The sequence below is a fragment of the Natator depressus genome, chromosome 13, assembly GCF_965152275.1.
Source record: "Natator depressus isolate rNatDep1 chromosome 13, rNatDep2.hap1, whole genome shotgun sequence".
NCBI lineage: Eukaryota > Metazoa > Chordata > Testudines > Cheloniidae > Natator > Natator depressus.
The window spans coordinates 40,951,875-41,023,157 of record NC_134246.1 but is presented as its reverse complement, the minus strand read 5'-3'; the positions used below and the strand labels follow the sequence as shown (position 1 = coordinate 41,023,157).

Sequence of the window (71,283 nt, the reverse complement as noted above, 5' to 3'; positions counted from 1 at the left end):
GTTTCCGGCTGGCCCTGGGTCTGGCTGCGGTTCGGGCTGTTCTCCTCCAGAAGGCACCGCAGCACAATCAGCGTGGCTCTCCATAGACAGGGCGCACCAGTTTATTCCAGCCTCTGCTGTCCCGTGGTCGAGTTCTCCTGCCAGCCCCCTCATACGTGGTGAGGCACGCGGGGGGCTCAGCCAGGGGCGCTGGAACAATGTGTACAGTGGGGTGCTGAGAACCATTGACCCAAACTGTAAACCCTGGATCTGATGGAAACCACTTCAAGCCAGGGGGTGCAGCAGCCCCCGCTCTCCCCCCAGCACCCTTAGTTCCAGCACCTGTGGGCTCAGCGGCAGGGCAGGTATTGAGAGGAGGGGAGGCTCATGCTTGGCCCCACCTCCAGCTGTGACATCACTGCCTGATGTCGAACCTTCACCATTCAGACACCGGCTCTCTCGCCTCCCTCGGCCCAGGGCTGCAGGTGGAGGAGAAGAGCTGCCGCCTGGGTGACTCTCTCCCAGGCTGGCTGGAGAGAAAAGCGGCAGCGCCCTGCAGAAGAGCCGAGACGCTGGGAGGATGGTCACGATCCCGGGCTCAGCCATTGTGCTGATTTGGCTTTTCAGTGAGTAAAATTCCAAATCCCATTTCTGAAAGATTCTCCACCTGCCTCCCCCTTCATTACTGGCGCTGAGAGATTAAACAGACCTTCCTCCTCCTCTTCCTCCTCTTCCTTCCCCCTCCTCTTCCGCAATAAGGGATGCTCTCAGGCAGGCATTTAGGTGCCCAAATACCACTGGAATTGAATTTCAATGGATTCTGGGAGTCTAAATAAAGGGGAGGGTGATCTGTTGTTCTCCATGTCCAGAGTGTGGGACAAGAAATAACTGGCTTAGTTTGCAGGAAGGGAGATTTAGATTAGATGTTAGGAAAACCTTTCTAACTATAAGGAGAGTTGAGCTCCGGACACGTTAAGTAGGGAGGCTGTGGAATCCCCATCGCTGGAGGGTTTGAAGATCAGGTTAGACAAACACCTGTCAGGGATGATCTCATGGCCGGGGTGGGGGGGAGCACTGCACGACCTCTTGAGGTCAGCCTGACATTTCTGTGATTCCATTAAATCCCTGCAGATCCTTAAAAACTCCTTGAACAAAGAACTCCCCTCAGTGACAGCATCCTCCGACTAACCTCTCTTTCCCCCTCTCCTTGTGCCAGGCTCCAGCATGGAAGATGCTGTAACTCAGACTCAGCCTCCAGTGTCGGGGTGGAGCGCGAGTCCGTTTCCCTGGACTGCACTTATGAAACAGCTGCTAGCAGTTATTATTTGTATTGGTACAAACAGCCCCCTGGGGAAAGCCTTCTTTTCCTTTCTTGGCAACATTCTGGAGGAACAAAGAGCAATGAGGCCGGGGAGAGATTCTCTGTGAATTTGGAGAAGTCCAGACGCTCTCTCAGTATGAGGATCACAGCTCTGGAGTTGGGGGACGCGACCATGCACTTCTGCGCTTTCAGTAGAGACACTCTGTTGAAATACATAGGGAGCCCTGAACAAAAACCTGACACCTCTCTGCTACTGTAAGAAACTGACTCCTGCAGGTGAAGTTAGGAGGCGAGCACTGGCAGGAAAGGGGTGTGGGGGTGGGGGAAGGGCTATGAAGTGGGGTGAGACCTGCCACAGTTGGGTTTCTGGAGAAGAAAACCTCTTCCTGATTTCTGGGAAAAGGGGGCACCACAATGGTACTCAGAAATTCGCCGCAAAGAGGAGATGGAACAAGACAAAAGCAGAATAAGATCCCATGGCTGGAAGCTGGAGTGAGACAAATTTAGACTAGAAAGAAAGTGCACATTTTTAACAGTGAGGGTAATTAAACACTGAAACAACTGACCCAGGGACACGGTGGATTCTCCATCATTTGAAGTCTTTAAATCAAGACTGGGTGTCTTTCCTCTAGGTCAGCCACAAGATATGGGCTGGGTGCGGGTATCCCTGAGTATCCTTCTCTGGCCTGTGTTAAAGCAGAAGGTTAGACTAGATGATCACAAAGGTCTCTTCTCACTTTAGGATCTATCCATCAATCAGTCTATTAATATCTCACTGTGGGCTGGGGAAGTATGGGATGTGTTCCTTGTGGATCTATTCAGAACTAATGGTTGCTGGGCATTTAATTCCCCTAGGCTCCTTTGAAAAGCCTAGTTGAAATTCCATCCTGGGTTGACATTTAACCCAAGGGACACTTAACCCTCACTTCTGGACTTAACTGGCACTTAGGGCTCTGCACAGGGGCAAACATCATGGTATGGTCAGAGGAGCTCAGTTATTCCTGGAAAGAGAACTCCCAGATTTATACTGAGGCTGGCATTCTCAAAAAGGCCTAGAGGATTTAGATAATCAACTTCCAGTGAAATTCAAAAGTATTTGGGCATCTAGTTCCCTTAGGCTGCTTTGGAAATGTGGATACTCAAGCTGCATGAATTTTAATGGGAATCGGGCATCTTTTTCTCTTAGGCTAGTTTCAAACTCTCAGCCTGCATGTTCAAATCACAGGAACTACAAACTGCATTGAAAGTGGACGGTTCCCCATCACCTAAAACCGAGAGCGAAGTAACAGAAATCCCTCAGGCCCTGCTGGGTTGATCTGAAAAGAAAATGTAATAAAAATGTGGCAAACCCTGTTCTGAAAGCAAACAAACAGGCTTGTGGTCACGTGCTGCCACCTGGTGGCCATTGCGTTGCATTTTGACAGCTGCAGGAATTAATGAAAATTTGTGCAGGAGTTTTCACCACTGTTTTACTACCAAATATAAAGGCACATCCTTATTTCAGCCTGGACATTGAAATGTCATTTAGACACATAACTACTTATGTGTTTCACGGACACAGACACAAACACAAAATCTCTGTCACACACACTCACAAAGTTACTCTCTTTCTTCTCTGTCTCTCATACACACACACACAATTTCTACATAAGTGAACTCACAATTCACATGCACAAACAAGTCACGCACTCCCAGAATAACACATATACCAAATTTGCTCTTACATACAACAAACAGCCACACAATCACTCATACACAACCTTCAAATTCTCTCACTCACACACCATAAAGTGACACACACACTCACACACATCCCAAACTCACTCATGCATGCAGATCAAACATAAATGTACTCTCTCAAAGTCTTGCACACAACTCTCTCTCTCTCTCTCTCTCTCTCTCTCTCTCTCTCTCTCTCTCTCTCACACACACACACACACACACACACACATTCGTTTATCTGCTGCAACCTGGTCATTTCTGGCCTTCTTGATATCAGAAATATTTGAAAATCTGTCCCCTTATTTCCTCTGACTGAGAATAACTATTGCTAGACTCCTTAACTTCATAAAAACTCAAGAAATGTGCCATTGTGAGGCTAGGTGGCCAAATGTCACTGAAATTCAACAGGACATGGGTTCCTAAATCCCTTTGGTTCCTTTGAAAATCCCAGGCTAAATCCAGTCATGTCTGTCTGCTGCTGAGATACTGCAGGGGTTGGGTCGGGGGGTGGGATGGGACAAAAACGCTTTTAAAATATTTTCAAAGGAGCCCAAGGGAATTAGGCGCTCAGCTCCCTGTGGAATTCAAGGGAAATTGGGCTACAAACTCCCTCAGAAATCTTTGACCATTCCAGCCTAAAACTGCCTGCATTGGGTATTTCTCTGGCCATATTATCACAGTGTCTACCCACCTCACAATCATCACTTTATTGGCCCACACAATACCCGTGTGAGGTGGGAAAGTTACACTCATTTTATGGCTGGGGATCTGAGGAACAAAAGGGCAGATTTTTAAAGGGCTTTAAGTACCTGGTGGGATTTTTCACAAGTGCCTCGGTGCCAAACACCCTTTGAAATCAATGGGTGTTAGGGGTCCTGGGTGTGTTTGAAAACCCCACTGGGCCACCCTTTAAAAACGTGGTCCTGAGTGATTTGCTGAAAGCCACCCAGAATGTCTGTGGTGGAGGAAGGACTCGAACCCAGGCCTTGGCTAACGTTCTAGCCACTGGACCCTCCTGCCTCATCGCAGCGGGTGCTGTTGAGATATTCCCAAGGAAGCCCCTCTTGCTGGGTGCCTTTGTCTACGCTGGGGGTGTACAGCCGTGAGAGGGCAGCTGAGCTTGTGCAGGAGCAAGCGGCGGCAGTTACAGGATCCTAGGCTGGGGGTGTCACATGATGTGTCTGAGCCTAACAAAACATCAGGCCGAGATGAGCCAGGCACCATTGCACCTCAGTGCCCGGCTGCTACCGGTCTCAGAAATTCACCTCACCCCTCTGGGAATCATGAGGCTGCAAATCCCCTGGGTCTTTCTTCCTTTGTACTGTAAGTTTCTGCTCAGAACACTCTGGGCTCCTCCAAGCCAGCTGCTTCGCTTGTCGGACATTGAGGCAGAAATGACTGGAGACGTATTTGATTCAGTTCCCTGCTCTGTTTGATTCAGAGTTACACCACCTATATATGGGAAAGAGGGGGCTGCCAATGGGACACACTCCGTGTCTGATCTATTTACAGAGTCATCTTGTCCCGGGGTTCTTTGTTAGCATTTCTTGCCTCTTTTCAGACTGGGGAAGATTCTAGGTGGAGAGAGATAGGGTGCATGGGTCAATGGATGGACGGAAAGGTGCTTCAGAGGGAAGGATAGGGAGATAGCACTTAGCGAAGAATGGTCAGATAGGTAGACAGACAAAGTAAAACACTCTCACCTATATTTTAACTGGTATTTTGTTTCCCTTCAGTCTCCTGCTGTGAAGCCCAAGTGGATCAGAGCCCCCAGTCGCTGGTTACTTGGGAAGGGGAGGTTGTCACCCTGTCCTGCGCGTTCACCACCAAGTACCAAACCTTCCACTGGTACCAGCAGCTCCCTGGGCGAGGCCTGACCTACCTGCTGGCCGTGAGCCCTCAGGGGAACGCTACCGAGCAGCGGTTCGTGGGGCAGCCCCTGGAAGATGGGAAACGCAGCTCTCTACACATCAGCGACTCCCAGCTGGGGGACTCAGGCAGCTACCTCTGTGCAGTGAGAGCACAGTGACACAGGCGGAGCTGGGCTCATGGCAAAAACTCTCATCTTCTGAGAGTCAGCTTAGGGCAGGAAATGCAGGGACAGATCCTCAGACGGTGTAAAGCAACATTACTCCATGGAAGTCAATCACAGAATCATAGAAATTAGAACTGGAAGGGACACTGATAGGTTATATAGGTCAGGCTTCTGCACTGAAGCAGGAGTAAGTATTATCTAGACCGTCCCTGACAGGTGTTTGTCTAACCTGGTCTTAAAAATCCCCAGTGATGGAGATTCCACAACTTGCATAGGCAATTTATTCCAGTGCTTAACCACCCTGACAGGGGGCTTTTCCTAACGTCTAAACTAAATCTCCCTTGCTGCAATTTAAGCTCATTACTTCTTGTCCTGTCCTCAGCGGTTAAGGAGAACAATTTATCACCTTCTTCTTTAAAACAACCTTTTACCTACTTGAAGGCTGTTATCATGTCTCCCTTCCTTCTCTTCTCCAGATGAAACATGTAGTTTTTTCCTCTTTTCCCTCATAGATCATGTGTTCTAGACCTTTAATAATTTTTTGTTTCTGCCCCCTGGGCTTTATTCACATTTTTCCTGAAGTCTGGTGCCCTAATCTGGTCGCAATACTTGAGTCACAGAATGATGTTCACTTTTTTTGCAACAATATTACAATGCTGACTAATATTTAGTTTGCGATCCACTACAACCCCTAGATCCTTTTCTGCAGTACTCCTTCGAGGGCTGGATTAACTCTTCTGGGGTCCTGGGGCTATTAGATTTTGTGGGGCCCCTCGGCTCCAGGGTAGGGCCAAAAATGCGGGGTTCAGTATGTGGGAGAAGACTGAGACAGGAGGGTGGGTGTGGGAGGGGTGAGGGATCCAACTGGGGGTGCAGGCTTTACGGTGGGGCTGGGGATGAGGCCTTAGGGATGCAGGAGGTGGCTCCAGGCTGCGGCCAAGGGGTTTGGAGTGTGGGAGGGGGCTCAGGGTAGGAGGTTGGGGTGGGAGTGCGGGGTCTGGGAGGGAGTTAGGGTGCGAGAGGGGGCTCAGGGTTGGGGTCTGGGTTCTAGGCAAAAGTTAGGGTTTGGGAGGGGGCTCGGGGTTTTGCTGTGGGGGTCTACCATCTAGAAGGGATTTAGGGTGCTGGAGCAGGCTCAGGGCTTGGGCTCAGGGTAGGGGCTCAGGGTTGGGGTGTGGGGTCTGAGAGGGAATTAGGGTGTGGGAGAGGGCTCAGGGTTGGGTTAGGGGGTTGGGTTGAGGGTCACTTACCTGGGGCAGCTCCCCTTTGTTGTGTGTGTGGAGGGGAACAAGTGGCTCTGCGTGGCCCATGCTGCTGCCCTGGCATGCAGCCTCCACCCCCGCAGCTCTCATTGGCCACGATTCCTGGCCATACTTCCGAACTTTCCTATACATTGGGATAGTTTGCTCTTGTGGCCATAATAATATCCCTCTAGAAAAACTGCCAACTCTCCTGCTCTCTTTTTCCTATAGACTTGCTTACCAGGGGATCTTACTTACCAATTCTCTGAGTTTTTAAGGGACAGATCCTCAGCTCTTGTAAATTGGCAGTGGTCCATTGGAGCCAATGTAGCCATATCCCCAGCAGGTGTAAATCAGTGTAGAAAATGGGGAATGAAACGGTGTTTGCTTTTCAGCAGCAGAGAAGTCACAGACACATCGGTTGTCATGTCGAGGGCCATGCAGCAGCCTGAGAGCTAACACGACTTCTGGTGCAGAAGAAGACAGAAAGTGTGATACTGAGGCAGGAGGAAAATCTTTTCATTATGAAGGAACAAAACCTACTCTGGGCTGTGACCACTTTGGTATTACTTGGTAAATAGAGACTCTACAATTGGAATCTTCTTAACTCAGAGCCAGAATAGACTCGACTAGAAGTGAGGGTTGGGGAGACTGGGTGAACTGGGCAGGGATTTTCAAAGGGAGGTTTTGGGTACCTAGTTCTCTTCTGCTCCTTTGAAAAATTTCAGCCTGAAAGTTTGGTAAACCTTGGATGCAGAGGATGGATCACTGGGTGATAACCTGTTCTGTTCTTTCCCTCTGGGGCCCCTGGCGTTGGTCACTGTCGGAAGGCAGGATACTGGGCTAGATGGACCTTTGGTCTGACCCGGTATGGCCGTTCTCATGTAATGGGAAAATATCACATTGCTGCCCAGTCCTTGGGCCATTCTTCCCATGGGTAAAAAGTTCCAATGGAAATCACTGGGAATCTGAGTAAAACTGATTATGGGGTTGGACTAGTAATAAAATAATAATAATAATATATAATAATATTTAATAATTAATAAATATTTGCCAATAATTAATCAGAAGCAACAGCCAATGATTTCCACCTCGGGGTAGGTGCTGTGCAAAGAAAATAAGTGTCAGTGCCTGATCCAAGATGACGATGAAGAAGAAGATTATTATCATCATCAGGATAATCAATGAGGGATGCGCTCCATAAATCAAGTCAGGGGCAACATTCTACGACTAACCTCTCCCTCACCCGCTCTGTGTAACAGGCTCCAGCATGGAAGATGCGGTAACGCAGACCCAGACGGCGGCGGCGGGCGTGGAGAGTGGGTCTGTGACCTTGGACTGCGCTTACGAAACAGACACTAGCTATTATTCTTTGTATTGGTACAAACAACATGGAGCAGAAAAGCTTGCTTTCCCACTTTGGGAATATTCCGATGGATTAAAGAAGAACGAGGCTGGGGAGAGAGTCTCTGTGGACTTCAAGAAATCCGAAAGCTCCATCAGTTTGAGGATCACGGGTTTGGAGCTGAGGGACTCAGCCATGTACTTCTGTGCTTTCAATAGAGACACACAGTGATGTGATTAACAGGGAGCCCTGCACAAAACCCCTACAGCTTTCTCCTTCCCTGAGAAACTGACTCCTGCACGCAAAGTTAGAAGGAGACCACAGACAGGAAAGGGGGGGTGTGTGTGTGTGTAGGGGGAAAGGGAACTGCTGCAGCTGGCTTCCTGGAGATGAAAACCTCTAACTGATTTCTGGGAATCTGCACCACAACTGTGCTCAGAAATTCACCACAAAGGGGAGAGTTGGAAGGAGACAAAGCAGAATGTGACCCAAGGACCAGAAGGACCATTACTGGGAGAAGATTACTGGAAGCAGAGGAGTCTTTAATCAAGCATGAGAAAGTCAGAATGAGATCCAGTGTCTGGAAACTGAAGCAGGACAAATGCAGGCTAGAAATAAGGTGAAAATTTTCAAGGGTGAATGTTTCAGTTACCCATTGGACCAGCCTATCTAATGAGGTGCTGGGTTCTTCATCACTTGGATGATTTAAACCCAGATTGGATTTCTCTTTCTAAAAGACATAGTATAGCTCAGCCATAGGGAGCCGTGGCTGAAATTCTCTGGCCTGTGTGATACAGGGGACCAGATCACATGATCATAATTGTCCTTTCCTTACAAATCCATGAACCTGCTGAATAAACCCCTGGTTGTGAAGGCTGGAACTGTCACAGGCTCCTCATGGTGTTCGGCACCCACATTCTATTGAAACTCAAGGGGGATTTAAGTGCCTAACTCCCAATGGATCCTTTGAAAATCACAGCTGAAATTGTTCAGTTGAACAGCAAAAAGGCCTATGCACCACTTAAGTCTTACTTCAGCCCCCAGTGCATGGACTTAATCTGTGCTGGCCCCTCTGAACTGGGGCAAACACCACTGTATCGTAAGAAGAGTTTAGGCATAACTGAAAAAAATAGCTCCCAGAGTTATATTGATACTGGAATTTTCAAAGGATGATCAAATCCCATTGAAATTAAAAGAGATTTGGGCATCTAACTCTCTTAGTCTGCTTTGGAATCCTATCCTGAATGCCCAATCCCTATTAATTTTAGGGATTATTTACCTTGCCTACCCTTAGGCAGTCTTCACAGTTACAGCCTGCATTTTCAAATCCCAGGGAAATATAAAATGGATTGAAAGTAGAAGGGTCCCCATAACCCAAAAACAAAAGTGAAATAATAGAACTCTTTGAAGACCCAGTGTGTTTATTTGTACATAACATTTAATAAAAGTGTGACCTGTCCTTATCTGGAAGGAAATAGCAAGTTCATAATGACGTGCTGCCACCTAAAGGCCTTTTCATCCAGTGTTCACATCTACCGAAAATTTGTGTAAAATTGTTCTGCAGATTTCCACCACTGTTCTACTAGATAGATGTCAAATATCAGCACACATCCTCATGTCATCCTGGACATTTGACCTGTAAATTTTACATATAATCCAGTATATTCTGGACACAACTACACACCACTTACCCACACAAAATTCACTCATACAGTCAAACTTACACACATCACATTCACTCCCACACTCGTGGATGTGGCCGCTGGAATAGTCCCTATGGCTGGGGTTGCAGAGCTGCAAGAAGGCAGTTCAGCTTGGTGCCTAGCAAGCAGAGGCAAATATGGAACCTCAACCTGGTTTATGTGTCAGGTGATGAGCCTGAGGTGCAAAAACCCAGGCAGAGATGAGACAGGAAGCCAGTGTATCTCAAAAAGAAAAAAGAAAAGGAGTACTTGTGGCACCTTAGAGACTAACCAGTTTATTTGCTCAAATAAACTGGTTAGTCTCTAAGGTGCCACAAGTACTCCTTTTCTTTTTTCTTTTTACGAATACAGACTAACACGGCTGTTACTCTGAAGTGTATCTCAGTGCTTTGAATGTCTCAGGTACCAGTAAAGTAACACCACTCATCTCAGAGCCATGAGGCTGAAAATGCCTTTGGGTCTTTCTTCACTTCTGCTGCAAGTTTCTGCTTAGAAAACTCTGGCCTCTTCCAACCCAGCTACTTCGATTGTGGGATTTTGAACCGGAAATGGCTGAGGCAGCATTTGACTCGGGGTTTAGGATGATTAGGAGTTACTGCACACATAAAGAGAGAGGGGGCTGCCAAGCTGGACTTGTCACTGTCCTATTTCATTATTTGTAGTGATTTGGAACATTTGTTGGCATTTTTTACCTCCTTTTCTCAAGACTTCAGAAGAGCATCAAGAGAAAGCGAGAGAGAGAGACGGAAAGATATGGAAACTGCATTTTACAACAGATTGATGTATGGATAGATGGTGCAGAAGGAAGGACAGATGGACATGGGTAGATAGGAGAATTAAGAAATTAGAGAGAGGCAACAGAAGAAAGAAAGATACACAGATAGACTGGGAGAGAGACATAAGAATAGCCGTACTAGGTCAGACCAAAGGTCCATCTAGCCCAGTATCCTGTCTTCTGACAGCAGCCAATGCCCGGTGCCCCAGAGGGACTGAACCGAACCGATAATCAGCAAGTGATTCTGATCCCCTGTTGCCCATTCCCAGCTTCTGGCAGACAGACAGACATTACGTTAAACAGACACTGTAACAACTCTGACATACATCGTTCTAATGCTATCATTGTATTTCCCTGCAGTGTCCTGCTGTGAGGCCTTGTCGGTTTAGGGACCCGAGTCATGGGTTGCTTGGGAAGGAGACATCTCCATCGTGACCTGGACTTACACCAGCGCTTACCAAACCTTCCGATGGTACCAGCAGCTCCCCTGGAGAGGGCTGGCTGCCTGGTGACTGTCAATGCTAGGGAGACAGTCACTGATGAATGGTTCATGGGTGAGCACATGGAGGATTTGAAAAGCAGCTCTTGGCAGAGCTCAGACTCCCAGCTGTGGGACTCAGGCCCCTACTTGTGTGGGGTGGAGGCAGAACGACCCAAGATGGGCTTAGTGTAAAAACCCTCATTCTCCGCAAAGCAGCTTGGTGGAGGAGATGTTGGTGCAGAGATCCCCAGCTGGTGTGAATGAATCATAGCTTAGCTAGAGTCAAGGGGTCAAATCCCCAGCTGCTGTACATAAACACAGAGAAAGTCTCTGCTCCGAAAGAGTTCACAAGCTCTAAGGGCAAGAGAGAGAAAGGCTGAAAGTAGGGAAGGGGGTTTCTCAAGGTCACACAGCTGGGGATAGAACCTAGCAGCCCTGAACCCCATTCCAGCTGGTTATCCACCAGACCACACTGCTTATCAATTACAGTGACTTTATTGGCATCACTGTGGGTTTACACTGATGTAACCAGATGTGGGGCCAGGAGTCCCTAGTGCTTTTCTTTCCCGCTTAACACTCCTTAAAACATATGACCACGAACATTAAAAACAATGGGTTAATCCTGGAAGGGAATTTTTCTTTAGGAAATGGAATTTTACAGGGAAAAGTCCCTTCTCTGGACCATCTGGCACCATCCACCGTTTGCAGCCATGGAAAAATCCACTGGCAGCGAAGGGAAAAACGCCCCCAGCTTTTGGGAAGCGCAGCTCCCTTGGGACAGAGATGATGGGTCAGTTTCCGGCTGGCCCTGGGTCTGGCTGCGGTTCGGGCTGTTCTCCTCCAGAAGGCACCGCAGCACAATCAGCGTGGCTCTCCATAGACAGGGCGCACCAGTTTATTCCAGCCTCTGCTGTCCCGTGGTCGAGTTCTCCTGCCAGCCCCCTCATACGTGGTGAGGCACGCGGGGGGCTCAGCCAGGGGCGCTGGAACAATGTGTACAGTGGGGTGCTGAGAACCATTGACCCAAACTGTAAACCCTGGATCTGATGGAAACCACTTCAAGCCAGGGGGTGCAGCAGCCCCCGCTCTCCCCCCAGCACCCTTAGTTCCAGCACCTGTGGGCTCAGCGGCAGGGCAGGTATTGAGAGGAGGGGAGGCTCATGCTTGGCCCCACCTCCAGCTGTGACATCACTGCCTGATGTCGAACCTTCACCATTCAGACACCGGCTCTCTCGCCTCCCTCGGCCCAGGGCTGCAGGTGGAGGAGAAGAGCTGCCGCCTGGGTGACTCTCTCCCAGGCTGGCTGGAGAGAAAAGCGGCAGCGCCCTGCAGAAGAGCCGAGACGCTGGGAGGATGGTCACGATCCCGGGCTCAGCCATTGTGCTGATTTGGCTTTTCAGTGAGTAAAATTCCAAATCCCATTTCTGAAAGATTCTCCACCTGCCTCCCCCTTCATTACTGGCGCTGAGAGATTAAACAGACCTTCCTCCTCCTCTTCCTCCTCTTCCTTCCCCCTCCTCTTCCGCAATAAGGGATGCTCTCAGGCAGGCATTTAGGTGCCCAAATACCACTGGAATTGAATTTCAATGGATTCTGGGAGTCTAAATAAAGGGGAGGGTGATCTGTTGTTCTCCATGTCCAGAGTGTGGGACAAGAAATAACTGGCTTAGTTTGCAGGAAGGGAGATTTAGATTAGATGTTAGGAAAACCTTTCTAACTATAAGGAGAGTTGAGCTCCGGACACGTTAAGTAGGGAGGCTGTGGAATCCCCATCGCTGGAGGGTTTGAAGATCAGGTTAGACAAACACCTGTCAGGGATGATCTCATGGCCGGGGTGGGGGGGAGCACTGCACGACCTCTTGAGGTCAGCCTGACATTTCTGTGATTCCATTAAATCCCTGCAGATCCTTAAAAACTCCTTGAACAAAGAACTCCCCTCAGTGACAGCATCCTCCGACTAACCTCTCTTTCCCCCTCTCCTTGTGCCAGGCTCCAGCATGGAAGATGCTGTAACTCAGACTCAGCCTCCAGTGTCGGGGTGGAGCGCGAGTCCGTTTCCCTGGACTGCACTTATGAAACAGCTGCTAGCAGTTATTATTTGTATTGGTACAAACAGCCCCCTGGGGAAAGCCTTCTTTTCCTTTCTTGGCAACATTCTGGAGGAACAAAGAGCAATGAGGCCGGGGAGAGATTCTCTGTGAATTTGGAGAAGTCCAGACGCTCTCTCAGTATGAGGATCACAGCTCTGGAGTTGGGGGACGCGACCATGCACTTCTGCGCTTTCAGTAGAGACACTCTGTTGAAATACATAGGGAGCCCTGAACAAAAACCTGACACCTCTCTGCTACTGTAAGAAACTGACTCCTGCAGGTGAAGTTAGGAGGCGAGCACTGGCAGGAAAGGGGTGTGGGGGTGGGGGAAGGGCTATGAAGTGGGGTGAGACCTGCCACAGTTGGGTTTCTGGAGAAGAAAACCTCTTCCTGATTTCTGGGAAAAGGGGGCACCACAATGGTACTCAGAAATTCGCCGCAAAGAGGAGATGGAACAAGACAAAAGCAGAATAAGATCCCATGGCTGGAAGCTGGAGTGAGACAAATTTAGACTAGAAAGAAAGTGCACATTTTTAACAGTGAGGGTAATTAAACACTGAAACAACTGACCCAGGGACACGGTGGATTCTCCATCATTTGAAGTCTTTAAATCAAGACTGGGTGTCTTTCCTCTAGGTCAGCCACAAGATATGGGCTGGGTGCGGGTATCCCTGAGTATCCTTCTCTGGCCTGTGTTAAAGCAGAAGGTTAGACTAGATGATCACAAAGGTCTCTTCTCACTTTAGGATCTATCCATCAATCAGTCTATTAATATCTCACTGTGGGCTGGGGAAGTATGGGATGTGTTCCTTGTGGATCTATTCAGAACTAATGGTTGCTGGGCATTTAATTCCCCTAGGCTCCTTTGAAAAGCCTAGTTGAAATTCCATCCTGGGTTGACATTTAACCCAAGGGACACTTAACCCTCACTTCTGGACTTAACTGGCACTTAGGGCTCTGCACAGGGGCAAACATCATGGTATGGTCAGAGGAGCTCAGTTATTCCTGGAAAGAGAACTCCCAGATTTATACTGAGGCTGGCATTCTCAAAAAGGCCTAGAGGATTTAGATAATCAACTTCCAGTGAAATTCAAAAGTATTTGGGCATCTAGTTCCCTTAGGCTGCTTTGGAAATGTGGATACTCAAGCTGCATGAATTTTAATGGGAATCGGGCATCTTTTTCTCTTAGGCTAGTTTCAAACTCTCAGCCTGCATGTTCAAATCACAGGAACTACAAACTGCATTGAAAGTGGACGGTTCCCCATCACCTAAAACCGAGAGCGAAGTAACAGAAATCCCTCAGGCCCTGCTGGGTTGATCTGAAAAGAAAATGTAATAAAAATGTGGCAAACCCTGTTCTGAAAGCAAACAAACAGGCTTGTGGTCACGTGCTGCCACCTGGTGGCCATTGCGTTGCATTTTGACAGCTGCAGGAATTAATGAAAATTTGTGCAGGAGTTTTCACCACTGTTTTACTACCAAATATAAAGGCACATCCTTATTTCAGCCTGGACATTGAAATGTCATTTAGACACATAACTACTTATGTGTTTCACGGACACAGACACAAACACAAAATCTCTGTCACACACACTCACAAAGTTACTCTCTTTCTTCTCTGTCTCTCATACACACACACACAATTTCTACATAAGTGAACTCACAATTCACATGCACAAACAAGTCACGCACTCCCAGAATAACACATATACCAAATTTGCTCTTACATACAACAAACAGCCACACAATCACTCATACACAACCTTCAAATTCTCTCACTCACACACCATAAAGTGACACACACACTCACACACATCCCAAACTCACTCATGCATGCAGATCAAACATAAATGTACTCTCTCAAAGTCTTGCACACAACTCTCTCTCTCTCTCTCTCTCTCTCTCTCTCTCTCTCTCTCTCTCTCTCTCTCACACACACACACACACACACACACATTCGTTTATCTGCTGCAACCTGGTCATTTCTGGCCTTCTTGATATCAGAAATATTTGAAAATCTGTCCCCTTATTTCCTCTGACTGAGAATAACTATTGCTAGACTCCTTAACTTCATAAAAACTCAAGAAATGTGCCATTGTGAGGCTAGGTGGCCAAATGTCACTGAAATTCAACAGGACATGGGTTCCTAAATCCCTTTGGTTCCTTTGAAAATCCCAGGCTAAATCCAGTCATGTCTGTCTGCTGCTGAGATACTGCAGGGGTTGGGTCGGGGGGTGGGATGGGACAAAAACGCTTTTAAAATATTTTCAAAGGAGCCCAAGGGAATTAGGCGCTCAGCTCCCTGTGGAATTCAAGGGAAATTGGGCTACAAACTCCCTCAGAAATCTTTGACCATTCCAGCCTAAAACTGCCTGCATTGGGTATTTCTCTGGCCATATTATCACAGTGTCTACCCACCTCACAATCATCACTTTATTGGCCCACACAATACCCGTGTGAGGTGGGAAAGTTACACTCATTTTATGGCTGGGGATCTGAGGAACAAAAGGGCAGATTTTTAAAGGGCTTTAAGTACCTGGTGGGATTTTTCACAAGTGCCTCGGTGCCAAACACCCTTTGAAATCAATGGGTGTTAGGGGTCCTGGGTGTGTTTGAAAACCCCACTGGGCCACCCTTTAAAAACGTGGTCCTGAGTGATTTGCTGAAAGCCACCCAGAATGTCTGTGGTGGAGGAAGGACTCGAACCCAGGCCTTGGCTAACGTTCTAGCCACTGGACCCTCCTGCCTCATCGCAGCGGGTGCTGTTGAGATATTCCCAAGGAAGCCCCTCTTGCTGGGTGCCTTTGTCTACGCTGGGGGTGTACAGCCGTGAGAGGGCAGCTGAGCTTGTGCAGGAGCAAGCGGCGGCAGTTACAGGATCCTAGGCTGGGGGTGTCACATGATGTGTCTGAGCCTAACAAAACATCAGGCCGAGATGAGCCAGGCACCATTGCACCTCAGTGCCCGGCTGCTACCGGTCTCAGAAATTCACCTCACCCCTCTGGGAATCATGAGGCTGCAAATCCCCTGGGTCTTTCTTCCTTTGTACTGTAAGTTTCTGCTCAGAACACTCTGGGCTCCTCCAAGCCAGCTGCTTCGCTTGTCGGACATTGAGGCAGAAATGACTGGAGACGTATTTGATTCAGTTCCCTGCTCTGTTTGATTCAGAGTTACACCACCTATATATGGGAAAGAGGGGGCTGCCAATGGGACACACTCCGTGTCTGATCTATTTACAGAGTCATCTTGTCCCGGGGTTCTTTGTTAGCATTTCTTGCCTCTTTTCAGACTGGGGAAGATTCTAGGTGGAGAGAGATAGGGTGCATGGGTCAATGGATGGACGGAAAGGTGCTTCAGAGGGAAGGATAGGGAGATAGCACTTAGCGAAGAATGGTCAGATAGGTAGACAGACAAAGTAAAACACTCTCACCTATATTTTAACTGGTATTTTGTTTCCCTTCAGTCTCCTGCTGTGAAGCCCAAGTGGATCAGAGCCCCCAGTCGCTGGTTACTTGGGAAGGGGAGGTTGTCACCCTGTCCTGCGCGTTCACCACCAAGTACCAAACCTTCCACTGGTACCAGCAGCTCCCTGGGCGAGGCCTGACCTACCTGCTGGCCGTGAGCCCTCAGGGGAACGCTACCGAGCAGCGGTTCGTGGGGCAGCCCCTGGAAGATGGGAAACGCAGCTCTCTACACATCAGCGACTCCCAGCTGGGGGACTCAGGCAGCTACCTCTGTGCAGTGAGAGCACAGTGACACAGGCGGAGCTGGGCTCATGGCAAAAACTCTCATCTTCTGAGAGTCAGCTTAGGGCAGGAAATGCAGGGACAGATCCTCAGACGGTGTAAAGCAACATTACTCCATGGAAGTCAATCACAGAATCATAGAAATTAGAACTGGAAGGGACACTGATAGGTTATATAGGTCAGGCTTCTGCACTGAAGCAGGAGTAAGTATTATCTAGACCGTCCCTGACAGGTGTTTGTCTAACCTGGTCTTAAAAATCCCCAGTGATGGAGATTCCACAACTTGCATAGGCAATTTATTCCAGTGCTTAACCACCCTGACAGGGGGCTTTTCCTAACGTCTAAACTAAATCTCCCTTGCTGCAATTTAAGCTCATTACTTCTTGTCCTGTCCTCAGCGGTTAAGGAGAACAATTTATCACCTTCTTCTTTAAAACAACCTTTTACCTACTTGAAGGCTGTTATCATGTCTCCCTTCCTTCTCTTCTCCAGATGAAACATGTAGTTTTTTCCTCTTTTCCCTCATAGATCATGTGTTCTAGACCTTTAATAATTTTTTGTTTCTGCCCCCTGGGCTTTATTCACATTTTTCCTGAAGTCTGGTGCCCTAATCTGGTCGCAATACTTGAGTCACAGAATGATGTTCACTTTTTTTGCAACAATATTACAATGCTGACTAATATTTAGTTTGCGATCCACTACAACCCCTAGATCCTTTTCTGCAGTACTCCTTCGAGGGCTGGATTAACTCTTCTGGGGTCCTGGGGCTATTAGATTTTGTGGGGCCCCTCGGCTCCAGGGTAGGGCCAAAAATGCGGGGTTCAGTATGTGGGAGAAGACTGAGACAGGAGGGTGGGTGTGGGAGGGGTGAGGGATCCAACTGGGGGTGCAGGCTTTACGGTGGGGCTGGGGATGAGGCCTTAGGGATGCAGGAGGTGGCTCCAGGCTGCGGCCAAGGGGTTTGGAGTGTGGGAGGGGGCTCAGGGTAGGAGGTTGGGGTGGGAGTGCGGGGTCTGGGAGGGAGTTAGGGTGCGAGAGGGGGCTCAGGGTTGGGGTCTGGGTTCTAGGCAAAAGTTAGGGTTTGGGAGGGGGCTCGGGGTTTTGCTGTGGGGGTCTACCATCTAGAAGGGATTTAGGGTGCTGGAGCAGGCTCAGGGCTTGGGCTCAGGGTAGGGGCTCAGGGTTGGGGTGTGGGGTCTGAGAGGGAATTAGGGTGTGGGAGAGGGCTCAGGGTTGGGTTAGGGGGTTGGGTTGAGGGTCACTTACCTGGGGCAGCTCCCCTTTGTTGTGTGTGTGGAGGGGAACAAGTGGCTCTGCGTGGCCCATGCTGCTGCCCTGGCATGCAGCCTCCACCCCCGCAGCTCTCATTGGCCACGATTCCTGGCCATACTTCCGAACTTTCCTATACATTGGGATAGTTTGCTCTTGTGGCCATAATAATATCCCTCTAGAAAAACTGCCAACTCTCCTGCTCTCTTTTTCCTATAGACTTGCTTACCAGGGGATCTTACTTACCAATTCTCTGAGTTTTTAAGGGACAGATCCTCAGCTCTTGTAAATTGGCAGTGGTCCATTGGAGCCAATGTAGCCATATCCCCAGCAGGTGTAAATCAGTGTAGAAAATGGGGAATGAAACGGTGTTTGCTTCCGTATCATTCTCGTGATCCTTCAGCTGGGATTCCTCTGAAGCAAAGAACTTCTTCCCATCCCCTCTCTGTCCCAGGGCAGCAGATGGCGCTAGAGGGCTCACACTCCTCCCCTGCAGACCCTGGTTAATTCCCACAGCCTGAGGTCTGGGCTGTCCTCAATGTACCCAGCCCAGCCCAGTTCACAGAGCTGCTGTTCCTCCCCGGGGCACACAATGAAACAGCAGCCTCTATAGGCGGAGAATCCTTCCCCTTGAGAAGGCTGAAACCTGAAGGGACCAAAAATTCTCGTTTCCACTGGGCTCCTTCAGACCCTCCGTGGATTGAGTCTGCTTCGGTATCTGCATCTGCAAGGGAGAGAAGAAACGGAGCTCACCATGGCCTCAGAGAGTGGAGCTGCTCTGTGGAGCCTTCTCCTCACCTTTGTTTTTCTGTGTGAGTGAAACAAATATTTTCTCGTTCTAAAGGGTAAAAAGATGCAGAATCTTGGAAGTCAGTGAGGGACAAGATCTCTTAGCCTTTCTTCATGGCTCTGTCAGTAGGGATCTATCTATCGATCTATCTATCCATCCATCCCCATATACCGCCTCTATCTATCTATCCATCTATCTATCGATCTATCTAAAGAGCTACTGCACAAGTCAGGAGAGAAAGGTCTGCCAATGGGCCATAATTCAGCATCTGATCTATTTGAATAGTAATATTGCGTTGGAGTTATTTGTTAGCATTTCTTGTCCTGCTTTTTAAGATTCGGGACGAGAGCAGAGAGAAATATAGAGATGTAGATGGAAAGATCTATATCTATCTGTATTGATATATAGACATGTAGAAATAGATATTGGGCATGGAACAATAGAATGATGGATGGAGGCTGCAGAGGGAAGGCTAGATAGTTAGATCCATAGATAAACAGACAATGTAACACTCTCATATTCTTTATTTTACCTGCTATTATTTTGTTTCCCTGCAGTCTCCCTCTGTGAAGCCCAAGTGGTTCAGAGCCCCGAGTGGCTGATTGCAGGGGAAGGGGAGGTCTCCACACTGTCCTGCTCTTTCACCAGCGCTTACCAAATCTTCTACTGGTACCAGCAGCTGCCTGGGCAAGGGCCGACTCACCTGTTGACCACAAGCTCTAATAACAATGTCACTGTGGGGCGGTTCATAGGCGAGCGCCTGGAAAGTGGGAAACGCAGCTCTCTGCACATCACCGACTCCCAGCTGGGGGACTCAGGCAGCTACCTCTGCGCGGTGGATGCACAGTGACACAGGCAGAGCTGGGCTCAGGGCAAAAACCCTCAGTCTCTGACAGGCAGCTTAGGGGAGGAGATGCAGGGGCAGTTCCCCAGGTGGTTTAAAGCAGCGTAATTCCATGGCAGCCAAAGGGACAGATCCTGACCTGTTATAAATGAAAACAGCTCTAGTGGAATCAACGGGGCCATATCGTGAGGACCAGGGGACTGGAACCCAGGCCTTCAGATCCTGGGACAGCTGTGTGAAGATCAGCGTAAATCCGGAGTCACTCCACATGTGTTCATTGTGGTGACTAGATTACAAGAAATCCGAGACACGAATTCATTTTCTTTTCTTTTTTTCCCACGGGATACTTTCTCAAGGAAAGTTCATTTCTAAACATAATCAGAGGGAAACCACCTTCCCTTAAGGGAGCCGAATGCAAAATATCTCTGGCTTCAAAGCTATAAGGTCATCCACGTTTCATTAGCAACAAGAAACAAACAAAACTAACCCCCCCTCCCCCCCCGCCCATGAAAGCCAGAACAAAGTTTTCTGCTCCCCCGTATCCCTGTGCCGTTCAGACAAGAACCCGGGAGGGGGCTCTCCAGAACTGAGACCACTTTCTGGTTGGTCTATAAATCCAGTTTTTTTCTCTCCACTTCCTCCGTTAAGCCTCACCCCAACCCCTCCAGTCCCGGACCCTGCGAGACTTTTTAGCAGCTCAGCGCAAAGGCAGCTACCAACCAAGCACAGAGAGGTTTGGTGCTTGACACAAAAAGTCACAATTTAATTCGGAGCGGAAGCAGCGTTCCCGGATTCCTTCAGCCCTCAGAAGACAGAGGCCGGCTTCCCTCTGCGAGAAGAGCTTAATTAATTTCTTTTAACATTGCTGGGGGCTGGGGGTGCCTGAGTGGAGAGAAAACGGAGCTGCTCCTCTTGCAGAAGCGCAGAGACACCGAATCTTCATTGAGAGGATGCTTCAAACCCTGGTCTCCATGACTGCGCTGCTCCTTGTTTCCAGTGAGTCAGATTCCCACGTGGCATTTCTGGGCATTATTCCCCCCTTAATTTATCAATTTTCACCTGTGTCCAGGTGTCCTTCTCGGCGACACTTCACGCTGCTGCTTCTGCTGCTGCCAGTTTCCCTGTCTGTGTCTGGGGGATTTTTCATGCTGTGGTTTTATTTTATTCCCAGGCGGAGCGGTGGACGGGAAGGTTTCTCAGCCTGCTGCGCTGCTTTTCCTGGCGGGGGGCAGGGCTGACCTCCCCTGTAACCACAGTGTCGCTGGCTACGAGAGAATTTTTTGGTACTATCAGCGCCCCGGAGCTACCCCTCGAGCTGTGATCTCTGGCTACAACTCCGCGGAGACGTCGGAGCGGTTTGAACTGTCCATTGACCCCTCCGGCCGGTCCGCCGCGCTGCGCATCACCAAGGTGGCGGTGGAGGACTCAGGGGTGCATTACTGCGCCGTGAGAGGCACAGCGAGAGGAAATGCAGGGCGAGCTGAACAAAAACCTCCCCGAGTCTGCGGGCTTGTCTACACTGCCAAGTTTTGTCAACAAAACTGCCTTTTGGCAGCAAAATAGCGAGAGCGTACACACTGCCCTGCAACGGGACTTTGTCGGAAAAAAAACACTCAATTTTGGTGACAATAAAGTTCCACCCCTGCGAGGGCTTCTCTACACTACCAAGTTTTGTCGATGTCATCATGAAAAAATCGACAAAAGCAAAGGCACCAAAGCGTGTCTAGATTTTCTCCGTCTGTCGACAGATCATGTCCACATTCGGGGCACCATTGTCAGCAGTCTGAGCAATGCACTGTGCGTATGAATCCCACAGCGCCTGGTGACACCATCTGCCCGTAGGTGTTGTGGGAAGGCAGAAATGGAGAACGGCATATCCTGGGACGTGCAAAATGTCCCATCATGCACTGCTTTCTGTCCCAGCCCTCCAAGGGTTTCCGGCTTCCTTTCGCACCATTTTTCCAGCGGTCAGTCTTTCTAGTGCGCGCCAGCATCTGCAGTGAGAGAGGATGGATCCCGCGCTTCTCTCCTATGCGCTGTCAGCTGCCATAAGGACACTGCGCATGGCAGCACAGTTACTCGTTAAGTTAATGACAGAGGACAACCCGCAGGCACCCGAGTGTGATATGGACGGCAGCAACTTATCAGTGCTTTTGGCATTCACAGAGCAGCTGCATACGGTAGACCGTTGCTTTTTGGGCTAGGGAAACAAGCACTGATGGGTGGGATCGCATTGTCATGCAGGTGTGGGATGAAGACCAGCGGGTACAGAACCTTAGGATGCACCTTCCTGGAGCTCTGTGCTGAGCTGTCCCCGACCTGCGGCGCAAGGACACCAGGCTGAGAGCTGCCCTTTCCGTAGAGAAGCGGGTTGCAATCGCTGTGTGGAAGCTGGCGAATTCAAACCGCTACCGGTCAGTTGCAAATCAATTTGGAGTGGGAAAGTCCACTGTTGGGGCTGTATTACTTCAAGTCTACAGGGCAATAAATCATATCCTGCTATGGAGGACCGTGACTCTGGGAAATGTGCATGAAATAGTGGATGGCTTTCCAGAGATGGGTTTCCCTAACTGTGACGGGCCGATTGATGGCACATACATTCCAATTTTAGCCACAGACCACCTTGCCTCAGAATACATCAATAGGAAGGGATACTTCTCCATGGTGTTGCAGGTGCTTGTGGATCACCTTGGGCGTTTCACGGACATCAGTGAAGGCTGGTCTGGAAAGGTGCCTGACGCACGCACCTTCAGGAACAGTAGTCTGTACAGAAAGCTGCAGGCGGGGACTTTCTTTCCAGACCACAAGATCACAGTGGGGGATGTGGAAATGCCCATCATAATCCTGGGAGTCCCACCTTACCCCTTACAGCCCTGGCTCATGAAACCTTACACCAGGTATCTGGCCAACAGCGAGGAGCATTTTAACAACAGGCTGAGCAGGTGCTGCATGGCAGTCGAATGTGCCTTTGGCTGTTGGAAAGCTCACTCGAGGTGTCTCAATGGCAGGCTAGACCTTACCAAGGATAATATTCCCATGGTCATAGCCGCAGGCTGCACTTTGCATAATCTGTGTGAATCTAAGGGTGAAAGGTTTGCTCGGGTGTGGAGCACCGAGGCAGAGTGCTTGGCTGCACTGTTTGAGCAGCCAGCTGCTAGGGCTGTCAGAGGAGCCCAGAGGGCTGCTATGAACATCAGAGAGGCTTTGAGGAACCACTTTGACAATGAGGGGCACTATCACATGTCTGCTTTGGAGTTGCTTCCCTGGTGAATCCATGTACAGTTTTGGGGCCCAAGATCCATGCAACAAAATGCTTTAGAAGCCTGTTCCCGGGAGTGGATGGATTGCTGTCAGCTTTTGTAGAACACAGAATAAAAACGCTGTGCCATTATATATCTTAGCCTTTATGTATTGTTAAAAAGGGTAAAACCTCCCAAGTGTGTGTCGCTCCAGCGATCATTGTCCAAGCTGTGAGAGGGGGTGGGGCGATGGGGAAACCCAGGAGGGCTGTGGAGGGAAAAGGAACATGTGGACATGAGGGGGGGTTGGCAAAGACTAGTGCACGTGCACGTGCTGCAGTAGAGGTCGACCCCGGACCTGCTCAGTCTGCAGCTGGATCAAAGACTTGAGCATCCCGGCCTGACCCTCCATCAGTTGTATCATTCGCTGAGTCACTTCCCTAGCAAATGCTGCGTTCTCTTTTCTGTCCTGATGTCATAAACATACAGCTAAGGGTAGCATAAAATCCCTCCTTTACCTGTAAGTGGTTAAGAAGCTCAAATAACCTAGTTGGCACCTGACCAGAAGGACCAATGAGAAAAGAAGATACTTTCAAATCTGGGGGAGGGGGGCATGGAAGGTTTTTGTTTGTGCTCTCTGTGTGTTCCCCCTTGAGACAAAGAGAGAGACCAAGCAAGTAGTCCAGCTCCTACTGAGATGATACATATAAAATTACAGAAATTGTAAGTAATAGCAAGGAAATGGATTAGATTGACTTTTGTTTTAGCTTGTGAATTTTCCCTATGCTAAGAGGGAGTTTTATTCCTGTTTTTTGTAACTGTAAAGTTAAGTCCAGAGGGGAGTCCTCTGTGTTTTAAATCTTTTATTACGCTGTAAACTTACCTTCCATCCTGATTTTGCAGATGTGATTCTTTTACTTTTTTCTTTATAATACAGTTCTTCTTTTAAGAACCTGATTGATTTTTAGTGTCCTAAAACCCAGGAATTTGGTCTGTGCTCACTTTGTTAACCTATCAGTTGGTATATTATTCTCAAGTCTCCCCAGGAAAGCGGGTGAAGCGGTTTGGGGGATATTTTTTTTGGGGGGGGATAGGGCTCCAAGTGGCCCCTCCCTGAATGTTTGTTTAAATCACTTGGTGGTGGCAACAAAACCATCCAAGGAAAGGAATTTGTGCCTTGGGGAAGTTTTTAACCTAAGCTGGTGGAATATAAATTTAGGGTGTCCTTCATGCGGGTCCCCACATCTGTACCCCAGAGTTCAGAGTGGGGAGGGAACCCTGACACCTGACTTTTGGCTTCCCAGCACTCTTTGTATTCCCTGGTCTGTCTCTCATCATGCTGCTGCACCTCTCTGAACATGTCTTCTTTGCTGCGCCGTCCCTACCCATATGCAAAGTACGCAGCTGTGTAGGGCACCAGGAAATTTGGGGGACGAAATTTCCTGGTGCCCTATGCAGCTGCGTGCTGCTTCAGCCCCTGCTCCGCTCCACCCCAGCCCTGCCCCCACTCCACCCCTTTCCCAAAGACCCCACTTCAGTAGGATCGGAGGATAGTGGCCTGTAGAATGTGGTGTTGGAGAGTTGCCTGGCAGCCTCTTGTTCATAATCCGACCTGTTCATGATCACTACAGCACCTCCTTTGTCAGTCCCTTTGATTTTAATGTCAGAGTTGTTTCTGAGGCTGTGGATAGCATTGCGTTCTTTACGGCTGAGGTTATGGGACAAGTGATGCTGTTTGTTCACAATTTCAGCCTGTGCACATCTGCAGAAGCACTCTATGTATCATAGAATCATAGAATATCAGGGTTGGAAGGGACCTCAGGAGGTCATCTAGTCCAACCCCCTGCTCAAAGCAGGATTAATCCCCAACTAAATCATCGCAGCCAGGGCTTTGTCAAGCCTGACCTTAAAAACCTCTGTAGAAGTCCAGTCTGTCATTTCAACCATCAGGAGGAATCCACACAGAATGTTTCTTCTTGTAGTGTTGATAGGAGGGTTCCTGTGGGCCAGTGCGCTGTTCAGTGGTGTGTTGAAAATATTCCTTGAGTTGGAGTTGGAGAAAGTAGGCTTTCAGATCACATCAGAACTGTATCATGTGCATGGGGGTGGTAGGGCAAAAAGGGAGTCCCCGAGATAGGACAGACTCTTCTGTTGGGCTAAGTGTGTGGTTGGATAGATTACCAATATTGTTGGGTGAATTAAAGGTACCACTGTTGTAGCCCCTTGTGGCATGTAGGAGTTTAGATAGTTTACTGCCCTTTTTCCTGTGTAGAGAAGTAAAGTTTGCATTGTAAATGGTTTGTCTAGATTTTGTAAAGTCCAGCCACGTGGAAGTTTGTGTGGAAGGCTGGTTTTGTATGAGAGTCTCCAGTTTTGAGAGCTCATTCTTGATCTTCTCCTGTTTGCTGTAGAGGATGTTGATCAGGCGGTTCCTCAGTTTCTTTGAGAGTGTGTGACACAATCTCTCACCATAATCAGTGTAGTATGTCAGTTGCAATGGATTGTTTCAGTCGTTCGCTGGAATGTAACAGTCCCTCATCTGTGCATTGTCCACAGCAGCTGAGTCCTTGAGGAACACACCACGCACTCCTGCCGACCGGCTTCGGAAGATCAAGAAGAATTTGAGATGCAGCAAAGAAGACAAGTTCATAGAGATGCTGCAGCATGATGAGAGACAGACTAGGGAACGCAAAGAGTGCTGGGAAGCCAACAGTGAGGACAGAAAAGAGAATGGAGCGTTTGCTAGGGAAGCAACTCAGCGAATGATACAAGTGATGGAGGGTCAGGCCGGGATGCTCAAGTCTTTGATCCAGCTGCAGACTGAGCAGATCCCTGGTCGACCTCCACTGCAGCATGTGCACATGGACAAGTCTTTGCCAACCCCCCCCACCCCGTGCCCACACCTTCCTCTTCACTCCACAGCCCTCCTGGGTTCCCCATCGCCCCACCCCCTCTCACAGCTTGGACAATGATCGCTGGAGCTACACACAGTTGTGAGGTTTTACCCTTTTTAACAATAAATAAAGGCTAAGATATTTAAAGCGTTTTTATTCTGTGTTCTACAAAAACGTATAGCAATCAATTCACTCTCGGGAGCAGGCTTCTAAAGCATTTTGTTGAATGCATCTTGGGCCCCAAAACTGTACATGGATGCACCAGGGAAGCAACTCCAAAGCAGACATGTGTTAGTGCCCTTCACTGTCAAAGTGGTTCCTCAAAGCCTCTCTGATGCTAATAGCAGCCCTCTGGGCTCCTCTGCCAGCCCTAGCAGCTGGCTGCTCAAACAGTGCAGCCAAGCGCTCTGCCTCAGTGCTCCACACCCGAGCAAACCTTTCACCCTTAGATTCACACAGAGTATGCAAAGTGCAGCCTGCAGCTATGACCATGGGAATATTATCCTTGGTAAGGTCTAGCCTGCCATTGAGACACCTCAAGCGAGCTTTCCAACAGCCAAAGGCACATTCGACTGCCATGCAGCACCTGCTCAGCCTGTTGTTAAAATGCTCCTTGCTGCTGGACAGGTGCCCGGTGTAAGGTTTCATGAGCCAGGGCTGTAAGGGGTAAGGTTGGACTCCCAGGATTACGATGGGCATTTCCACATCCCCCACTGTGATCTTGTGGTCTGGAAAGAAAGTCCCCGCCTGCAGCTTTCTGTACAGACTACTGTTCCTGAAGGTGCGTGCGTCAGGCACCTTTCCAGACCAGCCTTCACTGATGTCCGTGAAATGCCCAAGGTGATCCACAAGCACCTGCAACACCATGGAGAAGTATCCCTTCCTATTGATGTACTCTGAGGCAAGGTGGTCTGTGGCTAAAATTGGAATGTATGTGCCATCAATCGGCCCGTCACAGTTAGGGAAACCCATCTCTGGAAAGCCATCCACTATTTCATGCACATTTCCCAGAGTCACGGTCCTCCATAGCAGGATATGATTTATTGCCCTGTAGACTTGAAGTAATACAGCCCCAACAGTGGACTTTCCCACTCCAAATTCTTTTGCAACTGACCGGTAGCAGTTTGAATTCGCCAGCTTCCACACAGCTATTGCAACACGCTTCTCTACGGAAAGGGCAGCTCTCAGCCTGGTGTCCTTGCGCCGCAGGTCGGGGACAGCTCAGCACAGAGCTCCAGGTAGGTGCTTTATGCATCCTAAAGTTCTGTACCCACTGGTCTTCATCCCACACCTGCATGACAATGCGATCCCACCAACCAGTGCTTGTTTCCCTAGCCCAAAAGCGACGGTCTACCGTATGCAGCTGCTCTGTGAATGCCAAAAGCACTGATAAGTTGCTGCCGTCCATATCACACTCGGGTGCCTGCGAGCTGTCCTCTGTCATTAACTTAACGAGTAACTGTGCTGCCATGCGCAGTGTCCTTATGGCAGCTGACAGTGCATAGGAGAGAAGCGCGGGATCCATCCTCTCTCACTGCAGACGCTGGCGCGCACTAGAAAGACTTGTGACAGTTGGAAAAATGGTGTGAAAGGAAGCCGGAAACCCTTGGAGGGCTGGGACACAAAGCAGAGCATGATGGGACATTTTGCACGTCCCAGGATGTGCCGTTCTCCATTTCTGCCTTCCCACAACACCTACGGGCAGATGGTGTCACCAGGCGCTGTGGGATTCATATGCACAGTGCGTTGCTCATGCTGTTGACAATGGTGCCCCGAATGTGGACATGATCTGTCGACAGACGGAGGAAATCTAGACACGCTTTGGTGCCTTTGCTTTTGTCGATTTTTTCATGATGACATCGACAAAACTTGGTAGTGTAGAGAATCCCTGGGAGTCCTGGGCAGGGACCTCACACAGAGAATCCATTTACAACCTGGGATCCTCAAAGGGGCTGGAGACCCAGGGTACCCCATGGAGAAATAAGTGCCCAACTCCCTTAGGCTCTTTTGAAATTCTCAGCTTTTAAAAACACCATGGAGAAGTTCATGATTGTATCCAAAGTCTCAGACACTTAGAACCCTAATTGCTATTGTCTTCCAATGAAATGTCTAGAGAAGAGCAACAAAAAGTGATTAAAGGTCTAGAAAATATGACCTATGAGAGAAGATTGAAAAAAAAAAGGGGGGGTGGTGCTGTTTAGTTTGAAAAAGAGAAGGCTGAGAGGGGACATGATAATGGTTTTCAAGTACCTAAAACGTTGTTACAAGGAGAAGGGAGAAAAATTGTTCTCCTTAACCTCTGAGGCTAGGACAAGGAGCAATGGGCTTAAATTGCAGCAAGGGAGGTTTAGGTTGGACATTAGGAAAAACTTCCTAACTGTCAGGGTGGTTAAGCACTGGAATAAATTTCCCAGGGAGGTTGTGGAATCTGCATCATTGGAGATTTTTCAGAGCAGGTTAGACAAACACCTGTCAGGGATGGTCTAGATAATGCTTAGTCTTGCCATGAGTGGAGGGCACTGGACTAGATGACCTCTTGAGGTCCCTTCCAGTCCCACAATTTTATGATTCTATGAAGGGTCAGATTTGCAAAGGTATTTAGGGACCTAAAGATACAGAGAGGCACCTGGAGCTAGATTTGCGGAGGTACTTAGGTGCCCAGAGAACGAACAGGTGCCTAGAAGGATTTTCAAAAGCCCCCAGCTCCCATTGGCTTCCCTGGAAGTTAGGGGCTAGCTGCATTTGGAAATCCCATGAGGCATCCACGTCTGAGTCTTGAGGTTCCCAAATACTGTTTTGACCGGAGCATCTGGTCAAAGTCTGGGGCCCTGTGGATGTATCTGTTGGGAGGAGAAATTAGTCTCACAGGGTTAGCAGGGGGCTTCTAATCTAACCCCCTGCCAAGGTGCAGGATTTGCAGGCTTGGCAAGAACATAAGAATGGCCAGACTAGGTCAGACCAAAGGTCCATCTAGCTCAGTATCCTGTCTTCTGACAGTGGCCAATGCCAGGTGCCCCAGAGGGAATGAACAGAACAGGTGATCATCAAGTGATCGATTCCCTGTCGCCCATTCCCAGCTTCTGGCAAACAGAGGCTAGGGACACCATCCCTGCCCATCCTGGCTAATAGCCATTGATGGACCTATCCTCCATGAATGTATCTATTTCTTTTTTGAACCCTGTTATAGTCTTGGCCTTCACAACATCCTCTGGCAAAGAGTTCCATGGGTTGGCTGTGCATTGTGTGAAGAAAGACTTCCTTTTGTTTGTTTTAAACCTACTGCCTATTAATTTCAGTTCTTGTGTTATGAGAAGGAGTAAATAGCACTTCCTCATCTACTTTCTCTACACCAGTCATGATTTTATAGACCTCTATCATATCCCCCTTAGTCATCTCTTTTCCAAGCTGAAAAGTCCAATACTCATTGGAACCCCACTCCCAACTTGGGCAGATTCTATTAGACTTTGTTTTAGGTGTGATCCCCTGTAAACATTTCTTACAACTACCTTAAGTGAAGGACAGTTTCACACATCAATTTGAGCAAGGTTTTTACTCAGGGCCTAACAAGGTTTCACACAGTTAACAATGACATCTTTAAAAATTTGGTCCAAAGTCTCTTTGGAAAATGGTACTTTAATCCTTTAAGTCATGAAGGCACTTTTGCAACTTGAACCCCAAATCTCCAAGAGTGTAGTTCCACCTTCAGTGATGTAATTCCAGAGTAGCTCCGGTACTGCATGAGTGACTCTGGAGCTAGTACACTGATGTGAGTGAGGGACCAGTTTCACCCCTTTATTCTGTTTATGGCTCTCAAAAAGGGCCTTTAAGAATAACACAAGAGTGACCCTCTTCTATCCAGCCCCACCACCCACCCAACCAAAATTATTCTTCTGCTATTATATTATTATTAATCATTATCAACTTCCCTACAACAAATGAATACGAAACAAACAGAAAGTAAATTAATACATTCAAAAACTCTAACCCTCCAAGCAGAACGTTCACACTTAACATGGCAAAAGCCAGAGACTCCCTGAAGCCCGCTAAGGACTTTGCTGCTGCTATCAATAACGTGTGGAAGACATTCCCATACTACGCTGGTGAGCAGAAACAAGATAAACCCCTAAAATACAGAGATAGAATTCTTTTTAAAAGACATGTTATAGGAGGATAAATGCCTATTGCTTAAGAAATTAAATTAAAAAAAAACATAATTCCAAATGAATTATATTAGCCCATTTTATAGCAACCACAAAGAAACTCTTGGAAAAGATCTTCTGAAATAATTACAGTAATAAGAAAAGGAGGACTTGTGGCACCTTAGAGACTAACAGATTTATTTGAGCATAAGCTTTCGTGAGCTACATGCATCCGATGAAGTGAGCTGTAGCTCACGAAAGCTTATGCTCAAATAAATTGGTTACTCTCTAAGGTGCCACAAGTCCTCTTGTTCTTTTTGCGGATACAGACTAACACGGCCGCTCCTCTGAAACCTGTAATTACAGGAATGCAATTTTTCAGCTCCCCTGTATCCCTCTCAGCAGTTCACCGAGTTGCCCGGCAGAGGGCACTGCGGAACCAGCAGGAATGTCTCCTGTATAGACATGATGACACACGGAGCTATTTCACCCCGCTGGCTCTTCATTCGTGAGGCCACCTGCCTCCTCGCAGAGGCGGCGAGGAAATCCTGAAGGCAGCTACGATCAAACAGAAAGCGGGGAGGGGGTAAATTGGCAGCGGGAGGCGCTCACCACCCCAGCTCCCGCGGAAGCACGGCTTCCCTGCTTTTAAATCTCCGGCCCTCAGGAGAGCCAGCGTTGGTTTGCAGCTGCAAGAAAAGGAGAAAGCGGACAACTCGTGGGGCTGGTCAGAGAGGAGCGAGGAAGCTCCCGTCAGAGGAGGAGCAGAGACCCCGAGAGGATGTTAACAATCCAGTTCTCGCTGGTTGCGATGACTTTAGTATTCAGTGAGTCGGATTTCCTATTTCTGAATGTTTCTCCCCCTGATCTCTTGTCCTCTAAATATACAAAATTGCCAGTTAAAATAATCTCACTCTTTTTTCTCTGTCTATCCACACCTCTCTATTTCCACTATCCATCCATCCATCCAGTCTTCCTTCCCATGGCAGCATCTCTCTCGCTCAATCTCTCCTTCCCTCTCTCTCTCCTTTTACGGCCCTAAATGCCCTACATTCAGTGAGCGTCTGAAATTTTTAAAATTCGCCTGACTTGAATCTACGCACGATGCGCCAGAATCCCTTGGGTGGTTTTGAAAAAATCTCAGCTGTCACATCCTTCACGCCAACGAGGATTTATTTTTTCCCCTCCAGAAGGGGCCACTGGAGTGTCGGTGATGCAGACGCAAGGCCCCATGACCGTGTCCGAGGGAGAAGGTTTGAGGCTCAATTGTAGCTATGATGATGCCGCAGTGTATGCCGTCTTCTGGTACGTGCAGTTCCCCAGCCAGCCCCCCCGGCTCTTCCTGAGGGACCTGGGAAGGGAGGACTCGGATGAAGGGATCAGAAAAGGGTTCGATGCCACCCACGAGAAAAAGCATAAATCCTTCCACCTGTGGAAACCGGCCAGCGAAGTGAGCGATTCCGGGACCTATTACTGCGCCGCGAGCGACACAGTGACACGGACCGGCAGGGAGCTGAGCAAAAACCAGGCAGGGTCTGTGCAGAGCAGCGGGAAGGCGGGCACCGGGGTCTGGGAGGGGAAGGGAGGAATAGCGCAACCACAGAACTTGGATCAGATCTCTCTGGTCACCGGCTAGCTCTGGGCTTCACCGGCTTGATCCAATCGAGGGCTTCACCTTTTTTAGACATTATACGGAATAGCATGAAACAAAATTACCATTACACCGATACAGTCTGTCAAACAAACACACACACACACACTCCACAGAGGAGGCAGACAGCAACATCGGCACTAAGGTTGCTGGGGGAGCTGGTTTATCGGCCGAGTCACCAGCAAATCTCATTACGCGTGAACAGCTCCCCACCGTCTGGCGCGCGCTGGAAGTAAACGAGGGAGCGATGTCGTTGTTCGGCCGGGCTGCACCGCGGAGGCGGGAGTTAACCTGTGTCCCTGCTGGCGGTGACCAAGCCCAGGGCGAGGGGGAGAAAGGGAGGAGCCGGGGGTCGTGGCCTGTGGTTTGCGGTCCCCCGCGCTGTCTGGATTGCCGCGCGCTGAAAGGAAAGGCCGGATATTCTCTCTCTGACTTTCCCGGGGGCTGGAGGCAGAGCAGAAGGGCAGCGCCCCCCCCCCCCCCCACAGAGCTGTAGCTGCTTCCACAGGCCAGCGTGGCTTTCGACACCTCGGCCACACGGCTGGCAGGATGGTGGCTGCGAGCCCGGGGTTAGAGACGTTGCTGCTGGTGGTTGTTTTCAGTGAATAAAATTCGATGTCCCCATCTCTGCCTCCATCTCAGCATGTTACTCCTCCCTCTACCCCACACCCCCATCTGAACGTGTCACCCCATCTTCTACCCCACGCCCCCTCCATCCAGCCGCGACATACCCTGTCTCCTCTACCCCACCCCTCCACTTCACCATGGCACCCCCTCTACCCCACTCTCGATCTCACCCTGACACCCCCCTCCTCGACCCCACCCTCGATCTCACCCTGACACCCCCCTCCTCGACCCCACCCTGCATCTCACCCTGACACCCCTCTCCTCGACCCCACCCTCGATCTCACCCTGACACCCCCCTCCTCTACCCCACCCTGCATCTCACCAGATACGCACCCTCTCTATCATACACTCCGTCCTCTTGTCCTCTCTTTCAGTCCAGCCGCACCTCTCTCTCCTTTCCCCCTGCATTCTCCCCCCGCCCTTCTAAACTCCCGGGGCAGTCACTGGATGGTGGCTGGCGAAAGGCGATTTACTCCTAGGGTCCGCCGGAAGTTTCACGCCCACTGAATCAATTCTCTTGCTGGCTTTCGCTCCTAGTGGCCACGGGCAGGGCCGAGATCCAGCAACCGGGCTCCACACAAGCTTTGGCTGGAGCCGAGCTGACTCTCACCTGTTCCCACCCCGCCACCAAGGCGAGTGACAGCACAAGTCTGGTACCGGCAGCTCCCGAACCCGGGACCCGAGTTTGTAGTTAGCGGATACAAGGAAACCACTAAGACCCCCGAGCCGGCGAGAGCCCCGCACATCTCCGCCGACAGAGAGTGTCCAGCACCCTGGCCCTGCGCCGTGTGAGGCTGGGAGACGCTGCGGTGTATTTCTGTGCTCGGGACAGCCAGGGGCTGCGCCCTTCAATAGATATCTCACTCCCCGGTGTGGGTGTGTTTGGGTGGTGTGAGCAGAAGGTGGGGTAGGCTTCAGTAGATGCCGGGGAGTGGGGCGACCGGGGGAACAAAATGAGAGAAATAAAACCTTTAGGGCGAAATTTACAAAAACGTCTCTGTGCGCCGAACTATTTAATTAGTGGGCCGTGAAGCTCCTAAGGGTTTTATTAATGGGTTAACTGCCTGTCGCCAACCCCCACCCTTTCCTTGTGACTGCCAGGTGTGCTTAAAAGAGCTAAGAAGGGAGAATGCAGAAGGGGGGAGGGAGAGAGACTGGAAAATGTGTAATCTTACTCGGAACAAAAATCTGCCCAACCGCTGAGCCCAGCATTGGTGCCATGGTCACAGGGGAATCTCGGTGTCTCTGCTCCTCACCAGGGTCAGCCCCTGGTGTCTCTGCCTTGCCCCTGTGGAAATGCCCTTTTCCTATAGCTACCAGCTGCAGTGTTATCCGGAGCTTGCTTACCCGGAGTGGTGAGGGCTAAATACCAGGCACTGACGCTTCTGCTGGAGCTGGAGGTGCGAGTGACGGGGAGGGGTCCGGTAACAGCATAACCCCCCGCCCCCAGCCCCAGCCTGTCTCTCTGTGCACTGCGTCTGGCAGGAGGCGGGGGCAGGAGAACCCGACTTCATGAAAAGCCAGGCGAAGCAGCAGAGACCAAGGGATGTCATTATGTCTGTGTAGGGACCATTTTTGCTTGTACTGCAGCGGCTCCTGGCGGGAGACCGGCGGAGCTCCTAGCAGGTGAAACCAGAAAACTGTCTCTGTTAACATTCCCCAAAGGAGTCCGCCTCTGCAGAATTCATTGGCCACTTGCACAAGGCAGGAGTTCTTTGTGCAGTGAAATCTTACCAATTCATTCCGAATTCGCGCCACATAGCGGGAAATTATTAAATCACATTCTGCTTTACTAGCCAATCGGTGTGCAAATCGTCTTTTCCAGTAACCTGTGTGGCCACCCCACAGATACAAGACAAGGAGGGTGACATAGATCGATAATATCTGTTTACCCCCATATAGCGCCTCCATCTATCCATCCCCATACACCCCTTCTATCTATCCCCATACACTGCATCTATCTATCTATCTATCTATCTATCTATCTATCTATCTATCTATCTATCTATCTATCTATCTATCTATCGCGCTTACAGGTGTCTTGAAAGGGTTTATTTACTTCCATGGTTTTATCCCTTCCTTTATCGTTCTTCTTCATTCTCTCCGAAAGGGACTCTCTTAGAAGTTTTCCAAAGTACCACATCACTAGTCGTCTGTGCACGTAGGCGACTGTAAGATCTGATACTTTGGTAAAGGTCTAAGAAAATCCTCTTCGGAGAGAAATCTGAAGCACAGTAAAAGGTTAAACCATGGCACAAACAAACCCCCAAACCTGATCTTTCTGCAGCTCCAAGGACAATATCTTGAAAGATCGATAACTAGACAGTACAACACTGTCTTTTTCTTGCTTCGGGGCCCACAAATATTATCGGAAAACCCTCCAATTTAATGCCTAATTAATTAATTCATCAATCCCATTCTGCTCTAATAATTTCCCACAATTTAGCGGGAATTCAGGGTAAATTAGTACTTCACTGGGAGTACCTGAAAACACCCGCTTTTTGCAAATCATCCGTGTATGCTGCAGAGACGAACTCTCTTGGGAAAGAGTGTGTGTGTGTGTGTGTGTGTGTGTGTGTGTGTGAGAGAGAGAGAGAGAGAGAGAGAGAGAGAGAGAGAGAGAGAGGTTTTGTGTTGAACACTTCTACAGTTTCCCGGTCGAGGGCGCTGCAGTCCAAGCAGGAGCGATCCGTGTAGACACGCTGACCCATGGGTCTATTTCACTCCTGGGCTTTTTCATGCTGTCTACCTCCCATGTCATCCCTCTGAGCCCGCCTCCTGGCAGACACAGGACAGTTGCCAAGCAGAGACACTGAGAGAGAGGTTTATGTGATTGGCACCAGGAGTGACCCATCCCAACATCCAGCAGCATCATCATTGCATGCGTTTCTCTCCCTTGGGTTTGCAGCTGTAGGAAAAAAGGACCGAGCTTCTGTCCCCGTGAATGTCTTCGGGGCTGGAGAGAGAGACAAGGGGCTGATCCTTGCAGAAGAGCAGAGACACCCAGAGTTTTCGGAGGATGGGAAAAATCTGGGGATCACCGGTTGTGCTGCTTCTTGTTTTGAGTAAGATCTCGTGTTTCCAACATCCATCCACCTAACCCGATACACCCCTGTCCCGCTCTCTCCCCTGCTGCATTCCCTCGTCCTAGCTGTTTTAAACAGGCATGGCAGTCCCAGGAAGGATGGGGTTCGGGGAGAGGCAATTTACCCCTAATGTTCCTTAGACATTTAATACCCACGAACTTAATTCCCTGTCTGGTTTTCTTTCCCAGATGCCCCAGGCAGAGCCGAGATCCGGCAGCCGGTCTCAGCAGAAGCTTTGGAGGGAGCTGAACTGAACCTCACCTGCTCTCACCCCTCAGCCAGCAGTGATAATATAGACTGGTACCGGCAGTTTCCAAACCGAGGACCCGAATTTATAGTGACTGGATTCAGGGAAACCGCTCACAGCCCCGACCCAGAGGGAACTTTGCACATCTCCAAGGATAAAGAAAACAGTACCTTCGCCCTGCGCAGGGTGCGGCTGGCAGACGCAGCGGTGTATTACTGTGCTCGGAGAGACACAGTGGGACAGCCAGGGGCGGCCCCCGTACAATAAATCCCCTACTCCAGGGCTGGGTGCTAGTGTGTGTCCGTGGGGAGGGAGACAAGAGAGAGGAGAAGGGCAAACTAAGAAGCCAGAAAGGAGGAAGAGAACATTTAAGCGGGGTGGGTTCCAAAGAAGTCGAGAGACAGACGAAGTTCAGCGGTATTTGGGCGCCTAACTCCCCCAGGCTCCTTGGGAAATCCGAATCTAGGGCCTGCGCCAGAAACAGCTTAAGGCAAAGGACAGACTCATATTGACGTCAATGTATTTTGGGGGACGCTGGGAGTTTCCCTGTCACATGGAACCTTCATTGGTTTATTCTACCCAGTTATCTATTCATCCTTCCCCATATATACCCATCCATCCTGCCCCATACATACCCATCTATCTATGCATCCGCCCCATACATACCCATCCTTCCTTCTCCATACATACCGATCTATCTATCCATCCGCCCCAAACATACCCATCTATCTAGCCATCCTTCTCAATATATACCCATCCATCCTGCCCCATGTATACCCATCCATCCTGCCCCGTACATACCCATCTATCTATGCATCCGTCCCCATACATACCCATCCACCCTTCTCCATATATACCCATCTATCTATCCATCCATCCATCATCATTTTTATAATGTCCCCCGGCACCCTGGTATATTAGCAACGAAATCCTGCAGGCAAACCATGTGAAATAGCCTCGTCTGTTAAAATAAGGTTCTACTCATCTCTCCTTCCTTAGGACACCCGACAGGGGTTGGCTGCTCCGTGAGTGTGAGAAAGTTGGATGTTTTGGCAGACTTGTAAGACAACCCAATTCAGAAAAAAAGATGAAGCAGGTTTCAAGGCGAAACCAGGAAAGTAACCACCACAGGCCCAGGGACTTCGATGTTTGTGTGATGGGGGGTCGATAGACGGACCCACAGACAGATAAACCTTGACTCTAATTGCATCTGTGAAGTGACCACAGATATTGCTGGGGAAAGTGTAACAAACCAGATTCTGCAAAACAACCCCCGGCCCCATGTAGCGAGTATTCGGTCAAAAGGAACAGGATTTCAGGTCACCGCCTGGCAACGCCCGCCTCTTGCACTTCATCGTGAGCTCTGCCGCGGGGATGAACTCTCTGGGCACGTGACTGTACCGGCCGCTTTCTCTCTGTGTCTCACCAGAGCCCGTTTGGTCGCCGGAGGGCGCTGCACGGAAGCCAAATCGTCCGCACAAAGCAGCCTCGAGAAGGTCTATTTCACCGCGCGGCTTTTCATTAAATCCACGCTGTCCTGTCCCCGCCGGAGCCCGCCCCTGACAGACGCAGTGAGCCGTCTTGGAGCCCCAGCTGAAGGGCAGATGCAGAGAACAGCAGAGAGACACGCGGGGGGGGGGGGGGGTTATGGGGCAGGCCCCAAGGGTCACGCACAGCTCGAGTTCCAGCAGTAGCATCTCCGCGGGTTGTTCGGGGCCCCCCACTCCCCACACTCCGTCTCTCTTTGGCTTGTGGCTGCGGGGAAAGGGCGGAGCCTCCCTCCCGCGGACTCGCACAGGACTCGGACAGAGAGAAGGGGCTGGGACGCAGCTATTCCGCCGTGAAGATGGGAACGATCCCGGGCTCAGGGATTGTGCTGATTTTTGTTCTGAGTGAGGTTCCCGTTTCCCCACCTCTCTCTCTTTCTCCATTTCTCTCTTTCTCTGTCTAGCTCCATCTGCCCCAACACACACCCCGACTTTCTCTCTCTCAGTCTGACCTGACCATCCACCCTTCGCCTCTGTGTTCCGTCATCCTCTCTCCCTAGCTCTTGTAAACACCCGTGACGGCCACAAGAGCAGGGTGAGCGCAGGGGACAGGGAATGAACCCACAGAGCCCCGAAGACGCTTCATGTCCGCTGACTTAATTCTCTTTCTGGTTTCCTCTCCTAGTGGCCCCGGGGAGAGCCGACATCCAGCAGCCGGGCTTCGCAGAAGGTTTGGAGGGAGCGGAACTGAACCTCAGCTGCTCTCACCCCTCAGTCACTGCCAGTGAATACATATTTTGGTACCGGCAGTTCCCGAACAGAGGACCCGAATTTATAGTTTCTGGATTCCGGGGAACCATTGATAGCCCCGACCCCGAGGGAGCCTTGCACATCTCTGGGGACAGAAAGTCCAGCACCCTGGCCCTACGCAGAGCGAGGCTGGCAGACGCAGCGGTGTATCACTGTGCTCTGAGAGACACACTGTGACAACCAGCGGCTGCCCCTGTACGATAAATACCGTATTTGGGGCTGTGTGTGTAGGCGGGCGGGGGGTGGGGGTGGGGGAATGTGGGATGTGCTTCCATGTGGAGGAGGGGCGAGGGGCGAGCAGAGAAGAGTAGAGTTCACTAAAATATTTGGGGCAAAATTTACCAAGGTATCTGCGCACCTAACTATTTACCTAGGCGACTAGTTGAGATTTGAAACTTTGGAAAAGGTCTAAGAAAAATCCTCTTCGGAGAGAAATCAGAAGCCCAGTAAAAGGCATGGCCCAAAGAAACCAAAAAACCCGTCTCACTCCAGCTGCAAGGACAATATCTTGAAAGATCGATAGCTAGACAGTAAAACACCGTCCTTGCACCTGGCCACAAATATTACTGGGAAAAATAATTTATTGTCTAACTCGTTAGCAAATCCCATTCTGCTTGAATAATCTCCCACGATTTAGCGGGAATTCAGCGTAAATAAGTAAGTCACTGAGGCCGCCTGATAACACCCGCCTTTTACAAATCATCCATGTATGCGACCTATGGAGCTATTTCACCCCTTGGGTTTTTCATGCAGACTCTCCTGTCGGACACAATGAGGCATTCTGCAGCTTGGCAGCTCAGCTGAAGGGCAGTTGGCAAAGAGAGAGGGGGGTGGGGTTTATGTGGTTGGCACCAGGAGTGACCTATCCCAAAATCCAGCACCAGCATCACTGCATGGGTCTCTCTCTCTCTCTCTCTCTCTCTCTCTCTCTCTCTCGCTCTCTCCTGGGTTTGCAGCTGTAGGAAAAAAGGAAAGAGCCTCTGTCCCAGTGACTGTCTTCGGGGCTGGAGAGAGAGAGACAAGGGGCTGATCCCTGCAGAAGAGCACAGGCACCCAGATTTTTGGAAGGATGGAAAAAATCTGGGGATCAGCGATTGTGCTGCTTCTTGTTTTCAGTAAGATTTCGTGTTTCCAATATCCATCCACCTAACCCGATACACCCCAGTCCCGCCCCCTTCCCTGCTGCATTCTCTCTTCCTACTACTAGATCCTTTCGTGGATTGAGAACTGATTAAAAGACAGGGAACAAAGGGTAGGAATAAATGGCAAATTTTCAGAATGCAGAGGGGTAACTAGTGGTGTTCCTCAAGGGTCAGTCCTAGGACCAATCCTATTCAACTTATTCATAAATGATCTGGAGAAAGGGGTAAACAGTGAGGTGGCAAAGTTTGCAGATGATATTAAACTGCTCAGGATACTTAAGACCAAAGCAGACTGTGAAGAACTTCAAAAAGATCTCACAAAACTAAATGATTGGGCAACAAAATGGCAAATGAAATTTAATGTGGATAAATATAAAGTAATGCATACTGGAAAAAATAACCCCAGCTCTACATACAATGTGATGGGGGTTAATTTAGCTACAACTAATCAGGAGAAAGATCTTGGAGTCATCGTGGATAGTTCTCTGAAGGCGTCCAAGCAGTGCTCAGTGACAGTCAAAAAAGCAAACGGGATGTTAGGAATCATTAAAAAAGGGATAGAGAATAAGATGGAGAATATCTTATTGTCCTTACATAAATCCATGGTACACCCACATCTTGAATACTGTGTACAGTGTGGTCCCCTCATCTCAAAAAAGATATACTGGCATTAGAAAAGGTTCAGAAAAGGGCAACTAAAATGATTAGGGGTTTGGAACTGGTCCCATATGAGGAGAGATTAAAGAGGCTAGGACTTTACAGCTTGGAAAAGAGGAGACTAAGGGGGGATATGATAGAGGTCTATAAAATCATGAGTGGTGTGGAGAAAGTGAATAATGAAAAGTTATTTACTTGTTCCCATAATATAAGAACCAGGGGCCACCAAATGAAATTAATGGGAAGCAGGTTTAAAACAAATAAAAGGAAGTTCTTCTTTACTGAGCTCACTGTCAACCTGTGGAACTCCTTGCCTGAGGAGGTTGTGAAGGGTAGGACTATAACAGGGTTTAAAAGAGAACTGGATAAATTCATGGAGGTTAAGTCCATTAATGGCTGTTAGCCAGGATGGGTAAGGAATGGTGTCCCTAGCTTCTGTTTTGTCAGAGGGTGGATATGGATTCATAGAATCATAGAATATCAGAGTTGGAAGGGACCTCAGGAGGTCATCTAGTCCAACCCTCTGATGGCAGGAGAGAGATCACTGATCATTACCTGTTAGGTTCATTTCCTCTAGGGCACCTGGCATGGGCCACTGTCAGTAGACAGGATACTGGGCTGGATGGACCATTGGTCTGACCCAGTATGGCCATTCTTATGCTCTTATGTACTAGCTGTTTTAAACAGGCATGGCAGTCCCAGGAAGGATGGGGCTCAGGGAGATGGAATTTACCCCTGAAGTTGCTTAGAAATTTAATATCCAATGACTTAATTCTCTGTCTGTTTTTCTTTCCCAGTCTCCCAGTGCAGAGGGGGTGGGGGGCGGGGGCGGGGGACCATTGCTGCACACAGGCAAGCCACATAGGGGCCAGGGAAGAAGCCACAGGCTTGGAGAAGACCCTCTCTTGATTCCCTGCTCACCCTCAGCAGCATTATCTTCCATAATGACCACCTTCTGTTGAAAGTGTGGGGACAGGAATGATTATCAGGCCCACCCTACAGTGCTGGCTCTCCCCAAGTGTCCAAGAGCCATGTGCCCAGTGTACAGCAGGGTCTGGGAACAGTGATTTACCCTGCCCCTGCAGCTACTCACCATTTTGGGGGTCTTGTGGCTCATGTGTGCTTGCCTGGGGTCAGCGAGTTAGTGACAGGAGTGTGAGTGCTGGCTGTGTTTTAAAGCACTGAAACAGTGTTGTCTGTGTTGCAAACAATACTGCTTCTGTAAAATGTCGCATTAAACTTCACAGAGATGACCTTGGGAGCACAGCCGCCCTCTTTGTTATCGGCGGCAGAATGGTTGGGAAGAATTAGGAAGCGTCCAAGAAGAACTAAGGACGACTTTCTGCATGAGGTTATGATGCACTCCACCACTGAGAAAAAGGAACTGAAGGAGTGGAGGGACAGCAAGAAGAGGGAACGAAAGGACAACATGGCACACCAGAAAGAAGCCACAGAGGAGCTCTTAACAGTTATGGAGCCCCAAGCAGACACGCTCCAGGCGATACTAGCTCTTCAAACCGAGCAGCTCCGCCCCCGCCCTCCCCTGCAGCCGCTGTTGCAAAACTCTTTCCCATGCACCCCCACCCCACCCACACCACCAACACGCTCGTATCAATCTCCTGGCTCCACTCTCTAACCACAGCATTCCACTCCTCCCTCCTCACAGTTCAGCCCCATGGACTCCCACTACCCACTGCACTCAGCACCCGTCCCTCTGCAGTTTGGCCCGGCTGAAGTACAGCACCTTCTGCATCGTACTCCAGAGGAGAAGGTTGGGTATGATCCCTGGACATACATAAATCTGTAGCCATCCCAGGACACCTTCTCCTCTTGAGACCTTCCCTTCCCCAATCCCCCCTCCCACTCCCAACTGATGAATTTTTTCATTTGACTCTCTCCTCCGATTGTTGTCTTTTATTAAAAGAATTGTGTTTGTTTGAAGGCAATCTTTATTCTATTACCTGAAAGCACAGAGATCTCTGCAAAGCAACATACAGTTATGTTAAGGACCCTTCTTGCATCAAGTGCCCCAATCACCTCCTAGCATTACAAGCACTGCAATCCCTAGCATAGCAACAAATATTACTGGCTTTCAGCTTCAAACTGCTGCCTCAAGGCATCCCTGATCCTCATGGCCCCAAGCTGTGCCCCTCTAGTAGCCCTGGTATCTGGCTGTTCAAACTGCCTCCAGGCTCTGATCCTCTGCGGTCCAGCCCTGAGTGAAGCTTTCACCCTTCCCTTCACAAATATTATGGTGCCATACAGCACGCAGCTATAAGCATAGGAATATTGTCATCGGCCATGTCCAGCTTCCCATACAGGCATCACCAGCAGGCTTTTAAAAGGCCAAAAGCACACTCCACAGTCATTCTGCACTTGCTCAGCCTGTTGTTGAACTGCTCCTTGCTGCTGTCAAGTTGCCCCGTGTCTGGCTTCATGAGCCATGGCATTAAGGGGTAGGCGGGGTCTCCCAGGATCACAATGGGCATTTCGACTTCCCCTACGGTGATCTTCTGGTCCGGGAAGAAAGAACCCGCTTGCAGTTTCTTGAACAGGCCAGTGTTCTGAAAGATGCGTGTGTCATGCACCTTTCCGGACCAGCTAAATCCAAGGAAATCCGCTGTTTTGTGTTCACACTGTCAGATGCCTGCGCAACAGCGTGTTCACACTTGTGGCACTATTCGGAGCAGTGCACTCTGGGTAGCTGTCCCACAAAGCACCTCTTTCTCTTTTGCCGCTAAGACTTGTGGGAACGCGGAAGGGGTCGCATCCCAATGCATTGCATAATTGCTACTGTGGAAGAAAAATGCAGTCTTCACTCTTAGGTTGTTTGCAACAAGTCAGAGACAATTTATTCTCAAGCAATTGCAAGGGGGAGAGTGCGCACGGACAGGGATTCCCCCTTCCTAGGCAGGTCTCCACCCGATAAATAATTAGGGCAAGCATTTATACCTTTTGTTGCATACAATAATGATCAACAGCCACATCTTGTTTATACATATTCCTTCCTGATATCTTACTTTTTCTCAGCAGTTCCTGCTATGGGCTGCGATCCATTCTTATCTAACACAAGGTCAAAACAGCATCTCTTACAATTTTTCCACTTGCTTCCCACTTGCCGAGGCCCTGCTTTAAAGTCTCGAGTTATTAGAGTTAGAGTTAGCCTGACTCTTGCTCTATTCCTAAGAAAACTAAGATGTCTGCATCCAAATCCCCTTTATCCCTTTTTTTACTTCCACACTACGTATGATGCACTGACTAGCAGTGACTGTTGCTTTCCTGGGCTATGTTTGCTTTTAATTAGTGCAATAAAGAATGCTTTCAAACCAAAAATAAAATTCATTTATTAAAATTTACAAAAGACAAGTTGCAGAGACACAAATGGGATCACACATGTGCACAGTGTGGCGGAAGAGTGGAGGGAGGTTGTGGTGGGGGCCCAGCACCATTACAGATTGGCATATGTCCAGGTGTCTTATGCAGCCTTTCCATCTGTAGTGCCCTGCAACCGGTGCTGCACTTCATCCGGGCTAAATTGCATAGGGATGGGGGTTGGATGCAGTGGGTAATGGTTGGAGTTTGCAGGGCTGCATGGCGAGGGTGCAGGTGTTGGAGGCAGCTTGTCGTGACAAGAAACAGGATGTTGAGCAAACTGTGTTCATGGTGACATAGGGGTGCAAGGGAAAGAGTTTTCGGACAAGAGCTGCATGGGGGTGGGGGTGGGCGTGGATCTGCTCCATACGCAGTGTTACGAGCACCTGCATCGAGTCCACTTGGTGCTCCATAATGCTTAGGAGCTTCTCCATGATTTCTTTCCGGTGATCCATGTTCTCCTTGTGGACCCTCCTCTCACTCTCCCACCACTCCCACACTTTTTGATTTTCAGCAAGGGACTGCTGCATAACTTCATGCAGAAGGTACTTCTTGCTTCTTCATGGCCACTTCCTGAGTCTGTGCAGCCATTCAGCCTTCAGCCGTTGATAACAAGGATGGCTGGGATCTCAAGGTTGTATCTGTAAAGACAAAATGCAACATTTAACAGAGGCAGCATTGTTCACATCAGACAGAGCAATGATTCGGCCGATGTTAAAGACAAGCACAGTTCACACAATAGCACAAACTGCCTGTCCCCAGGTGAGTGCACATAACCCACAAGAGCCCCGAAATGGTGAGTAACCACTGGGACAAGGGGAACTGATTTTTCCAGGGCTGTACTTTCCCCTGGGGTCCTGTGCCTTGGGGAGAGCCAACAGCTACAGGGGGCCCCTATACTGAACACTGTCCACACATTTTCCACAGGCTGGGTTCATCCTGGAAGATATCTCACTGCTGAGGGTGACCTGGGAAGCACAGGAGGGTCTTCTGCAAGAATGCTTAGTCCTGGCCCTTATGAGGCTTGCCTGTGTGCAGCAATGGCCCCCCCCACTCATGGCACAATGGTGCGGGTATGTTACCCTTACTGGGACAAGGAGCACAGTAGCTCTGCCAAGGAACCTGCATAAGCAGATTGCCCAGCTTCTGCATGAGAGTTTCGATGAGATCACAGAACCCGATTACCGTGATGTGAGAGAGCACGTCAACGCCCTATTCCGCATCTATGCATGCACACAGCCCTGACCCTTCTTTCTGCAACCCTCCTCACCCCAACAACCTGTAGCCAACTACTCCCTTCTCAAAATCAAAACTGCTTACTGGGCACCTCCCCTGCTGTTTGCTCTTCCCCAAGCTCCATCTGCTGCCACTGGCTACCTTCCTCCGGGCTTGAAAACAGCTCCTGGTTTCATGCATCTATGGATGGTGAATTGTCCTCTGGCTCTGGGCCCTCCTCCTTCTCAGTACCCTCGCTCCCACTTTCCTCCTCCTGGCTTATTGCACTCTGGGCTGGCATGACCTCTGAAGTGCCCATGGTAGTCTTCACAATGGAGGTGGGGTCATCCCCGAGTATTGTGTCCAGCTCTTTGAAGAATTGGCAGGTCATGGGGGCAGCACTGGAATGGGAGTTTGCCTCCCATGCCCTGTGGTCAGCGTTCTGCAGCTCCTTCACTTTTACCCTGCACTGCACTGAGTCTTGGTCATGGCTCCTTTCAGTCATGACCCTTGAAATCTGTCCATAGGTATCATTATTCCTATGGCTGGAGCACAGCTGGGATTGGACAGACTCCTCTCCCTAAACGCTGATAGGTCCAGCACCTCGGCATTGCTCCATGCTGGGGATCACCTGGCGCATGGAGGCATGGTCACCTGGAAAGATGCACTGAGAGCACTCCACGGCTTGCTGAGCAAACAGGAAGGGGATTTTCAAAATTCTCAGAGAATTTAAAGGGCGGGTCTGACGGTTGCTCACCTGAGGGCAGGGCAGTAGAGTTCAAAGTGATGACCAGAGTGGCTAGAACAGGCATTGTGGGACACGTTGCAGAGGCTAATCAGAGTGCAGCAATAGACCAGGGCATCCACACTGGCACTGTGGTGCTTTGGCCTGGGAGCAGCTAGCTCTATGCCTCTTGTGGAGGTGGATTACCAGGAGTGCTCCAGCTGCGGAATCCAGCCACTCTCAGTGCCTTGCCAGTGTGGACACTTCACATCTGGGGCTGATTTAATGTGCTCCAACTTGCAAATGTGGACAAGGCCCTACTCTGTGGTTCTGGGTGCTAGTGTGTGTATGTGGGGTGGGAGACAAAGGGGTGCTGGAAGAAAGAAGGGAAGTGCAAACTAAGAAGCCAGAAAGGAGAAAGAGAACATTTGAGTGGGGGTGGGTTCTAAAGAAGCATAGAGAGATGTTGAAGCCAGTTCAGTGGCATTTGGGTGCCTAGCTCCCCCAGGTTCCTGTGAAAATCCGAATGTAGGGCCTGAGCCTGAGACAGCTTTATCTAATCTAATCTATCTATCTATCACTTTTATAATGTTCGTGGAATATTAGCAGCTAAATCCTGCAGGCAAACCATTTAAAATAGCCTAGTTTTTCTTAAAATAAGAAACTACTAATCTCTCCTTCCTTACCACACCACCCAGGGATTGGCTGTTCCTTCAATGTGAGAAAGTTGGACTCTTTGGCTGTATTATAAGGCAACCAAATTCGGGAAAAAAAGATGAAGCAGGTTTAAAGGTGAAACCAGGAAAGTAATTACAATATTCCCAGATATTTCGATGTTCGTGTGATGAGGGGTCGATAGACAGACAGACGCACAGACAGATTAAATCTTATATCACCAGCCTCTAATTATATTTGTGAAGTGACCACAGATATTGCTGGGAAAAAATGACTGGCAACTTAAGTGTAACAAATCAGATTCTGCAGAACGGAATTTCCCCCCATTGAATCTAAATTAACAAGATTTCAGGTCAGGCCTGGTAACGCCCGCCTTTTCCAATTGATAATGGATTCTGCAGTAGGGATTAACTCTCCTGAGAAAGTGACCGTGCAGAGTTTTGTCTCTGTATCTCACCTCAGTGCTCCCATTTGGCCTCCAGGGGGCGCTGCAGTTGAAGTAAAATGGTCCCTATCAGCTGCCTCCAAGGTCTATTCCACCGCTCGGCTTTTCATTAAATCCAGTTCTCCTGTCTGTCACGCCCGGAGCCCGCCCCCCGACAGGCACCGTGAGCCGTCCCCGAGCCCCAGGTGAAGGGCAGGTGCAGAGGAGAGAGACACAGAGGGAGGTTTATGCTGTTAACCCCAGGGGTCACTCACATCTGGAGTTCCAGCAGTAACGGCGCTGCAGCTTATTCCTTGCTCGCCACGCCGCAGGATCAGTCTCTCTTTGGCGTGTGGCTGCGGGAGAAGGGGGAGCCTCCCTCTCGCTGATTCCCGCAGGGCTCAGAGAGACAGAAAAGGGACTGAGAGACGCAGCTGCTCCGCCGTGAAGATGGGAACGACCCCGGGCTCAGGGATTGTGCTGATTTTTGTTCTGCGTGAGTGAGGTTCCCGTTTCCCCACCTCTCTCTCTTTCTAGCTCCATCTGCCCCGACACACACATCGACTCTCTCTCTCTCTCTCTCTCTGATTCTCGCCTCTGTGTGGTCCGTCATCCTCTCTCCCTAGCTCTTGTTAGCACCCGTAAGAGCCACAAGAACAGGGCGCGCGTTGGTGACAGGGAGTGAACCCACAGAGTCCCCAAGACGTTTCAGGCCCGCTACTTTAATTCTGTTTCTGGTTTTCTCTCCTAGTGTCCCCGGGCAGAGCCGAGATCCAGCAGCCGGGCACCGCAGAAGGTGTGGAGGGAGCCGAGCTGAACTTCACCTGCTCTCACCCCTCAATCAAGACGAATGAGAATGTAGTTTGGTACCGGCAGTTCCCGAACCGAGGACCTGAATTTATAGTTTCTGGATACCGGGAAACCACTCGTATCCCCGACCCCGAGGGAGCTTTGCATGTTTCTGGAGACAGAAAGTCCAGCGCCCTGGCCCTGAGCAGGGTGCGGCTGGCAGACGCAGCGGTGTATTACTGCGCTCTGAGAGACACAGTGTGACAGCCAGGGGCTGGTCCCGGACAAGAAGTATCGCACTGCGGCCTGTTGTGTGCGTAGGCGGTGGGAGGGGTGAATGTGGAGTGCGTTTCCATGAGCGGGAGGGAAGAGGGGCGATTAGGGGAGATAAAAGAGATGAATAAAACATTTGGGGCCACATTTTCTAAGGTCTTGGTGCGCCTATTTACTGAGAACTTTTTCAAAGGATCAAATCCCATTTCTCTCTAAGAAAATCTGCTTCAGGGAGAACTGTGAAGCACAGTAAATGAAAAGAAAGAGACCTTTCCCACTGCATCTGCAAGGAGGCTATTTTGATACAAAGAGAGGAATAGATAGATACAGCGTTGTTGTAGCCCCGTTGGAGGCAGGATATTAGACAGACAAGGTGGGAGAGAGAGTATATTTTATTGGACCAACTTCTATTGGTAAGAGAAACAGCTACAGAAGTTGGTCCAATAAAATATATTACCTCAGCCACCTTGTCTGGGAAGGTTAGAGAAGGAGAGAAGGAGACAGAGAGAAGGAGACAGAGAGATGGTGAAGAGAGAGAGAGAGATCAAGGAGAGAGATAACACACAACACCATCCTCTCATTGCATTTGTGAAATGGACACAAATATTACTAGAAAAAAAGGACTGGTAAGTATAGCAAATACTGTTCTGCAAACGAATTTTCCCCATACAGAAAATAAGAGCACATGGAGTCTAAATTAATACAATTTCACTAACATCCCGGTAACACCCGCCTTTTCCAGTTGGTCAGGGAATTTCTCAGGGAGCACCTCACTTGGGAAAGTCACAGTAAAAAGAACAGGAGGACCTGTGGCACCTTAGAGACTAACACATTTATTTGAGCATAAGCTTTCGTGAGCTACAGCCCACTTCATCGGATGCATTCAGTGGAAGTGAGCTGTAGCTCACGAAAGCTTATGCTCAAATAAATGTGTTAGTGTTTAAGGTGCCACAGGTCCTCCTGTTCTTTTTGCGAATACAGACTAACACGGCTGCTACTCTGAAACCTGACACTGTAAAAAGATTTCTGAGAGGCATCTCCCCCCCCCCCGCACCCCGCGCGGAGCCCGCCCCCCGACAGACACCGGGAGCCGTCTTGCAGCCTCAGAGCAAGGGCAGTTGCAGTCAATAGCGGAGAGACGGAGAGGGCGGTTTATGCGGTTAGCCCAGGTGTCGCTCACAGCTCGAGTTCCCGCAGTAGCCCACTGCAGGCTTTGGCTTGTAGCTGCGGGGAGAGGGCGGAGCCTCCCTCTCCCTGATTCCCACAGGGGCCAGACTGCGAGAACAGCGGCTGGGACGCAGCTATTCCGCTGTGCACTGTTGTGCGCCAGTCTCCCCACTTGAAAAGAAGTCCCACACAGGCATCTTCCCGTTTTTTTGGAAAATAACAACCTTGTGGTTCAAGGACTGGTCTTATTACCCACCTGAGGACCCATAATTTCCATGGAAGATGATCATACTATCGCCCATAATCATCATCATTCCTCTGTGAGGATGGGAATGACCCTGGGCTCAGGGATTGTGCTGCTTTTTGTTTTGAGTGAGTGAGGTTACCGTTTCCCCACCTCTCTTTCTTTCTTCGTGTCTCTCTTTCTCTGTCTACCTCCATCTGCCCCAACACACATTCCGACTTTCTCTCTCTCAATCTCACCTAACCATCCACCCTTCAAGGCCTCTGTGTTCTGTCATCCTCTCTCCCTAGCTCTTTTAAACACCCATAAGAAGAACAGATGTGCGTTGGCCACAGGGAATGAACCCACAGCATTCCCAATAAGTTTCATGCCCAGTAAGTTAATTCTTTTTCTCATTTCCTCTTCTAGTGGCCCCAGGCAGAGGCGAGATCCAGCAGCCAGTCTCTGCAGAAGGTTTGGAGGAAGCCAAATTGAACCTCACTTGCTCTCACGCCTCAGTCAAGACCAGTGAATAGATATTTTGGTACTGGCAGTTCCCGAATGGAGGGCCTCAATATATAGCTTCTGGATACCTGGGAATCATTATTAGCCCTGAGCTGGAGCGAGTTTGCATGCTTATGGAGACAGAAAATCCAGCACCCTGGCCCAGCGCAGGGTGAGGCTGGTAGATGGAGCTGTGTATTACTGCGCTCTGAGAGACACAGTGTGACAGCCAGAGGCGTCCCTCCCCCCCTCCCCACAATAAATATCACATTTTTCTGGACTGTGTGTGTACGTGGGGGAAGGGGAGGGGAGAGGAATGTTGGGTGTCATTCCATGTGGGGGAGGGAGAAGAGGGGTTGTGAGGGAAGACAAGAGATTAATAAAACACTGGAACCAAATGTACCAAGGTCTCGGTGCTCCTATTTACCTAAGTGACTGGTGAGATTTGATCCTCTGGAAAAGTCTAAGAATATCCCCTGGAGAGAGATCTATGAAGCACAGTAAAAGATAAAACAATGCAAATAAATAAACAAACCCTTCCCATTACATCTGCAAGGGAGGTATTTTGATATAGACAGATAGATACATTCAGCATTGCAGTTGCGTTGGTTGGAGGTTATTAGGCTGACAAGGTAGATGAGGTAATCTCTTTTATTGGACCTGTAATGGGTTCGGTCACAGAGACCCCCTTGGGACTGTCACCTGATGTGCTGAATTTACCTTTGAGCCTATTTTCCCTAACAGCTTGTGTCAAGGTTCCTTCCCCACTCTGAACTCTAGGGTACAGATGAGGGGACCTGCATGAAAACCCCCTAAGCTTATTTTTACCAGCTTAGGTTAAAACTTCCCCAAGGTACAAACTATTTTACCTTTTGTCCTTGGACTTTATTGCTGCCACCACCAAGCATCTAACAGATATATAACAGGGAAAGAGCCCGCTTGGAAACATCTTTTCCCCCAAAATCCTCCCCAAACCCTACACCCCCTTTCCTGGGGAAGGCTTGATAAAAATCCTCACCAAGTTGCATAGGTGAACACAGACCCAAACCCTTGGATCTTAAGAACAATGAAAAAGCAATCAGGTTCGTAAAAGAAGACTTTTAATTAAAGAAAAAAAGTAAAAGAATCACCTCTGTAAAATCAGGATGGTAAATACCTTACAGGGTAATCAGATTCAAAACATAGAGAATCCCTCTAGGCAAAACCTTAAGTTACAAAAAGATACAAAAACAGGAATATACATTCTATTCAGCACAGCTTATTTTCTCAGCCATTTAAACAAAACAGAATCAAAAGCATACCTAGCTAGATTACTTACTAAGTTCTAAGACTCCATTCCTGTTCTGTTCCTGACAAAAGCATCACACACACACACACACACACAGAACCTTTGTTTCTCCCCCCGCCCCTCCAGCTTTGAAAGTATCTTGTCTCCTCATTGGTCATTGTGGTCAGGTGCCAGCAAGGTTATCCTAGCTTCTAAATCCTTTACAGGTGAAAGGGTTTTTCCTCTGGCCAGGAGGGATTTTAAAGGTGTTTACCCTTCCCTTTTTATTTATGACAGCTTGGGACTCCAGAACCCTGCCTTGAGCCAGACATGCCAGCCTGCTGCAAACACAGACCCAGGGTCTGAACCACACCCCCAAAGCTGCAGACTTTAACCAAAAACTGCTCAGCAGGTCACCTATCTCCAGCACCCAGACACCCACCTCCCAATGGGATCCAAACCCCAAATAAATCCATTTTACTCTGTATAAAGCTTATACAGGGTAAACTCATAAATTGCGTGCCCTCTATAACACTGATAGAGAGATATGCACAGCTATTTGCTCCCCCAGGTATTAATCTGTTACTCTGGGTTAATTAATAAACAAAAATGATTTTATTTAGTATAAAAAGTAGGATTTAAGTGATTTAAAGTAATAAAAGACAGAACAAAGTAAGTCACCAAACAAAATAAGGCAAAAACACGCAAGTCTAAGCCTAATACATTAAGAAACTGTTTACAGGTAAAATCTCACCCTTGGAGATGTTCCAACAAGCTTCTTTCACAGACTAGTGAAAGTCTTCCTTTCCTAGTCTGGGCCCAATCCTTTCCCCTGGTACAGACCTTGTTAGCGCCAGCAGGCATTTTAGGTGAAAAGCAGGGGCTTTCTCATGACCGGCCACCCCTCTTGTTCTGCTCCACCCCCTTTTATAGCTTTGGCAGAAGGCAGGAATCCTTTGTCTCTCTGGGTCCCCAACCTTCCTTCTAAATGGAAAAGTACCAGATTTAAGATGGATTCCAGTATTATGTGACATGGTCGCATGTCCTGTGAGTTCCCTAGTCTCCATTCTTTCTGGGCTGGCCCCCATGTACCCCGGAAGGTTTGCAAGTAAACAGAGCCATTGACAGGTGCTTGATTCTGAAGCACCCTTAATGGCTTCCACTTAACATGTTGACATCAGTGATACAAGTTTATGTCTTATTCACCTAACACCAGACATAGAAATAACACATGCCAACAAATGGGATGAACACACTCAGTAGAGCACAAGCTTTGTAATGATCGCTTCCAAGAGACCTTTTGCATAAAGCATATTTCAGTTATATTTACACTAATAAGCATATTTTCATAAAACATTGTGGGGTGCAACGCAGAGGACCAACTTCTGCTGGTGAGAGAGAGACCCACAGAAGTTGGCCCAATAAAAGAGATTACCACACCCACCTTGTCTGGTTAGATTAGATAAAGACAGAGAGAGGAAGAGATGAGAGGTAGATAGATGACAGATATAACACCATCCTCAAATTACAATTGTGAGACACAAATATTACTGGAAAAAAAATGACTGTCAAGTTTAGCAAATACTATTCTGCAAAGGAATTTCCCCCTTACAGGGCATATTGAGTATAAATTAATAAAATTTCACTAAACAGCCTGGTAGTTCCTGCCTTTTCCAATTGGTCAGGGAATTTCTAAGGGTATGTCTACTCTATGAAATTAGGTTGAATTTATAGAAGTCGGTTTTTTAGAAATCGTTTTTATATATTTGAGTGTGTGTGTCCCCACAGAAAATGCTCTAAGTGCATTAAGTGCATTAACTCGGCGGAGTGCTTCCACAGTACCGAGGCAAGCATCGACTTCCGGAGCATTGCACTGTGGGTAGCTATCCCACAGTTCCCACAGTCTCCGCTGCCTATTGGAATTCTGGGTTGAGATCCCAATGCCCGATGGGGCTAAAACATTGTTGCGGGTGGTTCTGGGTACATATCATCAGGCCCCCGTTCCCTCCCTCCCTCCGTGAAAGCAGCAGCAGACAACCGTTTCGCACCTTTTTTCCTGAGTTACCTGTGCAGACACCATACCACGGCAAGCATGGAGCCAGCTCAGGTAACCGTCACCGTATGTCTCCTGGGTGCTGGCAGACGTGGTACTGCATTGCTACACAGCAGCAGCAACCCATTTCCTTGTGGCAGCAGACGGTACAATAGGACTGGTAGCCGTCATCGTCATGTCCGAGGTGCTCCTGGCCAGACATGGGTGCAGGGACTACATTAGAAGTGACTTGACCAGGTCATTCTCTTTAGTCCTGCAGTCAGTCCTAGTGAACCATCTTATAGTGAGCAGGCAGGCGACATGGATTGCTAGCAGTCCTATTGTACCATCTTCTGCCGAGCAGCCATGAGATGTGGATGGCTTGCAGTCCTTCTGCACCGTCTGCTGCCAGCCAAAGATGTAAAAGATAGATGGAGTGGATCAAAAGAAGAAATAGACCAGATTTGTTTTGTACTCATTTGCTTGCCCCCCTCCCCCGCGTCTAGGGAACTCATTCCTCTAGGTCACACTGCAGTCACTCACAGAGAAGGTGCAGCGAGGTAAATCTAGCCATGTATCAATCAGAGGCCAGACCAGCCTGCTTGTTCCAATAAGAACAATTACTTAGGTGCACCATTTCTTATTGGAACCCTCCGTGAAGTCCTGCCTGAAATACTCCTTGATGTAAAGCCACCCCCTTTGCTGATTTTAATTCCCTGTAAGCCAACCCTGGAAGCCATGTCGTCAGTCACCCCTCCCTCCGTCAGAGCAATGGCAGACAATCGTTCTGCACCTTTTTTCTGTGCGGACGCCATACCAAGGCAAGCATGGAGCCCGCTCAGCTCACTTTGGCAATTAGGAGCACATTAAACACCACACGCATTATCCAGCAGTATATGCAGCACCAGAACCTGGCAGAGCGATACCGGGCGAGGAGGCAATGTCAGCGTGGTCACGTGAGTGACCAGGACATGGACACAGATTTCTCTGAAAGCATGGGCCCTGCCAATGCATGCATCATGGTGCTAATGGGGCAGGTTCATGTGGTGGAACGCCGACTCTGGGCTCGGGAAACAAGCACAGACTGGTGGGACCGCATAGTGTTGCAGGTCTGGGACGATTCCCAGTGGCTGTGAAACTTTCGCATGCATAAGGGCACTTTCATGAAACTTTGTGACTTGCTTTCCCCTGACCTGAAGCGCATGAATACCAAGATGAGAGCAGCTCTCACAGTTGAGAAGCGAGTGGCAATAGCCCTGTGGAAGCTTGCAATGCCAGACAGCTACCGGTCAGTTGGGAATCAATTTGGAGTGGGCAAATCTACTGTGGGGGCTGCTGTGATGCAAGTATCCCACGCAATCAAAGATCTGCTGATATCAAGGGTAGTGACCCTGGGAAATGTGCAGGTCATAGTGGATGGCTTTGCTGCAATGGGATTCCCTAACTGTGGTGGGGCCATAGACGGAACTCATATCCCTATCTTGGCACCAGAGCACCAAGCCGGCAAGTACATAAACCGCAAGGGGTACTTTTCAATAGTGCTGCAAGCTCTGGTGGATCACAAGGGACGTTTCACCAACATCAACGTGGGATGGCTGGGAAAGGTACATGACGCCCCCATCTTCAGGAACTCTGGTCTGTTTCAAAAGCTGCAGGAAGGGACTTTATTCCCAGACCAGAAAATAACTGTTGAGGATGTTGAAATGCCTATAGTTATCCTTGGGGACCCAGCCTAACCCTTACTGCCATGGCTCATGAAGCTGTACACAGGCAGCCTGGACAGTAGTCAGGAGCTGTTCAACTACAGGCTGAGCAAGTGCAGAATGGTGGTAGAATGTGCATTTGGACGTTTAAAGGCGCGCTGGCGCAGTTTACTGACTCGGTTAGACCTCAGCAAAACCAATATTCCCACTGTTATTACTGCTTGCTGTGCGCTCCACAATATCTGTGAGAGTAAGGGGGAGACATTTATGGCGGGGTGGGAGGTTGAGGCAAATCGCCTGGCTGCTGGTTACACACAGCCAGACACCAGAGCGGTTAGAAGAGCACAGGAGGGCGCGGTGCGCATCAGAGAAGCTTTGAAAACCAGTTTCATGACTGGGCAGGCTACGGTGTGAAAGTTCTGTTTGTTTCTCCTTGATGAAACCCCCTCCCATTGGTTCACTCTACTTCCCTGTAAGCTAACCACCCTCCTCTCCTCCCTTCGATCACCACTTGCAGAGGCAATAAAGTCATTGTTGCTTCACATTCATGCATTCTTTATTCATTCATCACACAAATAGGAGGATGACTACCAAGGTAGCCCAGGAGGAGTGGTGGAGGAGGGAAGGAAAATGCCACACAGCACTTTAAAAGTTTACAACTTTAAAATTTATTGAATGCCAGCCTTCTGTTTTTTGGGCAATCCTCTGTGGTGGAGTGGCTGGGTGGCCGGAGGCCCCCCCCCACTGCGTTCTTGGGCATCTAGGTGAGGAGGCTATGGAACTTGGGGAGGAGGGTGGTTGGTTACACAGGGGCTGTAGCAGCAGTCTGTGCTCCAGCTGCCTTTGCTGCAGCTCACCCATACACTGGAGCATATTGGTTTGATCCTCCAGCAGTCTCAGCATTGAATCCTGCCTCCTCTCATCACGCTGCCGCCACATTTGACCTTCAGCCCTGTCTTCAGCCCGCCACTTACTCTCTTCACCTCGCCACTTACTCTCTTCAGCCCGCCACCTCTCCTCCCGGTCATTTTGTGCTTTCCTGCACTCTGACATTATTTGCCTCCACGCATTCGTCTGTGCTCTGTCAGTGTGGGAGGACAGCATGAGCTCGGAGAACATTTCATCACGAGTGCATTTTTTCTTTCTTTCTAATATTCACTAGCCTCTGGGAAGGAGAAGATCCTGTGATCATTGAAACACATGGAGGAGGAAAAAAGCAGGGACAGCAGTATTTAAAAAGACACATTTTATAAAACAGAGGCTACGGTCTTTCAGGGTAAACCTTGCTGTTAACATTACATACATAGCACATGTGCTTTCATTACAAGGTCGCATTTTGCCTCCCCCCACCGCGTGGCTACCCCCTCAACCCTCCCCCCTCCCCATGGCTAACAGCGGGGAACATTTCTGTTCAGCCACAGGCAAAGAGCCCAGCAGGAATGGGCACCTCTGAGTGTCCCCTGAAGAAAAGCAGCCTATTTCAACTATGTGACCATGACTGATATCTCACTCTCCTGAGGATAACACAGAGAGATAAAGAATGGATGTTGTTTGAACGCCAGCAAACAGACACTGCAATGCTTTGTTCTACAATGATTCCCGAGTACGTGCTACTGGCCTGGTGTGGTAAAGTGTCCTGGAGTGGTAAAGTGGTAAAGTGTCCATGGAGGACGCAATAAGGCTGCCCTCCCCAGAAACCTTTTGCAAAGGCTTTGGGAGTACATCCAGGAGAGCCGCGAATGCCAGGGCAAATTAATCCTTTCACATGCTTGCTTTTAAACCATGTATAGTATTTTAAAAGGTACACTCACCGGAGGTCCCTTCTCCGCCTGCTGGGTCCAGGAGGCAGCCTTGGGTGGGTTCGGGGGGTACTGCCTCCAGGTCCAGAGTGAGAAACAGTTCCTGGCTGTCGCGAAAACCGGTTTCTCCGCTTGCTTGCTCTGAGCTATCTACAACCTCCTCCTCCTCATCTTCTTCGTCCCCAAAACCTGTTTCCATGTTGCCTCCATCTCCATTGAAGGAGTCAAACAACACGGCTGGGGTAGTGGTGGCTGAACCCCCTAAAATGGCATGCAGCTCATCATAGAAGCGGCATGTTTGGGGCTCTGACCCGGAGCGGCCGTTTGCCTCTCTGGTTTTCTGGTAGGCTTGCCTCAGCTCCTTAAGTTTCACGCGGCACTGCTTCGGGTCCCTGTTATGGCCTCTGTCCTTCATGCCCTGGGAGATTTTGACAAAGGTTTTGGCATTTCGAAAACTGGAACGGAATTCTGATAGCACTGATTCCTCTCCCCATACAGCGACCAGATCCCGTACCTCCCGTTCAGTCCATGCTGGAGCTCTTTTGCGATTCTGGGACTCCAAATGGTCACCTCTGCTGATGAGCTCTGCATGGTCACCTGCAGCTTGCCACGCTGGCCAAACAGGAAATGAGATTCAAACGTTCGCGGTTCTTTTCCTGTCTACCTGGCCAGTGCATCTGAGTTGAGAGTGCTGTCCAGAGTGGTCACAATGGAGCACTCTGGGGTAGCTCCTGGAGGCCAATACCATCAAATTGTGTCCACAGTACCCCAAATTCGACCCGGCAAGGCCGATTTAAGCGTTAATCCACTTGTCGGGGGTGGAGTAAGGAAATCGATTTTAAGAGCCCTTTAAGTCGAAAAAAAGGGCTTCATCGTGTGAACGGGTGCAGGTTTACATTGATTTAATGCTGCTAAATTCGACCTAAAGTCCTAGTGTAGACCAGGGCTCAGGGAGTAACTCACCTGGGAAAGTCGCTGTAAAAAGATTTCTGAGCTGCCTCCCACTACAGTTCGCGGATTGTCCCGCCAGAGGGCGCTGCAGTACAAGCAGGAATGCTCTCTGTGGTCTGGATAACACATGGGTCTATTTTACCTCTTGGCTTCCCGGGGTCGAGATTGAGGTGTAGAGGCAGGTGAGATTCAGTTCGGCTCTCTCCAAAGCTTCTGCGGGGCTTGGCTGCTAGATCTCGGCTCTGCCTGGGGCCACTGGGAGAGAAAACCAACAAGAGAATTAATTCAGTGGGCGTGAAACTTCGAAGGGAGCTTAGGGATAAATTCCCTCTTGCCAACAATCCCCCTTCTGTTCTGTGCTTGCAAGAGCCAGGGAGAGAAAACGGGAGAACGCAGGGGGACAGGATGCACAGAGAGATACCGGAAAATGTGAAATCTTACTCAAGTAAAACAACAATCAGCACAATGGCTGAGCCCGGAGTTGGTACCCTCCTAGTTCCACCAAAACCTGTGTGTCTTGTCTCCTCTGCAAGGATCAGGCTTTTCCTCTGTGTCTGGACCAGGTGAAAGTCAGCGAGATGGGAGCTCTTAAACTACAGCTGCAACCCAAAAGAGAGAGTTATCTTCTGATTGAAGAAAATTAACTATCCAGTGATGCTTTCGCTGTACCTGTGACTGTGAGCGACTCCTAGGGAAACTACTTCTCTCTGTATGTTGGTCTGTCTCTCTCTCTGTGTTCTTTAAATGAGCCTCCAAACTGTCTCAGCATGTCCGGGAGAGGTGGTCTCAGAGGATTCAGAGAGAGTTAATCTCTGTGGAAATTCACCACCGAGGATGGCATTCAGCTCCTTACAGAAGCAGCAGCTCTTAGGTGCCCCTCCAGAGTGATGGTTTGCCTCCCTCACCTTATGGTAGGCCTGCCTCAGCTCCTTTGTCTTCACTCTGCACTGCTGCATGTCCCGATCATAGCCCTTTTCGCACAAGCCTGAGAAACCTGCCCATATGTGTCCCGATTCCTAGGGGTCTCTCGCAGCTGCGACTAAACAGACTCCTCTCCCCATACACTGATCAGCTCCAACAGCAACCTTGGTCCCAGCGGGAGCGTGTTAGGTGCGATAGCCAGCCATGCTCACCTGCGAAGACGCTAGGACACCTCTCCACGCTGAGCCAGCAAGCAGGAAATGGGATTGAAAATCCCCGGGGCTTGCAAGGGGGAGGGGCAGGTTGGCGGCAGGGCAGCAGAGTTAAAATCGCTGACCAGAGCGGCAGCATGGGAATTGTGGGACACTTTCTGGAGGCCAATAAAATTGAAAAAAACAGGTATGGTGTCTACACTGGCTGTTTGTTGACAATAAAGGGAGGGAAAAGACAAAAGTCTCTCACATTGCATCCGATGAAGTGAGCTGTAGCTCACGAAAGCTGATGCGCAAATAAATTGGTTAGTCTCTAAAGGTGCCAGAAGTACTCCTTTTCTTTTTGCCAATACAGACTAACACGGCTGCTACTCTGAAACCTGTCACAGGGGTGGAAGTTTTTTGTTGCCAAACTTGGTCTTTTTTTCTAGAAAAGTCCTGTCACAGTGTGTATGCTGTCGCTGTTTTGTCACCAAAAGGCAATTTTTGATGACAAAACTTGCCAGTATAGACAAGACCGAACCGTTTCTGCTACTAAAATTTTCTAACAGTAAAATTATTTTTGCCACTTGGGGGCGATGTTGCCTCGGACAATAAAACAAACAACACAGTATTTTTCTGGCCGGTGAGTTCCCTCCTCTCCCACCACAGTCCCTCCACCACCCCGGTAACCTTTCAGACAGCTTCCATCTCTGGCCACACCGGTTCGGAGGCGCTTTAGAGAGTGGCGGCATCACTCCGGCGCAGGAAGAGAGGCGCTGCACCAAAGAGACACAATAGGCCCTTCTAAAGCATCATCTTAGGGGCAAAGTTATTATTCTTCCCTTCTCTTCTCTGCAGAACGACGATCAAAGAGAAACTCGTTCTTGCTGTTGGTGACACCATCTCGCCCTCGGTCCCATATTCTGGGAAGATCCAAGGATGCCTTTATCTTGGGTCACAGCTGTCCTGATGCTGTCTGTTCTAAGTGAGTGATTCCATTCCTCATCCTGTTCCCATTGTATTCTTCCAGCTGCTAACCCTGTCCGCATAATACGATATTGACAGTGCCTAAAATCATGTGGGTGCTTATTATATCTGCGCTTATATGTCTGTATTATACATGGAATTATAATACATTATATCTGTGCTTATGTAGTATGTCTGTGTTACGCATGTATTGTATTTCCACTATATCTGGGTGCATCTATTATGTATACGTTATGTCTGCACCTACTGTATTTCTATTAGAACGGATTTTAAATAGGATATTCCTATGTCTTCTCTTACCTATTAAATTTCTATTATATCTGAATGTATGTACAGTATGTTTGTATCACGTCTCTCTCCATCAATGGCATTTATTTTATCTGAGCGCACGTATTATGTATTTATTGTGCCTCCCTGTATCTAATATGTTTCTATGTACTCTTTCTGTTACGTTACTTTATATTGGTGTTATTATTATATCTGAATGTATCTAATATGTTTATATCTGTATCTATTGTCTTTCTATTATATATGAATGTATCCATAATGTGCTTATTATTTCTATTATGTTTCTATTCTATCTCAATGAAACTATTTTATCTCTATATATTTATCATGTTGCCATTATATATGTGTCTGTTATGTGTACATTTACTTGTGTATCGAGTTGCTATTATGTCTCTATGTATATACTGTGTATCTATTTTGTTCCTATTACATTTAAGTGCACGCAATACGCTATTTTCTTCCCCCCTCCCCCCCGCAGGACAGAGCAGTGGAGACTCAGTCACCCAAACCAAAGGCAGCGCCCTGATCTCCCGAGGAGAATCTGTGGTTGTTAACTGCACCTATGAGGCTGTTTCTCCCTCTCTCTTCTGGTACGTGCAGTTCCCCAGCCAGCCCCCCAGGCTCTTCCTCAGGGACCTGGGAAGGGAGGACTCGGATGAAGGGATCAGAAAAGGGTTCGATGCCACCCACGATAAAAAGCTCAAATCCTTCCACCTGTGGAAACCGTCCAGCGAACTGAGCGACTCCGCGACCTATTACTGCGCCGTGAGAGACACAGTGACACGGATCGGAAGGGGAGCTCAGCAAAAAAAACCCGGGGGCTGTGGCAGGAATCGCTGGTTCCTGGGAGCGACTCGGGGATGAAGGGTAGGAATTCTGCAAGGCCTGGACCTGGAACAGACATCTATCTCTCACACAAACCAGCAGCACACAAGCCCTCCTCCCCCATCTAGTCCGTCCTCCAGCCTGCATCGCCTCCTTCGGATCCCGCCTAGGATTGCAGGATGCACCGGACAGGTCATAGAACAAAATTCACCATCAGCTCAGGAAACCAGGAATGAATGAATGAATGGAGCTGCGTAATCTGTCTAGGAAATAAAAATTAAGTAACTCCTCCCCAAACCAAACCGTACACAAATAGCTAGCTAGATATTGATTATTATTATTTATTTGTGTTATGCTAGCACCCAGAAGACCCCAGTCATTGACTAGAATCCTATTGTGCTAGGTGCTGTACAAAGACGGAACAAAAAAAACAACAACCCATTCCTTGCCCCAGGTGCAAGGTAAGAAACAACAGGTGGAGACATACAAGGAAACCATGAAGCAATAGTGCCTAAATCAGGGGTTCTCGTACTGGGGGGTTCTGACCCCTCAGGGGGTCGTGAGGTTATTATGTGGGGGTTGTAAGCTGTCAGCCTGCACCCCCAAACCCCGCTTGGCTTCCGCCATTTATAATAGTGTTAAATATAAACATGTGCTTTTAATTTATAAGTGGGTGTTGCACTCAGAGGCCTGCTGTGTGAAAGAGGGTCAGCAATACAAAAGTTTGAGAGCCACTAGTCTAAACAGGTAAGACAGACACAGGGTGGGGGAAGGGGTATAATATATGTGCAGGGCTGTCAATTAATTGCAGTTAACTCTAATGACTAAGTAAAAAAATTAATTGAGGTTAAAAATTATGATTACTCACTGTTTTAATCACACTGTTAAGCAGTGGAATACCAATTGAAATGTATTAACTTTTTTGGATGTTTTTCTACATTTTCAAATATATTAATTTTAATTGCAACACAGTACAAAGTGCACAGTGCTCACTTTATATTATTTTTATTACAAATATTTGCACTGTAAAAATTATGAACAAAAGTAATGGTATTTTCCAATTCACCTCATACTATTTCTTTTGTTTTTTTAGTGCAAATATTTGTAATACAAATATAAAGTGAGCACTGTAGACATTGTATTATGTTTGAAATTGAAAACAATATATTTGAAAATGTAGACAACATCCAAAAATATTTAAATACATGGCTGTCTGTTATTGTTTAAAAGCACAATTAATCACACAATTAATCTCGATTTTTTTTTAAATCTCTTGAGAGCCCTATTATCAGCCAATATTTACTGTCAATGCATGCACTTTGCCACTTAGGGGCAGTGCTGTGGTAGAAAACTAATACAAAGGACCATATTCTTCTGCCTCATGCTCTCTGCCTTCCTTTGAACACCCCCAGTCTCTGCCCTTCACACCAGCCCATCCTCGGGCTGCCTCCCTGCAGAGAAGAGACAGTCATGCCTGTGCAGGCCACTCTGCAGCTCTGTGGGTTATCCTGGCAGGCAGCAGCTTTGACACAAGAGACACAAGGTTTTTTTTGTTTTAAGGGCCTAACGTGGGAGATTTTTCTCTTCACCTGCCAGGTCGTCCTAGCTGGGTTTGGGGTCCAGTACATTTGTGTCCCAGCCTCCCGGAAAACCTCACCATGCTGTCACACTGGATCACAGCTGCCTTCCCAGTGTTTGCTCTGAGTGAGTGAGTGAGGTTTCCTGCCCCAGTTCACTGATTCAGATTAGTATCCTGTCCGTGGTTGGGACAGGGGTTGGGGTTTGGGAGCAATGGAGTGATTGGCCCCTAAAGGCTTGTAAAGGGTGAATTTGGTGCCAAAATCTCTTTCCCAGGTGGCCCAGGCAGTGCGGAGATCCAGCAGCGGTCTCCGCAGGCGCTTCGGAGGGAGCTGGGTAGAACCTCACCTGCTCTCACCCCTCTGTGACAAGGGAGTGGATATTCTGGTTATTCCCCAGCCAGAGGCCTGAGTTTATAGTTCAAAGACTCATAGACCTGGCTTCCAGCCCTGACCTGGAGGGGACTCTGAAATGGAGCCAGTGAACAGGAGCAGCTAACAGGGGAGTTTGGCAAGGGAGTTCTCCAGGTGAAGGAGGAGTGATTGCAGGACCCTTGGGGTAAGTTTGTTGTCTGCAGTGTTTGTGGCATGATTGCTGCTTGACTGAAATATACTGTGTGGTCTGTTTGTTTGGGGGACCATGTGCTGACCATGTGTGTGCTGAGCCTAGCGGCCTGCTAGGCGAGGCTGAGAGTTAGGAGCTTCTTGAGGAGGCATCCAATCAACCCTTAACCAGGGGGTGGAGATACTCAGGCAGAACAGGGCTTTAAAAAGCCGCTTCTAAGTGACCAGAGGAGCTAGCGAAAAGGGGAGTTTGGCAAGGGAGTTTACAGGGGGAATGTGAGCAGGGGCTAGATACACCTAACATTCTTTGCACTAAAAGGTCAAAACACCGATTGATAAAAACAAAGCACCAACAAGGGAACCAGCTGCAGGAGTAAAAAGAGAATGCAGGCAGAAGTCCAGCAACAGAGCAGGAGCTATCCAGTTTACTGCAGCATGTCTGATTACCTGCCCTATGGGCTGGTGGCGTATGTATGCATTCGGTGCAAGGAGCTCCTGGCCCTCAGACACCACATATGGACTTTGGAGACGAGGGTGGCCGAGCTGGAGGAGCGGAGGGAGACAGAGAGGTACAAGATAAGACTTTCCAGGTCACAGTAGTATGGTCCCACCCCCAGTCTGACAGCCTCTGTGCTGTTGAGGAGGATGAAAGCCTCAGGGAAGGAGAACATCCAGCTGTAGCAGAGGGAAACGATCCATAGTTGGGACCCTCCTCTCAGATGATGTTGTGGTATCCTCTCGCACTGAGGATACTTCTCCGAGGAGGGAACTCCAGTTATTGGGAAGAGACAGGTGGGCAATTCAGTCATTAGAGACATAGATAGCTGGGTTTGTGATGACCGGGAGAACCGCATGGTGCCTGGTGAGAAGGCTGTGGATCTCTCAATACATCTAGATAGATGTATGTACAGTGCTGGGGAGGAGCCGGTGGTCATGGTGCACGTAGGTACCAGCGACATAGGGAAGGAGAGGAGAGAGGTCCTGGAGGTCAAAGTTAGGCTTCTAGGTAAGAGATTCACGTCCAGAACCTCCATGGCAGCATTCTCTGAGATGCTCCCAGTTCCACGCACAGGGCCAGCTAGACAGGCAGAACTGCAGAGTCTCAACGCAGGGATGAGATGATGGTGTAGGGAGGAGGGATTTAGATTTATTAGGAACTGGGGAAGCTTTTAGGAGAGGGGGAGCCTGTACAGGAAGGATGGGCTCCACCTAAACCAAAATGGAACCAGATTGCTGGCACTTAAAATTAAAAAGGTCGTAGAACAGTTTTTAAACTAAGGGCTGGGGGAAAGCCGACAGGTGCGGAGGAGCATGTGGTTTGAACATCCCTTAGGGGAGGATCTATAAATGGAGATTCCCTATGTCCTAATACGTAGGAGAGGATGGAAAATGATAAAATACAGGGAGGATCTGATGAGAAAAAGTCAAATGAAAAAAAGTCCCATTCAATTACATCATGTAATAGGGGACAGCCAAAAAATGACAAGTTTTTAAAATGCTTATATACCAATGCTAGGAGTCTAAATAATAAGATGGGTGAACTAGAGCACCTCATATTAAATAAGGATATTGATATAATAAGCATCACAGAAACCTGGTGCAATGAGGATAATCAATGGGACACAGTAATACCAGGGCACAAAATATATCAGAAGGACAGAACAGGTCGTGCTGTTGGGGGAGTGGCACTATATGTGAAAGAAAGCGTAGAATCAAATGAAGTAAAATGAACTAAATTGTACTATAGAATCTCTATGGATAGTAATTCCGTGCTTGAAAAAATAAGAATATAGCAGTAGGGATATATTACAGACCACCTGACCGGGATGGTGTTAGTGACTCTGAAATGCTCAGGGAGGTTAGAGAGGCTATTAAAATAAAAAACTCAATAATAATAATGGGTGATTTCAGCTACCTCCATATTGACTGGGTACATGTCACCTCAGGAAGGGATGCTGAGATAAAGATTCTTGACACCTTAAATGGCTGCTTCTTGGAGCACCTGGTCCTGGAACCCACCAGGGGAGAGGCAATTCTTGATTTAGTCCTAAGTGGAGCACAGGATCAGGTTCAAGAGGTGAATATAGCAGGACCGCTTGGTAATAGTGACCATAATATAATTAAATTTAACATCCCTGTGGTGGGGAAAACTCCACAGCTGCCCAACACTGTAGCATTTAATTTCAGAAAGGGGAACTACACAAAAATGAGGAGGTTAGTGAAACAGAAATTAAAAGGTACAGTACGAAAAGTAAAATCGCTGCAAATTTCGTGGAAACTTTTTAAAGACACCATAATGGAAGCTCAACTTAAATGTATACCCCAATTAAAAAAACCTAGTAAGAGAACAAAAAAAGAGCCACTGTGGTTAAACAACAAAGTAAAAGAAGCAGTGAGAGGCAAATAGGCATCCTTTAAAAAATGGAAGATAAAGCCTAATGAGGAAAATAGAAAAGAGCATAAACTCTAGCAAATGAAGTGTAAAAATATAATTAGAAAGACTAAAAAAGAATTTGAAGAACAGTTGGCCAAAGACTCCAAAAATAATAGCATTTTTTTTCTAAATACATCAGAAGCAGAAAGCCTGCTAAACAACCAGTGGGGCCACTGGACAATTGAGATGCTAAAGGAGCACCCACAGACGATAAGGCCATTGTGGAAAAACTAAATGAATTCTTTGCATCAGTCTTCACTGTTGAGGATGTGAGGGAGATTCCCAAACCTGAGCTATTCTTTTTGGATGACAGACCTGAGGAACACTCCTAAATTGAGGTGTCATTAGAGAAGGTTTTGGAACAAATTGATGAACTAAACAGTAATAAGTCACCAGGACAAGATGGTATTCACCCAAGAGTTATGAAGGAACTCAAATGTGAAATAGCAGAACTACTAACTGTAGGCTGTAACCTATCATTTAAATCAGCTTCTGTATCCAAATGACTGGAGGGTAGCTAATGTGACACCAATTTTTAAAAAGGGCTCCAGAGGTGACCCTGGCAACTACAGGTCGGTAAGCCCCACTCCAGTACTGGGCAAATTGGTTGAAGCTATCGTAAAGAACAGAATTGTCAGACACACAGATGAACATAATTTGTTGGGAAATAGTCAATATGGCTTTTGTAAAGGGAAGTCATGCCTCACCAATCTAGTAGACTTCTTTGAGGGGGGTCAACAAGCATGTGGACAAAGGAGATCCAGTGGTATAGTGTATTTAGATTTTCAGAAAGCCTTTGACAAGGTCCCTCACCAAAGGCTCTTAAGCAAAATAATCAGTCATGGGATAAAAGGGAAGGTTCTCTTATAGATCGGTAACTGGTTAAAAGATAGGAAACAAAGGGTAGGAATAAATGGTCAGTTTTCAGAATGGAGAGAGGTAAATAGTGATGTCCCCTAGGGATCTGTACTGGGCCCAGTCCTATTTAACATATTCATAAACAATCTGGAAAAAGGGGTAAATAGTGAGGTGGCAAAATTTGCAGGTGATACAAAACTACTCAAGATAATTAAGTCCCAGGCAGACTGCGAAAAGGTACAAAAGGATGTCACAAAACTGGGTGACTAGGCAAGAAAATGGCAGATGAAATTTCATGTTGATAAATGCAAAGTAATGGACATTGGAAAACATAATCCCAACTATACATATACAATGATGGCATCTAAATTAGCTGTTACCACTCAAGAAAGAGCTCTTGGAGTCATTGTGAATAGTTCTCTGAAATCATCCACTCAATGTGCAGCAGCAGTCAAAAAAGTGACCAGAATGTTGGGAATCATTAAGAAAGGGATTGATAAGACAGAAAATATCATATTGCCTCTATATAAATCCATGGTACTCTCACATCTTGAATACTGCGTGCAGATGTGGTCGCCCCATCTCAAAAAAGATCTGTTGGAATTGGAAAAGGTTCAGAAAAGGCAACAAAAATGATTAGGGGTATAGAATGGCTTCTGTATGAGGAGAGATTAATAAGACTGGGACTTTTCAGCTTGGAAAAGAGGCGACTAAGGGGGGATATGATAAAGATCTATACAATCATGAGTGGTATAGAGAAAGTAAATAAGTGTTATTTACTCCTTCTCATAATACAAGAACAAGGGGCCACCAAATGAAAGTAATAGGTAGTAGGTTTAAAACAAACACAAGAAAGTATTTTTTTCATGCAACGCACTGTCAACCTCTGGAACTCCTTGCCGGAGGGTGTTTTGAAGGCCAGTACTATAACGTGGTTCAAAAGGGAGCTAGATAGATTCATGGAGGATAAGTCCATCAACGGCTATTAGCCAGGATGGGCAGGGATGGTGTCCCTAGCCTCTGTTTGCCAGAAGCTGGGATTGGGTGACAGGGCATGGATCACTTGATGATAACCTGTCTGTTCATTCCCTTTGGGGAACCTGCCATTGGCCACTGTCAGAGAACAGGATACTGGGCTTGATGGACCTTTGGTCTGAGCCAGTATGGACGTTCTTATGGTCTTATGTTCTCTCCCCAGACAGAAAGTCCAGCGCGCTGGCCCTGCACAGAGTGAGGGTGGCAGGCGCAGAGGTGTATTACTGTGCTTGGAGCGACACAGTGTGACAGTCAGGGGCTGCCACCATGTAATAACCAACCCATTTTCTGGCCGGCGTGTGGGTGCAGAGAGGGGAGTGGAAGGGGGCACAAGGACAGAGAAACGCCCTGGTGACAGGGATTTTCAGAGGCGCCTAGGAGAGTTAGGGGCGGGATCTGGTCACCATACTTCATTTTCACGTGTCAAGGAACTTCTAGTAACTAGTTTTGCCACAAGGGGCGCCAGTGCTTTCCAAAAACAATACCCTAATAAAAGGCACAACAGCACCGTTGCTGTCCTACCCATAGGCTCCAACTTCTCCTGAGGTGAGCAAAAACCAGGCAGGGGTTGCGGGGTATGTGTGTCTGTAAACTAGTAGGGGCTAAAGGGGTTACACCGTACAGGACCTACTGGTGTCTCTGCTGGGACCTACAGTTGGTTCCACTGTTTGCTCTAATCCAGGATTTTTCGAACTGGGCAATTGTGGGGAACTGGATTAAACAAATTTCACTGCAACGTATGAAACAATCCGAAGGGCAAAACTCCCATTCCCTCTGATAAAAGCCTGGTACGGCCGTGTTCTGGCAGGAAAATTATACTATGTAGAAAAGGCAGGTACATATAGTGTGTGTGTGGGCCGGGAATGCTGCAGTGAAAAGGGCACACATAAACACACAGAGACAAGGGGGGTGAGGTAACACACTGCATAGATACATACACAGGCAAATGCTTTGTAACACCAGGCATTGCCTTGCACCAGTTATAACCACTATTTTTTCTGTACAGTCTGATTGCAAACTATCAGGAAATCCGATTCTGCTAAGGTATTTCCCCCACTAGTTTATGCAGAGTAGCTGTAGCCCTGTCAGTCCCAGGATATCAGAGACACGAGGTGGATGAGGTAGTATCTTGTACTGGACCAACTTCTATGGAAGATAGTGTGTCTCCCAAGCTTCTCTCTCTCACCAACAGAAGTGGATGCACCTACACAAGGTGTTACCTCACCCCTTGTCTCCCGCTAGTTTAGGCCTTTTGCCACGCTGGGGCAGAGTTGATCTAGAAAAACACACCAATGAGATGATTCGGCTCTGTTCTTGCCCTGAGTATTTTCCTACCAGCCAGCAACCTCCTCCCTCAAACTCTGCCCCTCAACCGCTCCCATCTCGTGACAGCGACATCCCGAAGCATTTACAGAGCACAGAAGGTGAAGTTAGGTCAATGTTATTCAGCTATATCGCAGCTACGACACAGAGATACCGGGTACATTTCTAGAGGCACCTTCATGGGTATAACATTCTCACCTTCTCTAAACTGAAGCAACAAGACACGAATATGCAAATTCTTATTGGTTTAGGAATTAGCTCTGTTTCCTCGAAGAATCTTTCAGTCCAGGCATGACTCTACCTTGGCTCTCAGCTGTGATAATCGTGTCTGTTCTAAGTGAGTAAGATTGTATTCCTCAGACTTCTCACATTTTATGAAACCATATCTTTAATCATGTCTTCCCCATTGAGGTTGTTTCAATGCCTAAAGTCACGAACTTGCTTATATTATGTCTAATTGTATCTAGTTTGTATTATCTCTGTGGGTCATTGTTTTCTCTTATATCCCAGTTTAAATGTGGTTTTATTTTATATCTGATTGCATCTATGTGTGTATTGTCTGGGAGTGCCAATATTCTGTTTCCATTATATCCGAATTAAATTATGTTTCTAGTGTATCTATTACGTTTATATTGTCTCTCAGTGCATTCCTTACCTTTCTATTATCACCAAGGGACTCTACTCCAGTTCTGTTTTGACATCGATCATGTAACGTTGCGCTGTTTCTCTCTGTTACGTGCATGTTACCTGGGAACACAAGTGCTGGAATTAGGGGTGCTGCCGCATCCCGCGGCTGGGAGTACTCATAACAGCCCAGATAGATGGCTTCCGCCTTCAGAACCCCCACTAGGAAAACTGTTCCAGCACCTCTCTCCGGGAGTGTCTCAGATCCGGTTCTGTTGTATCTGAGTGTGTCCGTTCTGCTCTGTTCCCCCCACAGAGGGCACGTATGGAGCAGACTCGGTGACCCAAACTGACGGCAGCGTTACCATCTCCCAAGGGGACCCGGTGCGTCTGAACTGTACCTATCAATTTTCTCTCACTGCTAACGTCGATCCCTTCTGGTACGTGCAGTCCCACAGCCAGCCGCCCAGGCTCTTCCTGAGGGACCTGGGACGGGAGGACTCGGATGAAGGGATCAGAAAAGGGTTCGATGCCACCCACGATAAAAAGCTCAAATCCTTCCACCTGTGGAAACCGTCCAGCGACTCGAGCGACTCCGCGACCTATTACTGCGCCGTGAGAGACACAGTGACACGGACCGGCAGGGAGCTGAGCAAAAACCGCGCAGGGTCTGTGCGGAGCAGCGGGGAGGTGGGCACCGGGGTCGACTCGGTGGCAGAGAGCGGGGGCGGGGAGTCTGCAAACTTTGAACTTGGAACAGAAATCTCTCTCTCTCTCTCTCTCTCTCTCTCTCTCACACACACACACACACACACACACTTACTTTAGCTCTCTGTGTTTCGCGGCTTTGCCCTAACCCGGAGCGTTGCTATCTCAGAAATGGCGATGAATGTCATGAATCCCTAAAGCAGGTAAAATCAGGGAAGACCAGAACACATCCACCCGCACCACCTCCCATGAGCAAGTCTGGTGAAAGCTGCCCCTAGGTCCATTTTGGAAGAGAAGTGCAACCAGACAGTTAATATCACTCAAACTAAACCAATTAACCCACGAACTCGAGCATGATCACGGGTGAGAGGTTCATATCCAGAAAACCAGCGGGCGCTGTGCAGTTGAGGAACCTTCTCCAGCCCAGTATACAGAGACAGACAGAAGAGCCTTTAGACGACCTCCCTCACCTGCTGCATCAGAAAAATGCCCCCTCTCTGCATCGGAAAGGCTGTTTTACCGGCAAAGGTGTAAACAAATCGGCTGAAACAATTTCCCATTTTTGTGAACACATTTTACCGCTTGGAGGCGGTGTGGCGCTAGGTAAATAATAAAAGTAAGAGCGTTTTTCCGTGCCGTGTTCTCGGCCCTCTCTCCTGACACCAACCCAGCCCCCTTTGTCCTCCCCACGCCCCCACCCGTTTCTGACAGTACCGTTGAGGAGGATTTACAGAGCAGAGGGAATCACTCCTGTGAAGCTGGGTTCATGCTGCTGCGACAAGTGTCAGCTTCTACTCACAGATGCAACATCCATTTTAAGGCACCTTTTACCGGACAGAACCCTTGCCTTTCCGAAACTGGCGCTGCTCGACACGCAGAGGAGAGGCGATAGGAGGATTAGCTCTGTTTAGTCAAAGTATCGTTCAGCCGAAGGATGTTTCTGACTTGGCTCTGCGCTGTTATAGTCACCGCTAGTGAGTAACAGTCAGTGTGTTCCCCGCGTTGTTATATGCTATGGAGCCATGTCTCCTTCCTGCCTTCATCGTCTGGTTTGTCTGAACGGCTAAGATCGCGAAGTGCTCATATTACATCCGATCGCATCTAGTATGTTTGTATGGCCCAGGAGGGTTAATGTTTTCTGTTGTATCCGAGTATAAATATTCTGTTTCTGTTAGAGAGGATTGTACGTCTTGTGTGTGTGTGTTGTCTCTGAGCCCCAATATTCTTTATTATATCGGAGCCTAAATGTTACTTTTTCTCGCATGGTCTCCCAGGGCACACTTCGTGTCTCTATGAGTGACTCTTCCGCGTTTCTATTGTATCTACGTGTTTATCTACCATGTTTTTGCTGCGCTGTTTGTACCGGTTACATGCATGTTGTCTCGAAGTACGTCAGCTCCGTTCTAGGGCGTCTGCTCTGCTCTGTTCCCCCCACAGAGAGCACGTATGGAGCAGACTCGGTGACCCAAACTGACGGCAGCGTTACCATCTCCCAAGGGGACCCGGTGCGTCTGAACTGTACCTATCAATTTTCTGTCCCTGCTTATCCCTTCTGGTACGCGCAGTTCCCCAGCCAGCCCCCCAGGCTCTTCCTCAGGGACCTGGGAAGGGAGGACTCGGATGAAGGGATCAGAAAAGGGTTCGATGCCACCTACGATAAAACGCACAAATCCTTCCACCTGTGGAAACCGTCCAGCGAACTGAGCGACTCCGCGACCTATTACTGCGCCGCGAGCGACACAGTGACACAGACCAGAGGGGGAGCTGAGCAAAAACCGCGCAGGGAGGGGATGTGCGGAGCAGCAGGGAGGCGGGCACCTGGGTCTGGGGGTGACTCAGGGGCCGAAAGAGGGGAAGTCTGCAAACAATGAACTTGGAACTGAAATCTCTCTCTCTCTCTCTCTCTCTCTCTCACACACACACACACACACACACACACACACAGTTTAGCTCTCTCGGTTTTCCTTCTTTGCCGTAATCTGGAGTTTTGCCATCTCAGAAATGATGGTGAATGTCACGAATCACTAAATTGCGTAAAATCAGGAAAGACCAGAACACATCCACCCTCTCATGAGGAAATCTGGTGAAAGCTGCCCCAACCCTGTTCTCGAAGGAAAGTGTAACCAGACAGCTCACTGTCACTGAAACTAAATCAACAAAAAGACACGAACTCTGCCTTGATCATGGTGGAGAAGATCATATTCTTTAGGAAAACTGGTACGGAGCAATTGAAGAGTCTTCACTGGCCCAGGATACATTGATAAACAGCGAGTCTTCACCGGAGACACCAGGTCTTGCATCAGAAAAATACTGTCTCTACTGGCAAAGGTGTAAGAAAAACTGCTGAAGCGATTTCCCGTTTCTGATCACACTTTGCCGACGGGGGCGGTGTGTTCCTAGAAGATAAATAGGTTTCAGAGTAGCAGCCGTGTTAGTCTGTATCCGTAAAAAGAAAAGGAGGACTTGTGGCACCTTAGAGACTAACAAATTTATTTGAGCATAAGCT

The 71,283-nt window shown here is 48.6% G+C and overlaps 1 protein-coding gene and 4 gene segments (V, D, J or C); all 5 read left to right on the top strand.

The window, feature by feature from the left end:
• The window catches only part of LOC141997188 (T cell receptor alpha variable 41-like), a 5,857-nt gene extending 806 nt beyond the window's left edge, over positions 1–5,051 (top strand). Inside the window, 1 exon segment of the V gene segment in view lies at positions 4,759–5,051. Coding sequence covers positions 4,759–5,051 — 293 coding nt within the window.
• A 7,137-nt stretch (positions 5,052–12,188) lies between these two features.
• LOC141997187 (T cell receptor alpha variable 38-1-like) lies at positions 12,189–12,955 on the top strand. The segment is given in 3 exon segments: positions 12,189–12,219; positions 12,299–12,346; positions 12,592–12,955. Coding segments are annotated over 3 exon segments (443 nt in total).
• A 7,337-nt stretch (positions 12,956–20,292) lies between these two features.
• LOC141997186 (uncharacterized) lies at positions 20,293–35,304 on the top strand. The gene is made up of 5 exons (XM_074969451.1): positions 20,293–20,338; positions 20,514–20,788; positions 30,282–30,441; positions 30,805–31,147; positions 35,167–35,304. Exons 1-5 carry the CDS (start codon positions 20,293–20,295, stop codon positions 35,225–35,227), a joined length of 885 nt encoding a protein of 294 aa, XP_074825552.1. The 3' UTR covers positions 35,228–35,304.
• Positions 35,305–46,181: 10,877 nt separating this feature from the next.
• On the top strand, positions 46,182–46,784 carry LOC141997185 (T cell receptor alpha variable 4-like). The segment is given in 2 exon segments: positions 46,182–46,227; positions 46,483–46,784. Coding segments are annotated over 2 exon segments (348 nt in total).
• Positions 46,785–57,273: 10,489 nt separating this feature from the next.
• Positions 57,274–59,693, top strand: LOC141997184 (T cell receptor alpha variable 9-1-like). The segment is given in 2 exon segments: positions 57,274–57,310; positions 59,308–59,693. Coding segments are annotated over 2 exon segments (423 nt in total).
• The last annotated feature ends 11,590 nt before the right edge of the window (positions 59,694–71,283 follow it).

Bases quoted from the DNA above. Each gene is read 5' to 3' on its own strand.
- LOC141997186 (XM_074969451.1), top strand. From the start codon at position 20,293: ATGCTTCAAACCCTGGTCTCCATGACTGCGCTGCTCCTTGTTTCCA. The intron at 30,442-30,804 runs GTGAGTCGGATT...TTTCCCCTCCAG, and splicing joins TGCGATGACTTTAGTATTCA to AAGGGGCCACTGGAGTGTCG. The intron at 31,148-35,166 runs GTCTGTGCAGAG...TTTCTTTCCCAG, and splicing joins CTGAGCAAAAACCAGGCAGG to ATGCCCCAGGCAGAGCCGAG.